This window comes from Pseudorasbora parva, chromosome 14 (genome assembly GCF_024679245.1).
Source record: "Pseudorasbora parva isolate DD20220531a chromosome 14, ASM2467924v1, whole genome shotgun sequence".
NCBI classification, from domain to species: Eukaryota; Metazoa; Chordata; class Actinopteri; order Cypriniformes; family Gobionidae; genus Pseudorasbora; species Pseudorasbora parva.
The window spans coordinates 31,289,750-31,361,838 of NC_090185.1; the positions used below are offsets into that span (position 1 = coordinate 31,289,750).

The 72,089-nt window shown below is 40.5% G+C and overlaps 1 protein-coding gene and 1 long non-coding RNA gene across 3 annotated transcripts; one reads left to right on the forward strand and one right to left on the reverse strand.

Moving 5' to 3' along the window:
- Positions 1 to 28,439: 28,439 nt before the first annotated feature.
- Positions 28,440 to 54,866, forward strand: mxi1 (max interactor 1, dimerization protein). Of its 2 annotated transcripts, none has more exons than XM_067416241.1 (6): positions 28,440 to 28,773; positions 31,321 to 31,423; positions 36,413 to 36,442; positions 49,696 to 49,810; positions 50,722 to 50,923; positions 51,438 to 54,866. In XM_067416241.1, exons 1-6 carry the CDS (start codon positions 28,551 to 28,553, stop codon positions 51,599 to 51,601), a joined length of 837 nt encoding a protein of 278 aa, XP_067272342.1. In that variant the 5' UTR covers positions 28,440 to 28,550; the 3' UTR covers positions 51,602 to 54,866. The 2 variants fall into 2 exon arrangements, with proteins under 2 accessions (XP_067272342.1, XP_067272343.1); XM_067416242.1 differs by lacking the exon at positions 28,440 to 28,773 and adding an exon at positions 30,763 to 31,191.
- Positions 54,867 to 65,845: 10,979 nt separating this feature from the next.
- Positions 65,846 to 67,492, reverse strand: LOC137039591 (uncharacterized). Its single transcript, XR_010897710.1, has 3 exons — positions 67,300 to 67,492; positions 67,028 to 67,101; positions 65,846 to 66,854 (listed from the first exon to the last, which is right to left on the reverse strand). It is a non-coding gene; the product is annotated as an uncharacterized lncRNA (long non-coding RNA).
- Between the last annotated feature and the right edge of the window lie 4,597 nt (positions 67,493 to 72,089).

The following is a 72,089-nucleotide window of genomic DNA, read 5'->3' on the forward strand; positions in this document are numbered from 1 at the left end:
CAGAGAGAACAGTCGCTTCTTGAATTGAAGCCAAACAGATTCAAAGCCATGTCAGCAATACGATGATAAACACGCTCCCATCAGCCCTCTAAATGAGGACAGGCCGCTGTGAGTATCTGAAGGGGATTGTGTTTATACCGAATGACTTTGCAGCAAGACTCTGGGAGGCCAACTCGGCACTGGGATCTGGAGTCCTTCTCTGCCTCCTTCCTAAATCTGATATTAAAAAGGGATTAAGGCGCCCAAACAACACTGCCAATATCCGGCTGTATCTCTTCCTCCCTTTACCAGCCAGGATAGCTCAGGAGGGAAAAAAAGAGAGAATGCGGCAGGGAAAATAAAAGGAGGGAGTCATGCGACGTGTCTCTCCCGTGTGACGGCTGGCTGCCAAGAATGGAGGAAGGGGAGGGAAAAGCATGAGATCATATTTAGGCTCACTAAATATGCTTCTACCTGTTGGTCCTCTCTTCCTTGTAACGCGATACTGTGAGAGCCACCCCGTCCTGCAAACTCTCAGGATATCTTAGCGTGCACAACAAGGACCGATTGGCCGTCTAATCCAGGACGACCCCGTGTCATAACTCCCACACACTGGCCTCCTTGTGAGATAAGCCCATTGTGTGCGTGTAATGCATCAGTCTCAGGGCAACTATATCGAGCAGTAGGTCACACAGATGCCATTGTGTTTCTCGAAGGGGAAAAAACAACAATCATTGATCGGTAACCCGACTCTGCTACTATGTAACATGTTCTGAACTCTATGGATTCGTAGGAACTGTACCTGGGTATTTGTGTCAGTAGATTAGTGGTTCTCAAATAGTTTTACCCCAAGAGCCACATTTTACAGTGGATGTCAAGAAGCAACCCAAAAAAGTACCCAGATTGTTTAGCATAGTAATTGTTTTGGTAGTAGGCAGTCAGTAATCATGCTGGACGATTCCTATTAAAGCCGTGTTTTCATCGCACTTATGGAAATTTTTCCCCCATACCTGTTACTGTTTGCATTTCCATCACAGTCTAAACTACCGTGAAGATTAGCCTGGTGATTTAGGACTGCACGTGACTTTTCCAGTTTCCTCTGGATTTTCGTCCTCTGCATATAAGCTTAATAAAGCCTGAAACTCATTGTCGTATTTTAAAATCAATTGTTGATTCGAATGACAATAAAAACTCTTACCGCACACACCACAAAAGACCACAAAATGGTGATTGCAATAAAATGCTGCATGGCATCAACCAATAAAATTGCTGCATGAACAAGTCCCACCCCCGAAAATTCCTTTAAAAAAATACTACCTCGTGAGAAGGGACGGTCTAAAGGTACGTTCACACCAAACACGAATTGAGCGTCTGGAGCAAATGCTTTCCATGTTAAGTCAATTGAAAGGCACGTCGACGTGCGTTGGACTTTCCGCCTCATTTGCGCATCCAGTTCATGAGGATGACTCGAATTTGAAGCGAATTAAGCGATATGCGCGAGTGGTGCTTTTTATGCATTCGCGTGTTTAACGCGATTTCGTGTCTACACCAAGTTGAAAAGTTTTAACTTTGGCGTCAATCCGCGCCGCGTTAACCAATCAGGAGCCTTCTTACTGTTGTCACATTGTGAAATGACGTGATGAGAACCCCTGCATAATTTAAAAATACTACTATTGTGTCACAAAATGTAGTTTTAAGACTTTTTCAGGCAAATATGTAGTTGTTTAAAGCTCAAATCTGTGGTTTATTTATAAAGAGAGGGACTATTTAAAAAAAACAAGAATTTGGTGTTTTTGAAGTTGCGAGCTCCAGGTGATCACCGGGCGCTCAGCGCTCATTAATCCTGACGAGAGCAGCCTTTCCTCGGCCAGTCCTTCTGACGTCTGCCGCGGGCTCTGATGTCCTGTAGTGGTTCGTCTTGTGTAGATCTAGCGGCCGATCTTTGGAGTCATGAATTTATCAGTTAATTTGTCATCTGCCAAATCGTTTTGACTGAGGTCAAAGAGAAGTTTCATAACTTATTTTTTTTAGGATATTTAAAGGGTAACTAAACCCTAAACCAACTTTTTTTAGTTAATGATATGCAAGGCTGGGGCTTTACTAATGCTGTTTATTGATTCGAGTAAATGTTTTGACATTTGGGTATAAAGTGTTTTAATTCTATAATATATGGTGTAAAAACATCTTAAGGTTGAACGGTGGCTACTGCAGTTGAATTTTCCTATTGGACGTTGTGGTACTTCGTGATGTAGGTTGGTACTTCCCAAGGGGGTAATCTAGCGCTCAGAAAGCGTTCCACCCCTAGGGGCTGCCATTGCTAACCAAGCCATCACCTGCTGTTAGCATCCCATTGACTCCCATTCATTTTTGAGTCACTTTGACAGTGAATAACTTTACATCTGAGACTTTTAAAGACTCCATTTGTCCATTGTTTATTTCTAAAGAAACACGACAATGCATAAAAGGCTCCATTACCTTGTATCTTACACTATCGCCCCGCAGAAGCTGTTTTTGTAAAAATAGGCTAACGATTGCGTCATAACCAACGCCACCCTGTCGCACAGTTGAAAAATTACCGTATAGACCTGAGGAGACGCTCGCAGGCAATCTTTTACTGTCTATGAGACAGTCGGGGGGACGTGGAAACATAAAGTCTGATAAAGTCAAGGGGGAAGAATGGGGAGAAGCCCATAGTGAGCCAAAAGCAACGGAAGAAAATATTTAAACAACGCGATTCAGCTTTCACTTTCCACATCTACTAGAAGACCTACAGCTGTCCGACAGGAGGCTCACGTCACATCTACGTCGTCAAGCTCAGTCTGAGCCTGCGCAGTTCGCTCAGCCATCAGGAAGTGAGTGCTCCTAGGTTGACTTCATTATTTCGCCGTTGACGTCAATGGGAACGCTCAGTCCATTTCTTTTACTGTCTATGGTACTTCCAACGGCTCACTATCCACGCCCCTGGCACAAGCTCACCACGCCCTGAGAAATGTTTTCCTGTGATCACATAATGAGAACGGCTTCACTCCAGTATGAGCGCTCATGTTAAATGAAGTAGAAACATTATGAATGAAACTTTCTCTTCACTTGCTTTCAACATCCTAATGAAGAAAATACAGATAAATAATGCAGTTGTAAGTACATAGTAAGTTTTTCTTCTGATATTTTTGCCGCCCGTCATGTCTACAGATAATTTTTATACCTCAGACGCTTTCAGACAAACCCTGACACGCAAATGGTTGCCGTGGTAACGGAAAACAAATTCGTAACGTGCTAGACTGCTGGCTTATGTAGTCTAACTTTTATTTAATGCATGAGGAATATTTAATATGAGGAAATCTGTTGTATTAGGTTTGAACTTATTGGTCCTGTGCTTTTTTAGTGGCATTCAGTATAAGGATATGGCTGTTCAGTGTTCACAGATTAGTTAGTGATCTCATTCTCTCTTGCGCTGCTGCTTCGCTAACATGAATGACTGAATGAAAGCATTGTCGGCATCGGGAGTTAACGCAGTTTTAGCCAGCGGCTCGATTGATAAGGCTCTGTGTCTACAGACATTTCACCCTCCTCCACTTCAGGTGAAGGTGGTGGAGAAAAGTCCTCTACTTTAGATGACTGCTCTGTTGCAAAACTACTCTCCTCACTCCAGTCACTATCCATCTTTGCGAGTCTGACAACTGTCAAACAGTTGTCCCCCCCGTCCTCGTCTCGTCCCCTCTGTCTCTGCTGGGCTCTGCCCACTTTTGCAGTATTTTTCAAATATTGCCAGAGGGCGGAGTTAGGCTGTGAACAGGGGTTTAGTTACCCTTTAAATATACATGCAGTGAATATAATGTAGGAGTTGCCTGGACCACATTTGTGCGCCTATTAATGTTTAAAGCTACACTGTGTAACTTTTTTAGCTTATTCTTAGCTAAAATCCCTTAGTTCTTTCAAAAAGATATGTGCTCATTAATGTATATTTACTTCTTTCAAGTAATAATGTATTCTCGTAAGTTTATAATATGCCATTGAAAATACATACGTGTTAGGGGTTCGGATGGCTGTCGCCATGTTGCTCCTCCATCTTGAAAGTACATTTGCCAAAGAGGGACATACCTGTAAATTCAAGCTTCGCTTTTTGCGTTTTTACACTCGATGGCACCGTGTCGAATGTGAAGAGGGGGATTGCTTGAGGCTGCTATATGATGACGGAGGATCACTCTTAAGCCCCTTTCACACTGCACGTCGGACCCGCAATATTCCCGGAACATTGCCAGGTCGCCTTCTGTGTGAAAGCAACCACGTCCCGGAATTGATTACCCAATTTGACCCGGGTCGGGGACCTAGTAGCATTGCGGGATATGTATCAGAGTCGCCAAGGAAGCGGAAAAGAGAATTAAGACGGCAACGCGACAGGCAAATCAACAAGACAAAAGTAAATATTGGAGTGGCCTTTCCAAGATTGAAAGAGCTCATGAGGAACAAAGATTTTAAAAAGAACGCAGACGTTGCCTGCTTTCTTCTCGACAGGTAATATTAATTCAGCCTATTTGTGTATATTGAAAGTTTTATTGTTGCTTGGCTAATTATATCATGGTGTGCTGTGCATAACACTAGAACGACGTCTAGGATAGTTTTCCTCGCGTCAATGATGAAAAAGTATTGTTTACCTTATAACATAAATCCGTGTTCTATGACGGATAACATGAGATTAATATTTTTAATTGCATTATAATTTGTTTGCCTTATGCTAGTGATGTCGTACAATATACAGAATAATGATAGCACTGATAAAAGAACCTGATAGCTGATGTTAGCAATGGACTGGTTAAAAATAACGAAAACGTAAAACTATTATTCATTTTACATAGATTAATTTGATCATAGATCATTTGGTAAATTAAATAACTGCAAATTATAATAGTTTTCAAAAGTTACCTCATCACTTGAGTTGAAGCAACACTCACCGAAGAGGTCGAACTGGAAGCCATGACTAAATCAGCCACCGTAGGAGTTGAATTGAAATTGAGAGGAGCAGAAACTATTATTCACTGGATGGTCATATATCTTTTCACCACTAGATGGGGGAAAATATCACACAGTGTAGCTTTAATATATTGTTTTAATGAAAATGAAAAGAGGCAGAGTGGTGTTTTATGACATATTTCTCCTGGAGCACATTGAACGCGCATCTATTTCTCTTCAAACACTCAATTTTTACGGGCGTCAAATTCGCTGTGGACGCGCGAATGGATTTAAAATGTTCAAGCGTCCAACTAGACGCGGTAGACATGATTTTGACGCTCAATTTGCGTTTGGTGTGAACGCAGTTTATGGGTGAAATTTTTACCCAGAACTTCAACTAGACCCTGGTCATTGTGGTCGAAACGCACAGAGTAACCTACCACCCCAAAGTTTCCAGTTCCTGGGGAAAGTTCCTGCGGTGGAAACGCAGCTTAAGTTGCTGGCTGTCTTTTGTAATGGTGTCTGGTTTCTTGCAGGTTAATGTTGGTCACTAGCTGGACCAAGCTGGTCTTTGGTTGGTCAACCAGTTACCCTGTTCTGTAAACATGACTACCTGATATGAAGAACTGGTAGTTGGTTTCTTGCTGGTCCAAGTTGGTGGAGATGGTAGACCGGGGTTCCTCAAACTCGGTCCCGGAGGACCACTGTCCTGCATCAGGGTCGCAGGATCAGGGATGAAGCTAAACTCAGGACAGCGGCCTTCCAGGACCAAGTTTGAGAAACCCAGACCATCTTGGACCATCTTGGACCAGCTCATTCCAGGGGATCAAGTTGGGGTTTGAAATGTGCCTGGTTGACCAACTAAAGGCCAGCTAATGACCTGCAAGAAACCAGCAACCATGTTGGTTCAGCGAGCAGCCTTGTTAGAAGTAAACTACAGTTATTTACTAGCCTGACAAGCCAGACCCACATCAAGATGTTTGGTCTGGAAACTCACCATAGACAGGGCTCAATCCGAGGGCCGGATAAACGGTTGTCTTTCAAACTCACTCTGCACGCGATAGGATAGCGCTACAACCAACCGGAGCAACTAAGGTGAAGCAGAGCTTGGTGATAGATTATTTACCCTAGTCTTGCTCATATTTTCCTTTACCTTTTGTAGTTTTGTTCCGTTTTCAAAGATAAACACTGGTCAAAAATCTTGCACAAAATGTCGTCCACATTGAAATCCGACCGATGAATTGACAAGCGCTTGACATGACGTGTCTAAACTAGACAACTCTTATTAAAAACAAATCTGTCTGCAACTGCTTGGCTTTGCTTTTATAATGGTCAAGTTTTAGATGTGTCGTGTTGTTTGTTTGCAGGATAGATGTGATGTAAGACTTCGGGATGAGATGGCTCTTTTTGGCTGTGGATATTAGCCTTGCAACCCAAACCACACTGACCCACTTGCAGCAGGGGCCGAGAGTTGTCTCTTCCCCAAGGACCTGAACTGTTCAAGACCGAGTATAGCAGATATGCTAGAGATAATGAAGAAAGGACAGAGACAAGTGGTCAATTCAGAGAACATTGAGTCTGCCACATTTGGTTCATACCCAAAAATATTCTACAGCACACAAGTAATATTGTAAGTAAGTATTTTTACTCTTCACTTGCAAAATATCTCTTTTGGGCAAAATAATCAGTACTAATTTGGAAGGACAGAGTAAAGTTAGGAGTAAATGACTGAAAACAGTCCTGGTTTTATTTGGAACATTTTATGCCCTCGACAGGGTGCCTCTGATATCTGTTTGAGGAACCTTTCTGGCTAACAGTTGCAGTATTGTCTGTCTCCTTAACTAGTTTTGGGTCATTCCTCCTTCCCAAAATACACAGTTAGCTTTCCAAAATGAAATGCCACACTCTCTCCCTCTCCTTCTTGCAGATGTCTGTCTTTACCCAGCCCACATTCACCCCACCCTGAAGGCCATCTGCACCCATTGTCTGGGGCAGGGGATGAGGCTCCACCACCCCCTGCATAAACACACAACCAGCTTTGAGGAAGGGGGCAGGGGTCCATAATTCCAACTGCAATGAAGGAAAATGACTTACTGAGCATTAAAACATCAGCTCAATAAAGACCAATCGCTCCTCAACAGAAACTATTCTCAGCCCACAGCTGTGCTGATCCTTTCATTATGAAATATAAACTTCTATCCCTCTTTCTTTCCTACTTTATCTCTGTTTTTTTCACCCCCTCCAGCCTCTTGGGACAATGTGACAGTGGATGTGCGAGACAGAGATAGCAGCAATGGAATTGGTCACCCAGATTATGGTTATTGTGTTTATGGAGTTTTTGAACCCTTTGTGATTTGAAATGAAGATGCTCAGCTTTCATAGCTCTGGAGACTTTTCAAAATGCAGTTCCTTGGGAGAAATGAAAAATAGACAAATGAGACAATTATTGAGACATACAGTACAAGTTCAGAGTCAGCATTGTGCATAGTATAGTTCAGATTATTTGATTTTAGAAGAATTTGATTTGAAAAAAAAAAGTTTGATCTCTGACATTTGGTATCTTAGAAGGAACATTTGGTAGAAATCTTTGAGAATTTTTTTTAACTCTAGATGTTAAAAATGTGAGATTGCTGGGAGAAAAAAACTGAGAAGAAGGAGAGCAATATCCATTGCTGTCTATGACTAAATTAGAAAGATGCGACCCAAAAAAAGAGGTTGAGGACAGGAAAAGAACAGCTTATGCAACCCTTAAATGTGCACTATGTAGTATTTTTGCAGTAAAATATCCAAAAACCACCAGGCCAGTGTTTGTATGATGGACCAATTTTTATTCTGCGTTTGGTTGCTGCTTGAGGTCTAATGTAAAATCTGGGTAACCCTTGAAGAAATAACTTGAATACTAACAATCTCTAATTTAAAATTGGTAATTATTAATGGTTATGGTTCTATTTGGTTTTAATAATGCACCTCTAAACCTTGAAAGACCTTGTCTTTTCCAAAAGAAACGTATAGCCAGATAATCCAAAGTTTACATGGTGCCGTCTTAAATTTGCATTAACCTTCAAACTCAGACTTACAAAAGCATGTAAATCTTTAAGCTTCTGAGTTCATGTCCTCTTACTGAAGAGATCTTCACAATACTCGTGAAATCTCTATTCTACTGTTAAGTGAGTGAATAGATGCGCATGACGTCCAGATGTTCCTCAGTAAGAGGTGCCCCAGCGTCTTTCTTAAATCTGGCCCAGACGACAGACCTCTGTATGGGTCTGCACGGGCCTTTCAGATCCCAGCAAACCACCAGGCATTGTCTGGCCTAAACAGCTATCCCTAACGCCATGAATGCGAAGAATAAGGGTGAGCTGGTCTGAATGGAAGACCTACTTTACAGACGGATGGCCTCTTTTGCTCTCTATCTCTCTTCTGGCCCTTATTGTCTGTCAAAGCCACGGTGAAGCAAGCGGAAGCCCTGGAGAGGAGATTGATTTTGGGATTAATCTCCAGCGCTGGCGGCATTAACCAGACGGGGTAAAGGAATATGCGCGTGTGCGTCTCTTCAAAGCCATGTCCATGTAAATGACAGTGCAAGTATTTGACTGCCGCGTAAGCAGAGTGAAGCATGCGGCTTTGTCCAAGTCCATGTCAAACCACCAATAAAGACTCCTTATGGCGTAATGTAAAAAGTGAAGGTTTTGGGTGTAGGTGACAAGGGGTTGAGGGACAAAAATGTCCTTGTGAGAATGGGGCATTAAATTAGGGTGTTTAAAATGTCAGTGAGATGAGCTGTAGGCGGGGACAGGGCACCGAATGATGAGGTTGTTGTTGCTCTGGGGCAATGCTGGCCTCTGATCCATGCGAATGAGAATAATGGCCATTTCATTCAGAATGGGGGTCTCTCTAAGAATCACAATCAACAGCCATCATACTAAAGGAGACGGGCTTTGCTTTATCTGTCAGAGTAAATTTAAGATCTGGGAGCATTAGTGTTTGGCTTTCAATAGTCAGGCTTTGACCTCCATCGTTTGTATGATGTAACCCTTTGGGCGGTACTTGTGTCTTTATGAATCTCTTTCTTATATCCTCAAATTTGGAGTTTTTGATAAGCTTTCATGTTAATTTTCTTGTTACAGAATTCTCAAATCCCAACTCGAAATCTAAACTTGTATGATCAATCGCTTGGGAATGTATAAAAATGCACACATGCACACACTGTCAAAAAAAAAAAGAGTACAAAATTTTCTTTTTTAACCCCTTGCATTTTTTTGAGAATTAGGAATATCTGAATTTAAAAGAATGCCCTACCCACATACATTGGAGTAAATTGATAAAAATGGTCTCATTTTACTGAAAAAAACTTTAAATTTGAACACAGTGGTGGAATATTGCATATATTATATTGTATCTATTCACAATTTTATGATACACCTATATAAAAAAAATATATTTTGATTTATTTTTAGTTCATTTGTTATTTAAAAATCTCTCTCTATATATATATTTTAATCATTTTGGGATCCAAGCTTTTTTGAAGTTTCTGTTGATTCTATAAATTGGCGCAAAACAGTTATCTGTCCAAAGTGTCTAACAACTCCTACTCATCTACATTGACATAAATTGGCCACTAGGAAATCGAAAAGAAGGCTCCGCCCCTTCAACTTTGTAAAGGGAGATCTCGGGCTCTGATTGGTCTAGAAGCATGATGACATGTCTATAAAGAGCTGAGATTCTCAGCTTTTTTGTCATATGATGCAATATGTGATGACGTCATCAAAAATCGTGGCTAACATCGACAATCAAAACTAAGGATAATAAGAGTATTTGTCTGCATCACATGTTTTGATCTGGACATCGGTGACATATTACAGTGTCGTTTGGCCATGCTTGCTCACAGACATGTCGAAATAGTGTCATTTTGAAGCAAACAACCTAAGATACAAGCTGATATAGCGTTTGAGGCTAGTAGCTTTACAACGAGTTTGTGATCCAAACAGGAATATGACTCGTGTGTTTGCTTGTTTAAAGGAGTCATTTCCATCTTTGTGATTCTTTTGATAATAAAGTTACTGTACATTATTATATCGGTGAAATAAACTGCTTAGCGATATTCCTTCATTTGATATATGACTCATCTATTTTAGGTGTGTTTGTGTGATAAAAACATGAAATTTTATATTATTTGTATGATTTTCTCAAGGGGTGGTCGTTGCGGGAGGGTCGAATTCAGACCGTATTATTTTCTTCTATGTAATATAAATGCAGAAGTTATTGGGTTATTAAGAAAGCTGAGGTTCTAATCTTTCAAATGATACCATATATGTCTAGTTTTGTGGTGCACAAGTTATAGATTTTTAAAAAAAATTATGATGATGCAATTTTGGACCCACGGGTGCAGAGCTGTTAAGATACAAGTGGCCATCACCAGGGCATTTTTGTACCTCTAAGTCAGAGGTAGGCAAGTTGGGTCCTAGAGATTTGATGTCCTCCAGAGTTTAGCTCCAACCCTTCTAAGCCACCACAGTATAAAACTCGTGGCTTCCAGCATGCATTGCAGCATTTAGTATGTCACCATTGTTGAGATTCATAAGCTGATTCTTGATATCTTTATGCGTCTAAATGTTAAAAATCATATTATTCAGTGATGAGTTTAGTCAAACATTATTCTTCATGATACATTTTGTTTATGGCTTCTTTTGTTTTGAGCAATTATATGTTTTGTTTACACTGTAACACAAACTCAAATAAAATTCGAAGTCAAACTGCCCACCTAAACAAAACACTGATCTCCATAATGGTGACCAAACATTTTCAATAACCATCAAAATGTAAACTTGTTCATTCTCAATAAGAGCTTCTACAGATGGGTTTGAACCAAACTCTGCAGGACAGCGGCTCACTAGGACTGAACTGAGGACAACAATAGTATAATTGTACCCTAAAGACCAATTGTGTACCTTTAAAGTTACAGTTATACGTTTTGTTCCCCAAGGAACAAAATTGTACCTCTACTGTACCTTTTTTGTTCTGAGAGTGCACTGCATACTAATTAATCCGCATGATATGACAAATCATTCATGTTCGTGGCCCAAATGGTGTGGGACGAATCATGTGCCAAAGTGTAATACTGAAAAAATCCTAAGAAGGAACAATAGTAATGCTGCTTGCCTCAGCAAACATCACGAGCACTATAAAAACAGTGCCCTAGATTCTGACAGCAGTGCACATGAGTATGCATTTCCCTGTGGTCGACTTCTGCAAAAAACTACCAGTTGTTCAACGCACGTAAGCGAAATGATTCACCACTCACATGATAGAGCTGAGTCAGACCTGAAGATTACATTCAAACAGCCAAACCAATAAAACCAGCTAACATTGCGACACATGGCGTGACATCAGACTGCGAGGGCACTGAAATGCAGCAATCAACACAGAACTGAAAGCCAGTCAGCAAGCTAATGGAAACAAACAACCACTCCGTGGTACTGAGAGAGAGAGCGACAGCTGCGAGCTGACAGGAACTGCATTATCTACTACTTCCATTTAATATTAGCTCTGGTCCAATACATACGTTTACATGACAATGATATGCTTAAAACGGATGTGGTTTTCCTTTTAGTTTTCCGATTATTAGTAGCATAAACACATGGCACACAAGTATGTATTTTTTAGGCTAGCATCACGTAAGACAATATGCTTAAAAGGGATACGTTTTTCCTTTTAGTTTTCCGACTACAGATGACAACGTTGTCGAAACGATCCCCATTCACACAAATCTTTGAAAACGACTAAAATATGCTGCTGCTAGGCCATTAGATGGCGATGAAACACTATAGACTGAGCATGTGATTCGCATGTGCATGACGTCATCGTTTGACTTTGACTTTGAAACCCCTTTTCAAACGTTTGCATTTCAGGCACCCAAAACAACATTTTCGTGTAAATGAACGCCCAAAACGCATAACATTTTTTACGTTTTTAGTTGAAAACGGTGTCGTGCAAAGAGCCCTTTAGAGAGCAGCCTAAAGCTAGTTTTAGCTTGTCTACAGCTTGACCAGGCTGGAAGATTAGCTAACCAACCTGGCCAGCTTAAACCAGCCAAAACCAGCCAACCAGCCTAGGCTGGATTTAGCTGTTTTGTTTTTCAGTAGCATTTCCAAACCTGCATCTTCTGAACACAAAAGAAGATATTTTGAAGAATATGGGTTAGCAAACAGTTGATGGGACCGATTGATTTCCATAGTTTTGAACAACAACAACAAAAATACTAAGCAAGTCAATGGGTCCCATCAACTGGCTCTTTTCAGAACATCCTCTTTTGTGTTCAGCAGAAAAAAGAAACTCATACAGGTTTGGAACAACATGAGGGTGAGTAGTGAACAATCCCTTTAACAACATATTTGTAGGCATAAATACATATTTTATGTATTTTTATTCTTATTAAAGTGTCACAAAGTTTGTAGTTAGCATGTTGCCAAGCTAACAACACATTATATACTTGTAAAGACTGCGCTTTAATAAATGTGACTCAATCGTTTCCAGTAGTTTGTTGTTAGCATGTTACTAAGCTAACAATGTGATACTCTTAATAGGCATAAATGCGAACACAACTAATGTATATTTAGGCTTATTAAAGTATCATACAAGAAGATGCAATTAGCATGTTGCTAAGCTAACAACATGATATTTTTAGTAGCATAAAAACATGGTACACAAGTATGTATTTTTTAGGCGTATTAAAGCATCACGTAAGAGTAGTTAGCATGTTGCTAAGATAACAATACTTTAATTATTAAAGTATAACCTATAAGTATAAGTATAAATTAGATTTATTTATAAAGTATAAGTATAAAGTATAACGTAAGACATTGTAGTTAGCATGTTGCTAAGATGACAACAAAACACTTTGATAAGCGTAAATAGCACACATTTTTATGCTTATTAAAGTAGGCCTATCCCATTTTCAAGTTAGCAACATGCTAACATCAAACTCTATCGGGATTTTTTTTGGAACAGACTTCAAGTGTAGCTAAATTGTGGTCTTGTTGGACAGCTCATTAGGTTTTTGGAACAAAACACACAAGGATGTCACAATTCCTAGCTTCAATCACTGATTAAAAAGTCCCCACCTAAATGTGTTTGTCCTACTGTTAAAGGAGGTGATAGATACATAACGTTCACAACTTCCACAACATCCTGGCCTCAGGCGGTCATTAGTTGTTCGACCTGACCCTCTCTCTTTAATCATCTCCTTTCCTTCCTTGTAATTTTCAGACGAGGCCTCATGCGAACAGCTCCAGCGCTACGGCAGCGTCTCGCCCCCTCAAAGAGCCGAAGGCAGAAACTAGTTTACTCACAGTAAGAGAGCAGATGACACGAGAGACAGATGTCTCGTCGGAGACAGGTGTCTGTGGCTGAGTGTCACGAAAATAATAACCGGTTATCTGGTTGTGTCGGCAAACCGCAACAGAGTGAGACAGAGTGGAGGAGAGTCCGTACCCCTCTTTAACACCAACCCCCTCTCTTTATCTTTCTCTCCCTCGTCCATTGTCACCAGCTGTCTCTCCTTGGAAACACAGAAAAACAATGATACACAAAAGCCAAAGGGCAGATACGTGCTGCAGAGAGTGCGTATAGTCATGCCAGGAGGGTTTGGCTGTGCGTGTGGATGCGTTTGCGTGTGTGAGAGTGTGTGAGAGACATGTAAGCTGATGGCTGAGGTCCAAACAGGGGTGCTGCTGTTATGATAGTCCAGCCGTGATAACAACCAGGAAGTCCTTTTCCATGTCTCGGAGGTATCTGTCCAAACAAAAGACCCCCTGAGTGATAGCTGATGCCCAAACAAACATGCTACAGCACCTGAGGGTCCAAACATTTTAGTCAGGTCACTCCTATTATGCAACACATTTTGGTCATTCCTATTATGCACATGTGTGTTAATATACTGGATGGAAGATGGAAATAATTGTAATTAGTTTTCTTTAATAAAAATGTCCCATAGATGTGATTTAAAAAAATGTCACCAGTTTAGTTTAAAGCTGCACTATGTAGGATTTTTGCAGTAAAATATCCAAAAACCACTAGGCCAGTGTTATATATTTTGTTCAGTTGAGTTCTTACAATACCCCAAATGTTTCCAACTATTTGTAAATTGTGAGAAAATTTCTATTTTAACCAAGGACCGGGACATTTCAGCATAGCGTCTGAGGAAGTCGCCTGTAGCTGCTTTACCTTATAATCATGACCGGAAAAAGCGGAAGTGCGCGCGCTCGGCGACTGTGTCCCGTCCCGTCACAATAAAAGTCCCGGTACTCGCGAGCTGTGTGTTTGTATAACGATCGCTCCAGCGGTCGTGCTCAGACCACATGTCCCAAGATGCTGCGCTCACACTTGGCATCATCAAACTACGCCTTTGTTTAGAATAGGCGCCCTCCAGTGGACGGAAAGTTAAATAGTGCACCTTTAAGTGGATATTGGCAATTTTTATCCACAGGTGCACCACTATAGCCTGACAAGCCAGACCCACATCAAGATGTTTGGTCTGGAAACTCACCATAGACAGCTCAGTCTACACTCCCTCTGCACGCGATAGGATAGCGGTACACCAACCAGAGCAACGACGGTGAAGGGGAGCTCGCTGACTAATTAAACATTCGTCGTATCCGGTCGGCTAAACTCCGAACACATCTTCCCTTTTTAAGAATGACTTCAGTGCCGTTCTTTGTTCTTTTCTCAGAGAAAAGCTTAACTCCAAGTCTTCCGGAGGCGCGGTCAAAGCTGATTCGAAAGACCACCGTTCGCCAGTTTCTGTGTTACTAGAAGCACGCAAACGCAACTCGGCCGTCGTCATTATGGCCCCGCCCACCGACTCTATAGCCTACCTACACGATGTGATTGGGCCGTCCAGATTCTGAGGAATACAGCTCAGATAGGAATTGAGAGTTGCTAGACCACACTTGCGGGCAAATTAAATTTGCTGCCGCTAGGGTGCGTCTAGATTTCTAGGCTAGCACCACTAGCCTCTAACATGAAAACTGGGAATTTTGTTAGATCTATTTCAGGTATTTCTTAATTTTTTCTTTCACTAATCAAAAAGTTATGACATTTTTCGACAAGACATAAAAATAGGTTTATTGAGGATATTGTGTCAAAGAGGCAATTATTAGATATGAATATTCAAAAAGATCGAAGACATCATGCCAGAGACGGGTTTATTGAGGATGCCGTGACAATTTACAATCTATTTCTGTTTAACCGTTTAACACTGAGGTGCAAATAGTATCTGCCACTTTTTATAAGTATATAAATAACATCAAACTACTATTTACACTTAGCCTATTACGAAGACTAAATTAATATTGATAGGGCAACGAATCATTGTATTAGATAAAGATAGACAAGCTATTCGTAAGAACTCTCTGGGAAAAGTGCACGGATAGTACCACAAACATTGTCTAGCAATATATTGATTATAACAGAATCGCTGTATCATGATATTATCGATATCGTGAGCCTCGTATCGTATCGTATCGTGAAGTACCCTGTCATTTCCACCCGCAGTGTAAATAGAATCTGTCGCTATATTCACTGCAAATTCAAAAGAATCTGAACTGGAGATAGCGCTGTGCCTGATTATGTTTGTCAGTGATTGGAACGCTAAATATTATTTGGGTTTTAATACGATTTCCCAATAAATAGGCAATGATAGACCTGCCGTCTTCCGCAATTCCTGCATTCCGACAACAAAGCACTTGAATGTGAAAAGCTAATAATCACGACTTCCGAAGCGGGAAGTACGAAATTTACGAAATAAATAATCACGCAAGAGTTTAAAGTTAGCATGTTGCTAAGCTAACAAAGTGATACTTTGATAAGCATTAAAATGCAAAACACACAAATATGCTATTATTTTTAGGCTTATACTATCCCTTAAGAGTTTGTAGTTATGTAACGATTTATTATTTCTTTCATTTACTAATCAAATTGTTCCAATGTTAATTTTTTTTTTATACCAATTGTTTATACCAACAAAAGACCTAATCTTTAGGAAGTGAAATCAAACCTAAACATCATGAGGTTGTTTCTGAGAATTCTGATGCTAAGAAGAATTATCTCAGTTGGCACGTTTTTTTTTTTTTTAAAGTTCCAGTGTTCAAACTTACAGCAGAACAGGAATAAACCTGTCAACTCATAGTGTTTTCCAGAAGCTAGCAGCTAATTTTTGTTAATAGTAGCTTCCCTGTTTCAAACATGATCCGGCAAAATCCAACAACACTAGATGAGTAAAGGCCACACACACACACACACACAGCTTATTACACTTTAGACAAAGAAGGCCAAGTTAAACAGCGCTGGCTTGTGCTAGTCTGCTAAGTAAATGCCTCTATGGAGTCCCTTGCAGCTTACACTGATCACCAGCATTAAGGATAGGACAACAGAGCAGCCAAGAGAATATTTGTAGTTGTTTTTATACTCATGGGTCAGCTTTACAGTGTAAACACACACCAACATGGGAAGGTCAGCATCACTAATTCACACTTAGCGGTGAAATGTAGCACCAAATGTGAGAAGACACGGTTTTGAGTCACGACTGAATATACAAGTTTCAGAAAGTAACCGCATCCTGCTTCAGTCGATGAGCTATTACTTAACACTGCATGTCCAAATAAATCTAATCTCAATTAGCTGTGTGTTAAAAGAAGGATTACTGCTTACTTTCTCTACAATATTCTGATGTAATTGTGCTCGAGCAAGTGTTAGTTTGCTCTGTAAAAAATGATATGATCAATAAGTCATGGCAGCCCTGCCTAGCTGGTCTTATCTTCCAGCCTGGAGTCAGTGGCATAAACATAGCTGCTAAGGTAATACTTGGTCTTAAGAACTAATCTGACCAACTAGTGAGGGCTAATCAGTTTTACTTTCCAGATTCAAATTAGACCACTTGTAAGTCTAGTCTAAGAAGTTTATGCCACTGACCCTTGGTCATAGCTGGTTTAGCTGCTGGTTTTTGAGGAGTTTTGGACAACTTTTCTGGGAGTCCAGCTTGACTTACATGAACAACGCAGGGGTCACAAACTGCGTTGTTTTATTGTTTTATGTTTCCTGGGGTGCACTTATAATGTAAGAATGCTTTTGCAGCAGAAATGATAATAATTAAAAAAATAATTTATAAATAAAAGGTATTTTTGGTACCCTGATTTTAGCCTCTGCTCTGAATGCTCTGTTTGAAGAGGCGTGGCTGCTGTAAGAGTTCAGTGTAAACGCCCACTGCTGTGATTGGCTGCTGTGAGACTTCAGTGTAAACGCCCACTGCTGTGATTGGCTGCTGTAAGAGTTCAGTGTAAACGCCCACTGCTGTGATTGGCTGCTGTGAGACTTCAGTGTAAACGCCCAATACTGTGATTGGCTGCTGTGAGACTTCAGTGTAAACGCCCACTGCTGTGATTGGCTGCTGTGAGACGTCAGTGTAAACGCCCACTGCTGTGATTGGCTGCTGTGAGTCTTCAGTGTAAACGCCCACTGCTGTTATTGGCTGCTGTGAGAGTTCAGTGTAAACGCCCACTGCTGTTATTGGCTGCTGTGAGACGTCAGTGTAAACGCCCACTGCTGTGATTGGCTGCTGTGAGAGTTCAGTGTAAACGCCCACTGCTGTGATTGGCTGCTGTGAGACGTCAGTGTAAACGCCCACTGCTGTGATTGGCTGCTGTGAGATGTCAGTGTAAACGCCCACTGCTGTGATTGGCCATCGTCTTTCCATTTAAAGTCATAAATGGATAGCAGTGATCTGGTCATTTCAACTCAGTTTCTGTACACTATCGAATGCATTCATCTTCACTAACAGTGCAAACGTGATAAAGTTAAGAGATTCGTTGAATAAAACGGTAGCCACTGATAAACTCTCCCTGTTTGACTGACAGCTTGAGTGCGCTGCTTCAACGATTGTAAAGGGAGCTTTTTTGATCGCTTTTGTTATAGAATTGAATCACAGTTAAATAACAGATTATTTACATCCTACTAAGAGAAACAACGCAAGTTGATGTTTAGTCACTGGTTTAATTTACTGGCACACAGACAAAGAACACCTGACTGTACATGAATCATTACATTTAGATCAGGCATTAGAATTAACAGTTACATGTTGCATTACTGTCGAGCCCAGGCACCGCACAATATTTTGTAATCCTCAATAGCATGTTTATTGCTGGTAGCTCAATCTGGTTTATCACCACGTAGGCCTATATCACTTAGGCATTGTCATGTGTGAATCGGTGGGCGGGGCTAAACAGGCAGTGATGAAGGAGGCGTTGATCTTCTTCTGCAGAGGCGGCGCTTGCCTCCCTTTAAAACCATAGATCCCTACTTTGAAAAACCTGTCGTTTGCTGCACCTGGTGTCAATAAAAGCTTTGGACTAACAAGGAAGTTTTCAGTTCTGAAACTTACAGGATGTTCTTACAGCATGATGACCTCTTTTATGTCAAAACCTCAAGGAAAATTTGATTTCTCAATTCATGACCCCTTTAAACCAACTACATCCAGTTTAAACCTGCTTAAACCAGCTAACAAGCTCAGGCCGGTTTTCAGCATGGATGTTTTTAACTCATTAAAATAATGTAACCAATTTAATTTGTATTTTTAAGTGATATGAGATTCAGGTATACAAAAAAAAAAAAAAGAAAAGAAGAGTCTAAATGACTTATACAGCCAATTTGATACTTAAAGGCCCCGATATACTTCAAGCGCAATCGAAGAATGATCTGCCGCGACATAATTCCAAACAAAATCAGGTTAAAACAAAGTTCATTTGGAGTTTGGTTTGGGAGTCTGAAACAGCTTGCCAAACAAACTTTACTGAAAAGTTCACTCCAGCTGGTAAACACCATCGGTCGGTGATGATGATTCAATAGGTGCACTCTGAAAAAAACTTTTTTTTTCTTTTCTACCCACATCCTGGGTTGAGCCTTTTGGGTCTTTTTTTTGTGTTACCCAGCTCCTGGGTCAGACGTAACAACCCAGTGTTTGGGTAGTTTTTGTGTTACCCAGTTCTTGGGTCAGACATGACATAAGTAACCCAGGGGTTGAGTTATTTATTGTAGGCTTTTATGCGACCTCTTCAGGAGAGAGATGCAGATAATAAAAATACAGAATATAAATACTTAAGATATTAAAATATGTTCTCAGAGCACTAATTGTTGCACTAATTGTTTTTGTTGTGGTGGACTACCATCGTCCTGACATCAGTCACCCCTGGCAACACACACAGAGCTGCTGACCAGCAATCACTGCACACACACCTGAGGGCCATCTCCCACTCGGCGTCACTGAGGCCATACAAACCCAGTGAAGAAAGAACAGTTGAGATTGATCTCCCACACACACACTGACGTCTGTTTATCCATCATGAGACACGTTATGCTTAATGAGAAGGAACCTGGAAGCTTTAGGAGAACTCTCCGCTGGTCAAGCTAATGCCCTGCTGCCTGGCTGAAGTTTACTATCTTCACTCAACTTTCTCCAAGAAGTTATGGAGTCAGTCACCTCATATTTCGTTACTTTCTGAAGTAAGAAGTTCCCCTGCTGGACATGATACATAATTTACAAGTAGAACGTCATTATGTTCAGCCCCGCCCACCAACGCAATGTGAAGTTTTTCCAGCTCAGAAGTCTATGGAAAGTTGCTAGACGACACTCTTGGCAGATTAGATTTGCTGCCGCTAGGGTGCGTCTAGATTTCTAGGCTACATGATACAAGCTCTGGCACGAGATCCAGCACCGCTACCGTGGAAACGGGACAACAGAGACTGGTTGATTACACTTGAAATACTGCTAAATGTTTAATTTTTACTTCTAATATTTGTTTAACAAGCTTAAAGCTACACTGTGTGATATTTTCCCCCATCTAGCGGTGTAAAGGTATATGACCATCCAGTGAATATTAGCTTCTGTTCCTCTCAATTCTGATTTCGTTTTAACTCCTACGGTGGCTGATTTAGTCCAAGATTAACATGGCAATCCCCCTCTTCACATTTGACACGGTGCCATCGAGTGTTAAAACGCGAAAGGTGAAGCTTGAATATACGGGTATGTCCCTCTTTGGCTAATGTATTTTCAAGATGGAGGGGCAACATGGCGACCAGCATTCGAACCCCTCACCCGTATGTATTTTCAATGGCATATTATAAGCTTACGGGAATACTTCATTACTTGAAAGAAGTAAATATACATTAAAGAGCACATATATTTTTGAAAGATCTATGTGTTTTTAGCTAAGAATAAATCAAAAAGTTACACAGTGTAGCTTTAAATGTAGGCAGTATGTATTAGAAATGATCTAAAATATGGTATACTGTAAAATATAATCGAAAATAAAGGAATTATCATGCATTGTGTTGAGTATAATAAATGAATCAACCCATTATGCTGGGTTAAATCAACAACCCAATCTGCTAGGTAAAATGAACCCAACACATGTTCTGTCCTATATTTACCCAGCAAATGGGTTGAAAACAACCCAAATTGGGTTGTTTTTTTAGAGTGTGGGTGTGGCTCTGAGGCTCCACCTTCTGTGTCTTAAAAATCTGTTTTGGTTAATTTCTCCTGTTCAGTCTGTCGATGTTGGCTGTTCGTGAGTGAAAACACGAAAACACTTGAGAGCTGCTTTATTGTAGAAAATGAGGTTGTGCTTCTGATTAAATTAGGTTTTCTATGTTTAATATGGTAAAGCTGCTTGATTTTATGCAATCTATTATATAAAGTGATATATAAATAAATATGACGTGACTTTACTAGGGTGCCTAATTGCAGACCTACTGCGAGCATATCCATGTTGCTTTGCTCAGATGCTTTTCTTATGCTTTATTTAATATTTTTTTGCCGTTATCTAAATTTCATTGTATTTATTTTGTCATTAAGAGGTAAGGGCGCAGCACATATTTACATATTCATCTAAACGTCGCTGTCAACCTTGTGGGCAAAGTCGGGATGTTCGCTTACAGTATATCACTGGTCACTAACTTGGCGAAGAACGAAAAAAGATCTTCGCCGTCAGTATATTGGGGCTTAAAAATAAGGTAGTAAATGATTTTAAAGGGTTAGTTCACGCAGAATAAAAAAAAAAAAAAAAAAGAATTACCCCATGATTTACTCACCCTTCAGCCATCCTAGTTGTATAAGACTTTCTTCTTTCAGACAAATACAATCAAAGTTTTATTAAAAAATGTCATGGCTTTTCCAAGCTTTAAAATGACTGCCTAAAAAAATTGAAGACCAAAAAAGTTCATCCATCCATTATAAAACTGCTCACACGACTCCAGGGGGTCCTTCTGAAGCGAATCAATGGGCTTGAGTAAGAAAAATATCAATATTTAACACGTTATAAAGTCAAATATCTAGCCTCTGCCAGACCACCGTCGGACGTAGCGTTAGCATTTTGAACTGCGATATTCCTTACACTTTCTGCGTCAGTTTAATATGGATGGCGGTCTGCTAGATATTTTACTTTATAAACATATTTTAAATATGGATATTTTCACTTCAGAAGGCCTTTATTAACCAGAGCCATATGGAATACGTTTATAATAAATTGATGCACTTTTTTGGCCTTCAAATTTTGAGATGCTATTATAAAGCTCGGAAGAGCCAGGACATATTTTAACTCCGATTGTATTCGTCTGAAAGAAGAAAGTCATGTACACCTAGGAGGGCTTGAGGGTGAGTAAATCATGGGGTCATTTTCATTTTTGGGTGAACTATCCCTTTAAGTTTTATAATTTTAAATAGCTGGAATTTTCTTTTACAGTGTGTAGGATTTTTACGGCCATAGAACTCAAATGTACAGCTGTATTGACGCATTTTGAAACCCTTTTTGTCTCCCACCGGTGATTTTGTTGGAGGCAGCGGCTCAAAGCTAATTATCAAACGCTCACCCCCTAAAGTGAAGCTTTCCCTAGAGCGCCAAAGATTGCTGGCATTTATGTTGAATGTCACTGAGTGAGCATGTAGGTGGAGAGACACCTTCGGTATGGACGCACGTGGGCGGCTACTGCGATTATAGCAGTTTCATTTTGACAATATTAGCTACTTATTCATCCACACTCTATTATCACAATTACATATCTTATTTCCTCCAGGACCTGATAGCTTCTGAATTCCTCGGTGAAGAATCTCAAACATGTTGTTGGAGAATGTTGTGGGTGCCCCAGAGCTTCAACGGTGACTTCCACTCACAGTCACGGCTTATTGTGTTCAAATGCTGCCGGCCCGGCAAGAGGATACCTATTTAATTTGGTTGTGGGAGTCTGGGCTGCGGGTCGTGTGAATGAGCGTGTTAAATATTTAAGCAGGTGGATGCAGTCTGGAGCCGGGAGCGGAGGATTGGCTGTGCCTGTTGTCATGGCTCCCAGACACACTCACGAGAATGACTGCGGTAACGAGGTATAGTCCGACCCCAGATAGCCTGCAGTGCGTGGTTGGCCATGTTGGCTTTAACAACAGCGCCGGTCCACTCGCGGCTCCCCTTTAATTAAGGTCTCAAAAGGCTTTTTAAACATGTCTGATTCTAGAGTCCTGGGGGCTGTAAAATGCCATTAATAGCATTATACACATTTAAAAGGAAGCAGCAGGAGATGGACGTGAGCAAAGGTCGCAACCTTTTTGGTCTTGTCTTAATGCAAGGAATATCTTTATGCAGTAGGGAGACATCAAGTCATATTACATAAAACAGGATTCGTGCAGTTGTCACTCTCTACTTCTAGGCCCTGTTTGCACCTGGTATTAAAAGAACACCACTTTTTTTTGAAAGCAGGCTCATTTTTTAACTCCCCTAGAGTTAAACAGTTGAGTTTTACAGTTTTCGAATCCGTTAAGCCGATCTCTGGGTCTGGCGGTAGCACTTTTAGCAGAGCTAAGCATAGGTCATTGAATCTGATTAGACCGTTAGCATCTCGCTCAAAAATGGCTGAAGAGTTTCGATATTTTACCTATTTAAAACATGACTCTTCTGTTACATTGTGTACTTAGAACAACGGAAAATTAAAAGTTGTGATTTTCTAGACCGATATGGCTAGAAACTATACACTCATTCTTTCATAATAATCATAGACTGTAAAAAAAATATGGACATAGTGTCTGTGATGTCACCCATAGGATTCTGAACAGCTGTTTTGAAGCGTAAAGTAGAGACGAGTTGGCCGTCGCCATCTTGGCAGCGTGTCACATCCAAAACAAAATTTACCCCCTCACAGTTGTTATGAAGGGCAAAATTTGCCATATAGACCAAAACCCCAATTTGTCCCAGGCTGTAAACATGTTTTATTCTGCTGTAAAGTTTAACATGGGGCTCAATGAGATTCTGCTCCCTTCTGGAGCCTGTCCCTAGTGGCCAGTCGATGAACTACAGTTTAAGTCACTTCCGTATTGGCTTCAACAGAAACTGGGGGAGGTTGCCACTTGGTAATAATCCAGGAACTTTACTGTCATACCATGGGTGCAGCGACGCAATGATATTACACAACGCCTGAAAATAGCCCCAGCATGTTCCCTGTGCAAGCAGTTTGTCACATACATTATCTCTTATGATCACATTGGTTATGTTGACAGAACTTAGTCTATTTTCGGGTGCTGCGTAATATCATTTTCTTTTTCTTACTCAATCCCACTGATTCGCTTCAGAAGGCCTTTATTAACCCCCCAGAGCTGTGTGGAGCACTTTTATAATGGATGGATGCACTTTATTGGTCTTCAAATTTACTGCCGTTATAAATCTTGGAAGAGCCAGGACATTTTTTTATATAACTCTGATTGTATTCGTCTGAAAGAAGAAGAACTTGGATGACTTGAGGGTGAGTAAATCATGGGCTAATTTTCACTTTTTGGTGAACTATCCCTTTAATATCAGGTGTAAACAGTTCCACTGATGTGCTAGCTCAAATATAAACCCCCTCTCACCATGCTTTGCATCATTGTCAGGTGTGTGACTAGCACCCGTCCACATGGGGTTGAAGGCCACGTTACCAATTCCCTTCTTTTTAGAGTAGAGCTCTCTGGCTTTCTTGTGCTTTCGACTTTCAAGTTCCCTGTGAACTTAACATCAAACGGCTGAAGCCCTGTGCACTGCTTTGAAGTGCTGGGGAGAGCTGAGCTCTGCGATCCCCTTGTGCTGGCGCTGGTAAAAAGCTGCCACGCTAAAAAAGTCAAAGACCGCGGGGAACGGACAAGTGAACTCAACCCACTCCGCCCTCCCAGTACAGCGAATGGAGCCTCGGAGTCTTTGAAACATAGTCCACTCTTGATAATGATGTTTCAGTGCGTCTGTCAGCCGTGAGTGGAGGTGTGGGCATGTGTCAGGATTTGGGCCTTTCAAGGTTTCATTCAGCCAGAATCACTCATAACCAAAAAAGAGAGACTATCAGTCTGAATGTGTGCTTATAAGAGGGTATTCAAATACAATATGTGCCATGTGCTATCATGAGTAAAACTGAACTTTTAAGTGCATCTCAAAGGCTGTCTCTAGATCAGCACAACTAAAGTACAAAAGGACAAAATATAAAACTATTGAATTGATTAATCGTGATTAGGAAATTAAACATATTGTTGGTGATCCGTAGTGACCAGTCCCTAAGGTTCAGCACGCACTTGATTCGCAGATTTATTGCAAGTTTATTTAGTGATTTTATACGATTCCATCGCAAGAGGCAAAATGGAATTAAATTCGATAGTCTAATATTGTTACCTGTGTGCACACCTGTTTACTCCCGAAGCGCCCGCGCAGAGAGGGGCGCATTTCAGATACCGCAAAAAGTCCAAAATTAATTCCTCTTTCGCATCTCCTTAAACTTGAACGGACACGTACACACAAAATTATGTCAAAATACCTGTCTCGGCAAGTTTTCTCATGAACACAGTCGGTTATGTTTTAAAGGTGCACTATGTAGTATTTTTGCAGTAAAATATCCAAAAACCACTAGGCCGGTGTTATATATTTTGTTCAGTTGAGTACCTACAATATCCCAGATGTTTCCAACTATTTGTAAATTGTGAGAAAATTGCTATTTTAACTAAGGACAGGGACGTTGCAGCATTGCATTTGAGAGAGTCGCCTGTCAATTGCGTCATATCTGTGCTACCCTCGGTTTCGGCTTTTATTTGGCAGGAGCGCTTTACTCTTAGCAGTGTGAACAAGTGAACGCACGGAGTAACGTCATAATATCGTTTTCAACACACTTAAATGTATCTAATATGATAAACAGAGCTCCATTACCTCAAAATCATAACCGGAAGAGCGGATCAGTGCAGGCGCCCGGCGACTGTGTCCAGTCCCGTCATAATAAAGTCCCGGTATTCACAAGGCGGGTATTTGTTTAACAATCGCTCCAGCAGCTTTGCTCAGGTCCATAACACTCGGTCCTGCTCTGCTTTAGACTACAGTAACGTTAATAACCGCATGCATGAACGTGATTTCTGCCCGAGTCCTATTTTCCACCGGCTGTGATGAGAAGACCACATCTCCCAAGATGCTGCGCTCACACTTTGCGTCATCAAACTACGCATTTGTTTTGCATAGGCGCCCTCCAGTGGACAAAAGCTGCATAGTGCACCTTTAAGAGAATGTAACAGTTTAGAAACAAATCGGATGTGCATCATGCACTCGTTCTTAAAGTTACACTGTGTAACTTTTTTAGTTTATTCTTGGCTAAAAACACTTAGTTCTATCAAAAATATATGTGCTCAGTAATGTATATTTACTTTTTTTAAGTAATAAAGTATTCTCGTAAGTTTATAATATGCCATTGAAAATACATACGGGTGAGGGGTTCGAATGCCGGTCGCCATGTTGCCCCGCCATCTTGAAAGTACCTTAGCCAAAGAGGGACATACCCGTAAATTCAAGCTTCGCTTTTCACGTTTTAACACTCGATGGCACTCATTGACGAGGTCGAACTGGAAGCCATGTTAATCTTGGACTTAATCGGCCACTGTAGTAAAAACGAAATCGGAATTGAGAGGAACAGAAACTATTATTCACTGGATGGTCAAATACCTTTACACCGCTAGATGGGGGAAAATATCACACAGTGTAGCTTTAAAGTGACAGCAGCCTATAAATACCTTCTGTTGTCTGTCAAGCTATAACAAACCACAGCTTTAACAAAGATGAATCTTTGTTGATATTTAGTTATACAGTGAACACTATTTAACATTTAGGCCTAATTATTACATTTATGTACCTGAATACTACAGTTAGACCGTACTTTTATTTTTACGTTATATGCTTGTAATTATATTTGTATTACTCCTCTAATAATGTTTCAAATGTATTAGTTAGGCTAGTAGTTTTAGCTGTGATATTGAAATAGTCAAAAGGTGCTTTAAGTGTTAAATTGAAGCAACCCCAATTTTTTTTTCTTGCTGATCGTAAAAATAATCCAATCTGTGACACAAAATCCGAAATATGATCCGAAATCGTGAGTTTTGTGATCCGTTGATCCACTAATTAATAGATTAATTAATTAGTGGATCGATTAATCGCATCATAATGTATTATAATGTGTGTGTGTTAGCTGCGAATAATTGCGATTAATAACATCTAACAATTGTATTATTTTTTTACATATTTTTTTACATATTTTTTTTACATGTGTGCGTTTCATTTCAGAAAATCTACTATTACAAAATGTACTGTCATGGTGCGAGGTTTAAATCTGCACTATGTAATTTTCCATCCGCTAGAGGTCGCCTATTCTAAACAAAGGTGTAGTTTGATGACGCCACGTTTGAGCTCAGAATCTTTGGACATGTGGTCGTCACCTCAAAGCCAGTGGAAAATAATCGGGACAGGACTCTGGCAGAAATCATGTTTATGGATGCGGTTATTAATGTTACTGTAGTATGAAGCAGAGCAGGACCAAGTGTAGTGGAGCTGAGCACGGCCGCTGGAGTGATTAAAGCACAAGAAAACAGCGGCTTGCAAGCAGCGGGACTTTTATTATGACGGGACACAGTCGGCGGTGCCATTTCCGTTTTTTCGGTCATGAGTATGAGGTAACACAGCTCTGTTTATCATATTAGATACATTTAAGTGTGTTTAAAATTATGTTGTGACGTTACTCAGCGGTTGCTGTGACACTTGTTCACACTGCTAAGAGTAAAGCGGTTCTGCAGAATAAAACCAGAAACCGAGGGTAGCTCAGATGACGCAATTAACAGGCGACTTCCTCAGAAGTCCCGGCTCCTTGGTTAAAATAGCAATTTTATCACAATTTACAAATAGTTGGAAACATTTGGGATATTGTAAGTACTGAACTGAACAAAATATAGAACACTGGCCTAGTGTTTTTTTTGGATATTTTACTGCAAAAAAACTACATAGTGCAGCTTTAAAGGCACATTATGTAGTTTTTCCCTGCTAGAGGTCACTTTTTCAAAACAAAGGTGTAGTTTGATGATGGCAAATCTTTGGGAGTTGTTTTCTTCACCTCTACAGCCGGTGGAAAAGAATTGGGACGGGACTCAGGCAGAAATCCTGTTCATGGATAAGGTTATTAACGTTACTATTGTATGAAGCAGAGCAGGATTGAGTGCTGTGGGAGCTGAACAAGGTTGCTGAAGCGCTTGCTAATGAAAGACTAGCGTGACACATGTAGCTTTTATTATGCCGCAGACGGTCGCTTCCGCTTCTTCCACTCAAGAAGTGGAAACCGTGGTAACGCAGTGCTGTTTGATCATTTTAGATACATTTGAGTGTGTTGAAATTTGTTATAACGCTAATCTGTGCATTCGCTCTGCGGCTACTATGAGACACTTGTTCACACTGCAGTGAGCTAGATCGATATTAGGCATGGTAAAACATGGTACTCGCAGTAAATCAAGACATTTTTATTTAAACAATAAGACTAACTGTGCAACAATGATTCGTTTTCTGTCAATGAATGTATCCAAACAGTTGCTCATCTTTCTAATACAGTACATATGATATTAAAGCATCTTTGGTGTTTCCATGGTTTCTACAAAATAAAACAGGAAATTGAGGGTAACGCGGGTATGATGTCATTGATAGACGTGTCCTGGTTAAAATGGCTTATTTCTCTGGATAAACATTCTTGGAAACATTGGGATAATTTAAGGATCCTACACAAGTCAACAAAATATATACTAACAATAGTGCTTTTTGGATATTTGAATCCAAAAATCGTACATATTGTGCCTTTAAATTACTGCCTCAATGACGTACATGGCCGGATGCCGTAGCCTTTACATGCGTTCTTATTACTTTAAGTGTGCTGTGTAAAAAGGCTATATGTTTTCAATGTCTAAGTTTTATTCCATGGTTATATAGGACAGTTTTATTTGCTTTAAAGTATATTAAGTGTTTATGTGTCATTCAGTGTTCATATGAAACGATGTTTACGAAAGCGCAGGTCCGCGTCGATGACGTCATCGCTTGAGGGTTGCATGTGCAGACGTGACGGACGAGCGGCGCGGGCGCGGGCGCTAGGACCCAGAAATCCCGAAGTGTTTTATCTCCAGTCCTCATCCAGTAACGTTACCCTCATTTATTCTGTAGATCCACTGAGCGCAGCACAGCACAATAACTCGCATACAGTTTCCATCCCAACCATATTCGCTGCACGGGAACAAAATGGTGAGGAGTGAGAGGCAACGAAGAGAGGAGGCAAAGGCCGAAGACTTGTTCCTGGAGTCCGAAACATCTTTGGATCAGCAAGATTTTGAGATGTCTACTTGTCCCTTCAGTGACGTTTTCACCTCCACAGACTCTTCCATGATAAACACTTTCCTGAAAAATGTACAAGTTTTACTGGAGGCTGCCAGTTACATTGAGAGCGCCGAGAGGAAGGATGGAAGTAAGTGAAATTATAGCGCACTTCCGAGTGATTTTGACTGATTTGGGTAGTGCAGAGAAACTGTTTCATTGTCAATACTCAGACAACAAAGGATCGAGTTCAAGGGACAATCAGCCAAGTAGACAAGGAACATGTGCATTGTATCCCGACATGCGATGCACAGCCACACTGCTTTTAAAGGATCAAGTTTCCAAAATGCAAAAGGAGCCTTTTTCATATTTTAACATATTTTTTTATATAATGCACGTAATCCTCTAATGCACATACTTAACTTGCTTGGGTTGATTTCAGGGCTGCTTTTAAGTGATATATGCCAGATGTCGCAGTTCATGTATCATTTCATGTGTCAGAGACCTAAAAATGTGAATAATTCCCTCTGCAGCGCACTTAATGTCCCAAATCGCATGTCGACTGTCCCAAGCTGGCATGCGCTGTCATATGGGGCAGTTCAGAGTCTGGCATTGTTCGGCAGTGAGACATGCCACCTCTCGCTTTCTCTCGAGGAACATAAACAAGTAAATAAATAAATAAAGAACATTGTGCTGGCACGATACACACACTGACGTCACCTCTTACTGTGGTACAGCGTTTCGCACATTATAACTCCATCACGCACGAACAAATGATGAATGAATATCATAACGCATATAAAGGCATTTGATCATTTGACGTTGGTTTGTGTGAGAATTCCAGATTGCAAATTGTAGGAAAAATATCGCCCCGGTTTTATTTAACTATTGTTGTCAGTTTTAAATGTATAAGACTAATCGTGTTTGATAAACTAAAATATGATAATGAGAAGGCAGACTACTTTAGGAACAATAGAATGTGTCACTGTTCCCCAGCTCGCTCCATTAGATCGTCCGATTTATTAGCATTATTATTAACTGTGATTTTTTTTGTGGAAAAAACTATTCATATCGGGTAAATCTGATATTGTACATGCAGAGTGCATATTATCCACTTCAAAAGAGTTCTCAAAATTGCCTTCCTGTTTCCAAAGGGGGGTGTGTTCACATGACATCCACATGGCGCACTTTGCGCTGATCTGATTGGTCAGAGCTTGTTGAGTTGGCCGACGCCTTCCAGGGCCTCCGACCAATCACAGAGCCGCGGTCCTATGATGTCATATGTTGCTGGGCCTGGCTTAGACGAGAATGAAGCGAGGGCTTGTGGGAGTTGAAGTGCGCAGTTTCCAAACTGGAAAAGAGGAAACGTATTTTAAAAAAGGATTTACAGCTTTATTATGCCATTTAACACACGGAAACCTGGCTTTTGTCTACGTGTCTACTTACCAATGAGTTAATATGTAAATGGATAGAATAAATATTGAGTTATTTTGTTATTAGTTTGCATTGCTATGTTTTAATTACAGCATTGCCTGGTGCGGTTTTTATTCAGAATATATACCCTGGACAACAAAAACATAGAAACATAATGGTTTTTTTTTTTATTGAATAAATAAGCTTTCCATTGATGTGAGGTTTGTTGGGATATGATATTTGGTCGAGATACAAATATTTGAAAATCTGGAAACTGGTGGTGCAAAAAAAATCAAAATATTGAGAAAAATCACCTTAAAAAAGAAAAATCACCTTAAAAATCTCCTTAAAGTTGTCCAAATTAGATCCTTAGCAACGCATATTACTACTAATATTTTTTAAATATATATTTACGGTAGGAAATGTACAAAATTATCTTCATGGAACATGATCTTTACTTAATATCCGAATGATTTTTGGCATAAAATAAAAATCGATAATTTTGACCAATATTGTCTATTGGTTTCGAGGTCCATGGTCACATAATACATATAATATAATATACAGGATAGAGTAACTATCTAAGCAAGGTTATTCTTTTAATATGTATTAGCAGGGCTTTAAATCAGTTTGTCGTTTCCGTGTTGAAGTTGGGTTAAGGACTCAATTTCCCATAATGCCCTGCGTTGAGGTCTCTATCCGCTCAGCTGTTAAAACAGTAGGTAAACAAACTGAGGGAGGAGAAAAGAGCGCAAGCACCAGAGACTTCGCAGGCTGGGCTCTCGGGGACTCTTTTTTTTACCTGTTTCTATTAATTTTATACACTTTGTACTCGACTGTTTTCCTAAAGCACTTTTACTACTTTGATATTCAGGCGTCGGATGTTTTATTTGTGTTTAATTTCCGGCAACTAGCTCGTTGACAGTGAAAGAAATACCTCGAGTCGACGGTTATAGCAAATAGAAACAAAAACACAAAGCAAGTGAATCTTCGGAGGATTATTCAATGCTACGTTTTGCTACGCGACAGCTGTCATCGTGATCACATATCAGGAAAAAAAACCCCGACCTCTGTAGATTTATTCAAACGATGACTGCTGTGCTGAATATACAGAGGTTACTGGAAGCAGCCGAATATATAGAGAGGAGAGAAAGAGGTACATGATATATACCATGGCAACTGTCGTGTCATACAGATCACAGTGTGTTTTTGAAGTGTAAAGGGTGTTTAAAGGGACTTGGTGAGTGTGATGTGGTGTGACACGTTTCTGCGGTGTCTTTTTCAGAGTGTGAACACGGATATGCCTCGACCTTTCCGTCTATTCAGCACTCCAGCTACCAGAGACAAAGGAAATTCCGAAATAAAAAGTGCAACAACAACCACAACAGGTAAGCACATGATGTGACTCTTCACTTCCACGAGAAAGACCTGCTGGAGAAGAGCCAGGGAGAGACGTGTGCATAGAGCACACTGCTAAGACATCTGTCAGGACCTATCACTGCTCTGCTGTAGTATAATCTCCAGCATTTCCTATTTGCTTTTTATTTTGACCGCTTTTAATTTCTGGCTTTGGTTTATGTTTATAAACAGTACAGTAGCATGTCAACTTTTTAAACGCATAATGTATGCACTTTACTATTTATATACACTCATATGTTATTAAATATGCATTGAAGCGTGCTGTGTAGTATTAAATATGTTTCTTGAGTTGTTTTGGGGGAGGGGAGCTCCCATCAGCTGATTGTCAAACGGGACTGCTGCAGCGCTCAGGTTAGGGACCGTGCCGAAACTCACGTCCTGTTTTTCGGCTTTGAGCACCACGGGGTTTCGTTTTGATTGAACCGAAAGTCTGTGGTTGTTTTCTGTTTATGTCCCGCTGTCGCTTAAGACCTGCTGCATATTACGTTGAACAACATCCTAAATCAGTTTTTTCCATTTGTTTATTTATGAGAAGAGTATTTTAATTTTATCCCGGACCCTTGACCACACGGCTCTTATTTACAGCAACTGTTGTTTTCAGGCTGCCAAGGTGAACAGCCTGAGGCGTCTTTATCAAATCATATTTCCACGTTATTCTCCTTCTAAAACATGCTTTGGAAAATTATCACAGTTCCTTATACGTTAAATGTCGATTTAATGAAAGAAACCAATCGAAAAAAGTAGCAACACGCGGTTTAATCCGTCAACAGAAACATTTGCATCACGCGACTATGACGGGAAAAATAAAACATGATATTGGTTGACGGTTTACTAGCTTTTGAGATAACCAAAATTAATCTTAGTAGGCAACTCACTAGGTTTTGTGGTGGCCAAAAATGTATAGGCAATTCACAATAATGCAGACAAAATGCATTGAAAAGCTACCTTTTCATGTCATTTATTCTCCTTCTAAAACATGGTTTGGAAAGTTATCACTTGTCTTTTCCGTTAAATGTCGATTTAATGAAAGAAACCAATTGGAAAAAGTAGCAACACGCGATTTAATCAATCAACAGAAACATTTGCATCACACGACTATGATGGAAAAAAAATTAAACATGATATTGGTTGTCTGTTTATAGCTTTTGAGATAACCAAAATTATTCTAGGTAGGCAACTCACTAGGTTTTGTGGTGGCCAAAAATGCCTCGGAAATTCACAATAATGCAGACAAAATGCATGTAAAAGCTACCTTTCCGTGTTATTCTCCTTCTAAAACATGGCTTGGAAAATTATCACCAGTCCCTTTCCAATAAATTGATTTATTTGTGGTGCCAACTGGCTAGGCCGTTCACTATATAGCAGACATAATTCATTTATAATGTTATACTTTCTTAATTAAATTGTCTTACTACGTTTTTCTCCTTCTAAAACATGTTTTGGGAAAATGATCACTTGTCCTTTTCTGCTAAATGTCAATTTAGTTAAAGAAAAATGAAACATTTTGCAAAAGAAGTAACAGGTGTTTAAATCCATCCATTAACAAACATTTGTTGAATCCTCAAAATGGTGCATGTGACTATGATGCAAAATAAAAAAATATATTAAAGAAAACATTATATATTAGGCAATGGCTTGCATACTTGCATTTGAGATCCCCAAAAATGAATCTATTCTAGGTAGTCAACTCACTAGGTTTTGTGGTGGCCAAAAATGGCTATGCCATTCACTATAATGGCAGACAAAATGCATTTTAAAGTTATCTTTCCACATTATTCTCCTTCTAAAACCGATTTAGGAAAATTATTACCAGTCCTTTTCCGCTAATTATTGATTTTTCGTGGTTTTGTGGTTGTCAAAAATGCCCACTGTCTAGGCCGTTCACTATTATGCAGACAAAATGCATTTACAAGTTTATCTTTTCTTTATTAATTTATCTTTCTACTTAATTCCTTTCTTCAGTCCTTGTCCGCTAAATGACGATTTAATGAAAGAAACCAATTGAAAAAGTAATAACACGTGGTTTAATCTGTCCATTAACGGGACACTCCACCACTTTTTCATATTAAACTGTTATTCCCTTAACTAAGACGAGTTGATACATACCTCTCTTGTCTCAGTGCATGCACTTAATCACTCTGAGAATATATATATATATATATATATATATATATATATATATAGCTTTTAAGATGCCCAAAAATGCAATCTAGGTAGTCAGCTGACTAGGTTTTGTGTTGGCCATAAACTGGGTAGGTAGGAATTTCACTCTGTTTATCAATGCCGTGGGTAGGTAATTCATTAGGTTTTGAGAATTTCTGTTTCTGTAGTCAGTTTACCAGGTTTTGTGATGACCAATGCCGTCTAGGTGAGCATCTCAGATGGTTTTGAGACCGTGTGCGTGCTAGTATGTTTAGGGTTGTGTGAGTGCCGTTTCGTTTCGCTTCATTTCTAGGTATCAGACATCTTGATGACTGATCTCAGGTCTGTGTTACTGTATACAAAGCTAGCACTGATGGAGGAAATGTAAAGGAAACACTATCTGATCATCTGGCGTGCCTGTGTGTAGGTGATTCAGTAGACTGACCCGAGTAGGCCGCTTTGGATAAAACAGAGATTTTGGAAAGATTGTGGGGGGAAATACATTTCCACACATGTTAATAAACAAACCGTGTGCGGCATCGGCATCCTCATTTTTGTTTGTCTTGTCTGCCTTGGGTAACCCCCTTGTTTTTGTGCAGCCAAACTTATGCTTTGAATATTAACGAATACACTAGTATACGCTTGTAAGTAGGGCTGGGTATTTCACAATTCGATTTGATTTCGATTCTTGAGGCTTCGATTCGATTTTGATTTATTAGCTTCGATATCGATTCATTAATAAGTAAATACACAAGTAATTACCTGAGTATATTTTTAAATAATGTGTGCAGTATTATCAGTGTTTAAGAACAAATTGACCCCAGCATGTTTCCTGTCATCGTTTATTTAGCAGAACAAACTGTACAATATTGTACATGTGTTGAATGGGACCCACAACTGAAACAAACAGGCGCTTTATTAACACCTTAAAGTGCATGTAACTGTAAGTAGTAGAAAGTATATTTCTTTCTTCTTATACATTCAAGTTATAAAAGAAATGTAAACACAAGCACAAAATGTGCATACTCATAAAAAAAGTGCAACCCTTGATATTATAACATTATAAAGTGCTATTTTCTCAACACAATACAGTGTTTCCCACAGATTCGAAAGCAAATAACTCTATAGTAAAGTGAAGCCGTTGTCTGTCCGCTAAAGCCATTCAAATGTATTGATAGCGCTGATTTGTTTACAACTATTGAGAGCGTCCTGATCTACGTGACCGTGCGCGTTGCTGCGAGATGAACGCATGTTGCAACAACGATCGAATGCAACGCACCGAGTGTGTGTGTGTGTGTGTGTTGCAGGAGAGCAGGGAAAGGAAATGCAGCTGAACGAATACGCTGCATACGTGTTTTAAATAGCGTTTAAAAAAATAATGACGAAACGCAATATGTGGCGGCCGGTGTTGATTCTGTAGTGCACCGCCACAAATTAGTCTATGTGTGGGAAACACTGCAATAAATAACACTGAACAGCTGATCAGAGAACCTTTGCCTTTCCAAAATGAGGCCAAACGTCAACTTTTAACGTTTTAACTGCTGTCTGTTATCTTGCTGCTTTGGCGCTCTCACTAGTGTTGCCCACAGCGCCGCCACTGGCCGGTGGGCTGAATCCATTCTTAGGATTTGATAAATTGATATTGAATTGAGAAACAAATAATTGCAATGCATTGACGAATTGATATTTTCACCCAGCCCTACTTGTAGGAAAAAAGTCCCACTGAAGTGCCGTGAAACGTGCAGACAGGGACAGGGACAGGACGGGACATATTGAACAGCTCCTCCCCCTTTTTAAAAATGGCCAATAACGTTTAGATTATATCACAGTTCGCCTCAGAGCCGTTAAATCTGCAGTTTCTCCTAATCTCGAACCTAACAGCATTCTGTGCAGACTTCAAATGGGTCCGATGAGTTCCTTCTTATTTGCACAGTATATTTCTCATCACACAACATTAAGAGCTGTGTAAACACAGCCTTGCACATGTCTTTTCCTCCCTCGCTCCATCCCTCCTCCCGAGTGAGCTCAGAGGCATCCTCCCGTGCGAAGCTTCAATACCATAAGGTCAGCTACAGGATGCCAGAAAACACGCTTTTGGTATTAATAGTCGGCGATAAAGGGAAGTGTTTACATGATCCACGGAGAAGTAGGCCCTCGCTGCAGCCGCGTCTTGCTACTCCTGCAACGGCATTGCCATGCACCAGTTTGGCCGGCCATTTAGAGCTTCGGAAAAGCTTTCAGCATGTTGCCACACAAAGAGCCTCTTAGGGGGACGGCTGATTCACTTTACATTATTAACATAACACTGACTCGTGCTCTCAGAGAGGGCGAGAGAGAGAGAGAGCGTCCACTGGCACTCACTCATTGTACGAGGAGGAGAGCTCTCTCACGTGCTCACATATAGGCCGCTCATTGTGCTCGCTTTCTCTGCTCCGCACACTTCATTTCTCTGTCTTTTCGCTGCAAACAAAGAGTTGCAGTGACATGTGGGTCATTTAGACGGGCCTTTATCATTCCCTCCGGTGCCACTGGGTTGGTTGTGATGGGGGGAGCTGGTTCAACCCTCCAATAAAGATTAATTAGTAAATCCATTGGAACCTTTAATGTCGCATAGCCTTGTTCTTTACGAGCGGCCAAGCTTCCCCCCCCCCCCTCTCGCACGTTCTCTGATCTCACGAAGAGGTCTGATGTTTAACTCAGGAGCTAAGTGCTCGAGAAATGAGCTTGTTTATGATTAGAGTTATGATAAAAAACTTTAGTGTACTTACAGACCCATAAACAAGTCGCTCATTCATTGCTTCTGCTTTGTTTTATAGGTCCACACACAATGAGCTGGAGAAAAATCGGTAAGTACGATTTTAAAATATTTTTTCACATTGCACTTACAGACGTTAACAGATGCGTTCGTCAGGTTTGGTGAAATGAGTGTGTTAACCGGTGTCTGTTGTCATTGGTCTGCACTCGTTTACACTGATTGGACATGTTCAGTCTGCGTTTGTCGGGTTGAGGAATGTCTGAGAAGTGACGTACTGTAATCTGGGGATTGTTGCCGTCAGTCGGCGTATGACAAGGCAATGGAGAATATCACAAGCCAGACTTAAACTTGCATTAGCTTCCTGAGCACCATGACTTAAACTTGTGCACTAATTGACCACAAATCGGTAAAAACTATTAGAAAAAAAGGTGAGAATCTGCAAGGAGCATTATGAGAACATTGCTTTATATCAGGGGTGTCTGACTCTGCTCCTGGTCAGTCCTACAGAGTTTAGTTGTTGAAGAATTTAATATAGGTTGAAGCTAAAGTCTGCAAAGCTGTGGCTGTCCAGGAAAATGGAAATCTTTCTATGCATTTTGCCCTTCATTTACAAAACATTTACCTTTCAAACCACAAACGCCCAATTTAGGCCGTGAGTAAAAGATTGCAATACATCACTGTTTTCAGTCTGCCTGATTTTGATTTTGGCCATTCATTTACATGACAAATATGTTTTGGCTGCCCTGAAAACGCATGCTTTTGAAAATGGATTTTGAAAACAATGCCTTTACCGTCTCCATGTAAATGACAAAAATGTGAGTTTGTGAAAGCGGTGACTTCATGCGTATGTCTATTACATGTTCACGCTTGTGTATTGCATGTTCATGGGGTGTTTCTTGACAAAGCGTCATCTCCAACTACTGGTCCGACATGCATAATACAGCCTTTTTAGTAATCTTCGCCGATTTGTGTAAACGGGGATCGTTTTTAACACTTGCTTTGTTTACATGCACAACTTTTGTTTCAATCAGTCTGAATTCATTCCAATTGATGAATCTGAATAGCCTGACAAGCCAGACCCACATCAAGATGATGTTGTGTCTGGGAGCTCACCATTGGCAGGGCTCAATCTGAGGGGCGAGATAAACTGTTGTGTTTCAAATTCCCTTTGCATGCAATAGGATAGCGCTACATCCAAGCAGAGCCGTATGCAGTCAGCAAAAGTCAGAGCACATCTTCCTTTTTTAAGAATGCCGTTCTTTTTTCAAAGAAAAGTTTAACTCCAAGTCTTCCAGAGTTGTGACGAAAGCCGATTCGAAAGACCGCCGTTCTCCAGCAGCAGCCATCTTATTTGTTTTCAAGTAGCAGGGAATTCATGTAGAACCGGCGCAACTCTGCCGTCATTATGTTAAGCCCCGCCCACTGACTCTATAAACAATGTGATTGGCCTGACTAGAGTTTGTTTTTTCCAGCTCGCAAGCCAACAAAGAGTTGCTAGGTGACCCTGGCTGCAAATTACATTTCTAGGTTAAAATGTAGTGTTTACATCGGGTTGCGCGTTTATGTGTCACAAGCTCCAAATTGGAATGTTTTTTTGTTTTTTTAAATACGCAAACTCTGCACAAATATACAGAGTTTCCTACTTTTTGTGTATAATAGCCATTCTCCTACATTTGTTGTTTATTTTTTTTACACAGCAGGCTTAATATTTATCCATTTCTGGTCCTAATTTGGAGAGACCATGAGCATATGAACTGTTTTATCTTGCTGCTTATATATCACGCTGTAACAATGCCCCTCCTCACGCACAAAACCCATCATCTGTGGATTAGAGTCTGAAACAAGGACTGGTGGGACGTTGTCCCGCTCCTCTTAACAGATGCTGAGAGTGAAAGGAGACTTTTAGAATGACGGGACACTCCATTATATGACACTTTATTCATCAGGAAGAATAGCTTGTTCCATGTGTCATTATGCTATTTCTATGTCATTGCACATCATGCGCAGTCCTTTCAGTTTCGCTTTTCAATCCGAAAATCGGATGTCCTCTCAATCGGATTAGAAGAGACATAAACCACCCCTTTCAATTCGAAATTTTGTTCTGATCAAGCTCATTCGTGGTCTTAAAGGTGTTTACAACATGAAACGCTTTTCAGTCCGATTAAGCCGATTACTAATGGATTATTTGGTTGCATGTAAATGTCTTGCGATCTTTTACTCGCAGTCTAAATTGGGCGTTTGAGTGCTGAAATTCCTGCTTTGCGTTTTTGGAGAGAACGGGTACGTATCGCAGTGCTTCAAAATGTGTTTCCCGTCACTTTAAGTATTGCAGCTACTTTTAAAATTCATAGAATATGAACAAATAAAAATTGCATTACATAAGGCTAACAGGAAGCATAGTTCTACAGCTGTCCTCCGCTCGTCCCCGCAGCAACGGGTAACTAAAAGTGAAAGTAAGTGGTGACCCAATTCTTCTAATCTAAGGGCATTCCCTCTCCTCCTGGCTCGCCCTCCCCTCAGTCCTACACAACTACTGCAGCCATAGTTTCACATTTCATAGCCTGAGTGCAGGGAGAGACGACAGAAACCAGAGACACAATCATATGTCCATTCTTTCACAATGTCAGTTGCATAATAGGAAGAAAATTTACAAAAGGAAGCTAGTTGTTACGGTAGGTGTATTATTAAAAGAACCTGTGTTGTTTCTTTGAAATATCCCAAACCCATAGGAGGTGTTTTTCTTTTAAATCACCACCCATGTGTGGCGTGAGTGTTTACAGATGATGGACTGTATGTTCTAGCCTCACGAGATCTTATCTGATAGGCGTTAGACACCGGCAGTGCGGGGCCTGCTGTTTAGGCACTGTTCACTTCAAAGACTCAAAATAACTCTTGTCTAGACGAGAAGGAACTCCTTTGTGACCCTCTATCTGAAAACCTGGAGCTCTCTTAATTTGACTTAAGCACAGCCTACTCATGGAGTGTCATGTGTATGTGCGTGCCAGCCATTTTAAGTGGGACATGGGTGAGACCGAAGACTTGTTCAAGGTGGGACTTAGTGGACCAATATGTGACCCTGGACCAAAACACCAGTCCAAGTCTCAAGGGTATATTTGTGCCAATAGCCAACAATACATTGTATGGATCAAAATGAGCGATTTTTCTTTTATTCCAAGTAAAGATCATGTTCCAAGAAGATATTTTGTAAATATATCAAATGCATTATTATTATTAGTAATATGCATTGCTAAGGACTTCATTTGGGCAACTTTAAAGGATATTTTCTCAAAATTAAAGTTTTTTTTTTTTTGCACCCTCATTTGTATCTTAGCCAAATATTGCCCTATCCTGACAAACCATACATCAATGTGAAGATTATTTATTCAGCTTTTATTCAGATGTATAATTACCCTTATGACTGGTTTTGTGGTCACATGTATTTGTGCTTAAATACAGTCTCATCTCCTCCCAGACCAGCTGTGCTTCTCAGATAAAGTCTACACATGTGAAGGGTTGTCACTGCGCCGACGTGGGGTTGTATGCGTTTGGGGCAGATAAAGATGCCAGGGCTTGTCAGACAGCACAAACAAATATTACACAACACATCATGAAGATATCAGCAGCCACTCCCAGCGCCAAACCATATTTCCCCTGACTCAACATTATTATTCTATAATTAGTCTATTACTGTTCTCAAAGATTTGGCACCCATAATTTTTATTCTGCCTAATCTCCTTTCTAGCTTGATATGTCACAATACTTTGAAATAGAAAAGCGTCTTCAACAACCCGTACGGAAGCACAAGGGGACAGTTTCCTGCTTGCCAAAGCCCTAGAGTGGCAAGCGGTAGCCTTTTCGTGTCAAGCATCACATGCACTTTTTGTTTGATGTAAGATAGCTCACAATGTTTTTCTATGCCAGAACGGAAGAGGAAGGAGATAAAAGCCTTGTGACCGCATTCCATCCTCTCGCAAGCCGCGACACACATACAGATAACATGTGTGTTCATACTAGCATGCCGCTGTTTGATCTTATGATGCCTTTTGAACAAATGTGGTGAGCCTCAACTTCCTAAACTTGGGTTAGGTTTGCAGAGTTCGGATGTCAGTCTGTATTAAGGGCTGAGGAAGATGTCAAATTAAGCTGAAATCACTGATTTAATTTCCAATTATGGGTGTTATGTGGTTGTTAATTATCGGGTGTGTGTTAGCGAGGGGGTTTGGTTGTGTGTTAAGCACGTTGTCGTGGTTGTGTGGGCCGTGGTGTGTTTGACAGTTAGTATGCAAAGGCTCAAGGATAAATCTGCCAAGCAGGCTTACTGAAAATAGACCAACGGCCCTAAGAAAAGATCTTTTCAGAACATAGAGGAGCTCGGGATGATTGGCTACAACATTCTTCCGCCCACAAAGAGAATCATGAGGAATAAAGTGCGTGGAGAAGATAGGATACGTCATCCGCAGCAAAGGTGCCCTCAAGAACTCGCGTCCCATTGACCTTGCTTGTCGTCCTCCCTGTTTTCTAAGGCAGATCCAAGAAAGCTGAACATTGCGCTTCCCCTGGGAATTCCGGAAACCCTCTGGAAGGGAGGCCAGAACTGGCTGTTCCCACTGACCTGATGCCTTGTAAGCTTTTCTTGGCCAGCAAAAGCAGCTTAGGAAGTGTGATCTTTGGTCAAGTAAGCCTTGCTGACTCGCACACGTGCCAGGGCATGTTCGCGCAGACCCACGCGCAGACGCACACTCATGCTACGGAAGGTTGACGAAGCTCTGGGTGTTTTGGGTGAGTCAGGAAGGACGCACACCCTACAGCAGTCTTCGAGTTCTGTCGGAAGGGTATAGCAGAGGACATTTGAGATTCGGAGGCCACTAATGCTCTGCCTTGCCACACATTTACTGTGTTCTGTAAAAGCACACCGTGTTTCATTACATAAAGAGACGCAGTCTTCCTTTAAACACAACACGCATGGCTACAAGTGGGTAATGTTGCAGAAACGATACACAAACAGACCCACATCCTTGATGGCACTGTAAACCTTGCTATACAACAACACCTAACATTTTTAGACTCCTTGCTAATACAACCATATTCTTGAATTTCAGGCTGAAAGCTAGAAAGCAAGAAACATTCCTGAGTGGCATAATCAGTTGGATGTCATCAGCAACACCCTTAAAACCTGATAATGAAGTTTGTTTGGTTTATTTCTAAAGTATGACTGTTTGCAGGCATGTCAAGGTTGTAACCAAACACTTAAGATTGGGGCACGGACCACATGTAATTGCTGAACAACTGGCGAATGAAAAGCCCAATTATTGGGCAAACTACTTATCAAAGTATTGAAGTCTTCCTCAGTGTTTATGCTGGTTGTGGCCCTGGGGCCTGCCAAAGTGTGTCATATATTGAGTTCTAGTATCATGGCACGCTGGACAAAGCCACACTGTCCACCCATCCAATTGGTGAAGCCGCTGAAGGTCATCCAATCATAACAAGCCACATTGATCTGCGCCCTTTCTTTGTGTGTCATGGCCTTTGATCTGATTATGGAAGAGTCCTATGGCTGTTTGCCCTTCCACCACTGCTGTGTTTGGATTAGGCATCCTTCCGGGGAAGTAAAGTGGATTTTCCAAGAGGGAGGGAGAGAGAGTGGTGTCATCCGAACATCTGGTGACGTTTCTGTTTTCTGATTTCGGCCTGTTTGTTTTTGGGATCACCTCGGGTTTATTAGATTACCCAGAGTGTCCACAACGTTCTGGCCAGTTGAAATACGTGTAATAGAGAATCTGTGTTTTTCATGCACATGGCCATCTGCAGGAGCTTTAGGGATGGGGGCAGCAATCACATGACTACACACATAAACTCTGTGGGCATGTGAGTGGGGTCTGCTGGTCTGGGCTGTGTGGAGCAGATTACAGCTCAGCACGTGTGAACTAATCCATGTGTTACTGATGGGCCAGAGCGGGCCCTGCTCCTCCACAGCTGTTACTGTCTGCGTTTGTATTAGTTTCTTTATTTCCCTATGGTCTGTATCCATCTCTCTGCCAGTAGTCTGTTTATGCGTTTAATCAGGGGTGCCACAGAGGCATATCCTCGTCCACATGTAATTGTCATTCTGTCTCCCCTTAGTAGGGAAGGTAGCAATGTTCAACTAGTTGCCCAACAAACGACTAGATCACTGGAAGTGACTAATTTACCCATGTATAAAATCATTTATTACTTTTGATATTTTAGCAGTAGTTCTATTAGCATGCTTTGACTTAGTTTGTTAGACAGTTTGCAAATTACTAGATAATGTCTTAATCTCCTTTTTTTGCTACAACCTTAAAGGGTTAATTCAATCAAAAATGTAAATTCTGTCATTAATTCTCACCCTCATGTCGTTCCAAACCTGTAAGGCCTTCGCTCATCTTCAGAAAACAATTTGTTATTTTTGATGAAACCTGAGAACTTGCCAACCCCTCCATAGACAGTCATTTAATTAACACTGTCAAGGCCCAGAAAGGTATGTTTTTACAACATAAACTGCATACGAGACTGGGACAGGCTGAAACAAAATTATTGAATAAAGTCATTATTTTTGTTTGTTTTTGCACTCAAAAAGTATTCTTTTCGCTTCTATAAAATTAACGTTCAACCAGTGGAGTCATATGGACTATTTTAGCAATGTCTTTACCTTTCTGGGCCTTGAAAGTGTTCATTAAATTGCTGTCTATGGAGGTCAGAGAGCTCTCAGATTTCATCAAAAATATTTTAATTTGTGTTCCGAATATGAACGGAGGTCTTACATGTTTGGAACGACATAAGGGTGTGATTAATGACAGAAATTAAATTTTTGGGTGAACTAACCCTTTAAGCTTATGATACACAAGGCAACTTTTTGACGGCTACATTGCTCAAAAAGTTTCCCAGTGTATCATCACCCTTAGACATTGGGTTGACTTTGGCCATGGCAATGTATTTCACACACTTTTTTTTTTTTTGGAGCATCCCACCACGTGAATTCACAAAGTTAAAATAGTCCATCTTTTAAAAATCCTTTTTGAAACCCTTGCAGTCCAGTCCATTTCACGACAACTAGTCAGTCAACTAGCTATTAAGGCAACCCAACCACTATTTGATTTTTACAATATGTATTTTTGCAAATCCACCCACTTTGTGTGTCGTGCAGTAAACCGTCATTGGTTCACCCTATGCAAGGCTCAAAGGTTTCTTTGTTTGCGAGCGTGTTTACATAGAGTGCCGTCACAGTGTCTCTCTGTACTGTATTTCCCCCACTATCTCTCTCTTCCTCCCACCTATTTATTCATCTCCTTTTCATTCTCTCCATCCTGACCACCTTCTAACTTTACATCTGTAACCATCTCTCCCTCCCTCCCTCGCTCTCTGCCCACATTTAAAGGTTGCTTCATTCCCAGCATGAGTGTATGTTGCTTATCTCTTTAATGTCATGCTAACGTAGCCTTTCGTCCAGTTTTCGGTCAGATTACCCGCGAACGAAAGACTAGCAGCAATAATGGCCTCCCATCTGTGTGTGTTTACGTGGTGGGGGAGGATACCGCTCTCGTTTAATCTGAGAGCTGCTCGAGAGCTCGGGACTGTTTCTGATATGATGGGGACGCGTCTGCACGCTCACACATCGTGACATCATAATAGAAGCACGGGGCCAAACCTTTAAATAAAACAGGGCTCGAACAAGCTGGTAACCCAGATGAAGCTGTCAGTCCCACTGTATTGATCGGATCCGAACTAGGGCTTGAGAACCCAGAGCCTGTTCTCGCTCTATAATCTGTGCACTGGTGTGCAATAACCCAGCCATGTGACCTAATGCTCAAAAGGCATCATGTGAGGCACTAGATAAAAACATACTATCAAAGGAGGAATCTCTAGGAAAAACCCTGCCTTTTGTAGAGTGCACGCTTTGCTCCATTGAACCGCCATTTCTTGCATTTCTTATCAGCGCGGATTTGTGTTTGCTGCGCAGATAGAAGTGCTGATTCCACATGGGAAAATGTGAGATTCCCTGCTGTGGATTAAGCAAGCTATATTTATACATATATACGTATAGTTGGCAATTTGCCAGGCCTACACATAATTTGCACATGCTGTTTGCGAGAGAGAAAAAAAACGTCGAATTGTGTGTTCTTGATTCAGATTACAATGACAATTTAGCATTATGTCCCCCTCTTGACCTTGACTTCAATTATTACCATGTCAAGCCCATTACATTATGCCAACTCCATTCATTATTTACCAATTAACTAAGCAGAATCTGGGGCAAGCATGTGTTTCACCTCCTAATAAACCCCAACCACTCCAGAGGACCAGACTTCATGTCGTTTCACGGTCTTACTGTTGCCCATATTCACATACTCCATCCGTCTATCCATATGTCTCACATTCATGTTATTTTACACTGCAGTTTTACCTGTAATTTTCTTTATTTCCCTGTCTAAATAATTCAATCAAGACATGAGTAAAACATTACAATGCTTTATTTTACAATTGTTTGTATAATTAATTGCAACCAACATTTTGTGATCGTGACAACCGTGAATATGTGCTTATGAGTCATTTAAAGGGCATGTGAAGATGTTTTGTCAAAATAAAATTCTTGCTCTGGGTGTAAGAGAAGGCATGCCTGAACATGCTCAACCACAAGAGGCACGTTTGATGTGAGTTATTATTAAACTTGTGAGTTGTAGAGTTCTCTTTATGACTAATGCAGAGGAGTGTAAAATGCAGCGTGTTTATCAGAGCCTGAAAAATAGACTCATCGTACAGCTTCTGCACACCCACGATTATCAAGGGTCACTCATTTACTGTTTTAAAACCAAATGAACTGCCTACAGAGGTAGCATTTTAAGGCATAACTCGTTTTAGTCAAATTGAAATGGTTCACTGTTAAATTTTTTTTTTTTTGCTGTCTAAAGCATAAGAAAATCATTCTCATGAGCTCTGCAATTCGGCACCCTAGTAAAGTCATGTCGCGTTTATTTATGTAGCTCTTTTTATTTTAGATAGCTTAAAATCAAGCAGCTTTACCGTATTAAACATGAAAAACTGTGTCAGTATCTCGTTTCATCATAAGTTTAACCTCATTACTATACTGTACTATAAAGCAGCTCTCCAGTAGCCTGCTAAGCCAGACCCACATCAAGATGTTTGGTCTGGAAACTCACCATTGACAGCTCAATCCGAGGGGCGGGATAAACGGTTGTCTTTCAAACTCCCTCTGCACGCGATAGGATAGCGCTACCACCAACCAGAGCAACGAAGGTGAAACGGAGCTCGTTTATAGATTAAACATTCGCCGTATCCGGTCGGCTAAACTCCGAACACATCTTCCCTTTTTAAGAATGACTTCAGTGCCGTTCTTTGTTCTTTTCTCAGAGAAAAGCTTAACTCCAAGTCTTCCAGAGTCGCGGTCAGAGCTGATTCGAAAGACCGCCGTTCGCCAGTTTCTGTGTTTACTAGAAGCACGCAAACGCAACTCGGCCGTCGTCATTATGGCCCCGCCCACCGACTCTATACACGATGTGATTGGCCCGGCAAGAGTTAGGCGATTACAGCTCAGAAGGGTATTGAGAGTTGCTAGACGAAACTCGCGGGCAGATTAAATTTGCTGCCGCTAGGGTGCGTCTAGATTTCTAGGCTAGCTCTCCAGTGTTTTCACTCGCGAACGACCAACCTCAACGGACTGAACAGGAGAAATTAACCAGAAAAGATTTCTGTGTGAAAGAAGGCGGAGCCTCAGAGCCGCACCCACCTATTATGTAATCACCATGGACCAATGGTAGGCAGTTTTGGCCTGATTTTGTTCGAAATAAAGTTCAATCAGTTCGTTCTTTGAGGCCTTTAGAGTGAAGAACATTTCAACCTTTTTCCTCAATAAAATCCTTTTGTGGAATGTAAAGGTTCGAACCATAGATGCTCATGAATGACCTTTATTTTGAGTTTTAGGATGCCACCTTAGAAGGGCTATGTAGGAAACAAACTGCTAATATGTGGAACAGAGGTAATATGATAGTTCATCTGTTACATAACTTTGCTGTGTAATTCACACCACGTGTTTTTCATAGTAACGGAAACACACCTAAGTTTAAATAGACCGTCTTGCGTCTAGCTTCTGTGTGTGATTGTTTTTGTTTTGTTTCTGTTTTATGTGTGACGTCATCATTGGCTATTTTAGAGATGTTGGTTTTTACTTTGCCTTCGAGGCGACGGACTTAGTGATAGTTGTTTGGCACGGTCTCTGTCTGGCAACTGAATTGAAGTCATTTATCATGCCACACACAGACCAAAGCAAACACGCACATACTGTATATACAGCCTTCCCAGCAAGCTCTGTGTGTGTGTGTGTGTGTGTTTGTGTGTGTTTGTGTGATGTGACGCCCTTCATGTCTGGAGACAGATGATATGGGGGGATAGCGTGAGAAGTATTTCAAAGATATTTGGGTTACATGTGGTTGCCATGCTAATTGGATTGTAGGGAAAAATCAGTGTAGAGAACTGGAGGTCTGGTGCAGTAATTTGTTTGAGCTACAAAGTCTAAAATACCAGCTATAGCCATTAATGCACCAGGTTGATCAATCAATGTCCACACACACTGAAGGTAGACAGGAACTTGTGTGTGTGTGTGAGAGACTGCTGTCCTGATAACGGTGCCCTCTCGGTGGTGCTCAGACATGGCGATAAGGCTTGTGATAAATCTACGGCCATTGTTGCACACCAGACAGACTGCATATGAGAGAGAGAGCAGCCATCTTCATTGCCGATAAGGAGGAATGCGAACGGAATTAGACTTGAAAAGCCTCAATAACACAATTAGAGAGACACTCTCAGATACCGATCACCCCCGGCAAGCACACTCATGCCTTACTCGTAACATGTTGACAGAGCGTCTGCTTGTATTTTTCTTCAATGCTTGTTTTAGGGCCACACGATTAATCGCAATTAACCCGAGATGCGATTTAAGCTGATTTGGCTTAGTGCGATTATGAAATCGCTACTGCTAATTTGAGTCACTTATAATGTGCATTTAAAGAAGCAACATCTATCCAAATGAGAAGCATTTATGAGCCTCTTGTTTTACTCAAAACTCGCTTTATAATGACAGTTGAGCATTGCTCTGTGAGTTGATGTGGCTTCTTACACAGACTAAGGCACACAACATTTGATTTCATAGTATTCTATACAGTGATAAAGGCTATGTCGATTAGCATTGAAGTATGTACTTCATTATTATCATGAAAATCCCAGAGAAGTCTTGAACTCAGATAAACCATATATTGTCGTAGTCGTGTGTTTATTGGCCATTTAATCAATCAAAGCGTTTCAATCTTCTGTATTCTGCTAGAGCGATAGTAAGACGCTCATAGGGCTTTCCTCGAATGACGTGCCTTATCGTATTTTTGCGGTGCATATTTGGAGTTTCTGCACGAGAGCCCTCTGACTTTTGACTTATTGCCTATTTTGAGATTACCGAACAACCAAAACAATGCTGTGTGCAGCTAAATGCACTCATTGTATGTGTGTAGCTACATAGGATGGCATTTTGACCGGCTGAGAACTTGTGAAGAGCTTATAAAATGTAGCCAGACAAGCCAGAGTCACATCAAGATGTTTGGTCTGGGAACTGAGAGGCGGGATAAACGATTCTTTCAAACTCCCTCTGCACGTGATAGGATAGTGCTACAACCAACCAGAGCAACGTGAAGTGGAGCTAGCGGATAGATTAAACTTTCGCCGTATCCGGTCGGCAAAACTCAGAACACATCTTCCCTTCTTAAGAATGACTTCAGTGCCGTTTCTTTGTTCTTTTATAAGTCTTCCAGAGTTTCGGCCAAAGCCGATTCGAAAGACCGCCGTTTTTTTTTTACGATTAGCACGCAACTCTGCCATCATGTTAAGCCCCGTCCACCACTCTCTACACGATGCGATTGGCCTGACCAGAGTTTGGTTTTTTCAGTTGCTAGGCGACACTGGCTGCAAATTAGATTTGCTGCCGCTACGGTGCGTCTAGATTTCTATACTGTAAAAATTATTTTAAAAATGCGTTACCTGGTTGCCTTAAAATTTTGAGTTAATTGAAATTAAAAATTTTGAGTTAATACAATGAACATTTTTGAGAATCGACAATCTTTATTCAAATATTATTAAAAGATTTGGTAAGCATATTGAGTAATTGTGTGTGTTTTATTTTTGATGACGCAGTGAAACATGCCAAATTGTGCTATTTTAATGATTTATCGAATTTCTTTATGTGGTTCAGATACAATTATATTTTGAGTTTCTATTTATTAAACCAATTTCCTTCATTATATCAACTCAAATTTTTTATTTCAATAAACTCAAAATTTTAAGGCAACCAGGTTACTTACTTTTTTAAGTTAAACCAACAATATTTTTTTTACAGTGTAGGCTATATAAAATGTGTAAAAGAGTCAAAACCGCGCCATGAATCCCTCTGTCACACACACATACTCTTCTGAAGCCTGTAGCCAACTGTGATGAGCAACATCACAACTATGATGAAAAAAAAAGATTCTGTCCCTTTTAGGGTTTCATCTTCCTGTTTTTGGTTTAAGTTTTTGGTCCATGTTGCGTTCGTATTTCAATCGAACTGAACCAGAGTTCGTTTGGAAGTGGGCAGAGACCCATCTTTTGAGCAGTCTTAGTCCGTTTGGTTGGTGCGCACCAGGGTTTGGATGGCAGCGTTAACACTCATTCAAATGAACCGCACTAAGAGCAATCGCACCAGAATTTGTTTTAATCAAACCAAACATGCCAAGTTTAAACACACACCCTAAATGGAAATGATAAATGTTTAGACTACGAATGAGAAAAGTTTGTAGACATGCATAAATCCTGTAGCAGTTCTAGGCAGGTGGAGCTGGGGGAGGTGGAGGGGTTCATAGGAACCTAGCCTAGAGGCACACCAATAGATTTATCACAACACTGAACCAGACTATTTAAATGTTGAGCAAGAAATCTCATTGGCTAGCAGGATCAGCAGAACCCAATCAGCTTGTGCCATGTGGTAATGATGTGATTGCTTGCAGACTGCATGTACTTGTTGACCTGTGCCCTCTAGAGTTTCATGACTGAACTAGACGTTAAATGTTTATTTAATAACTAATAACCCTGTTCTGCAGGTCACCTCTATGTCAGAAAGGAGACTATTAGAATGTGTGGGTGTGTGTGTGTGTGCGCTTGGTGTTTAAGGGAGAAAACGAGGTGTTGTCCTGTAAGCTTTTTACCAAACCACACACGCACACCAAGTTCATTGCATTGTTTCAGGGCGTGTGCATGTGTGTACAAGGCTGACCTTTCTGTTTTGTCACGCTTCAGGCGAGCCCACCTCCGTTTGTGTCTGGAGCGATTGAAGACCCTCATCCCGCTGGGACCAGACTGCAGCCGTCACACCACTCTGGGACTGCTAAACAAGGCCAAATCACACATAAAGGTAAAGACCATTGTCGTCTGTCGCTCCTAAATTAAGCACATGACGCCAGAGCCGTGGCTCAGTGGTTTACGCTCGGACACATTGAGCCATGGTGCTCATGTGGGAAATATGAGGTCGAATTTGGCTCACCACATTTACTATTCAACTCATCGGTGCCAAAATGTTGGGACCACATGACTAGTTATTGGCTATATGTAGCTGATCTAAATCTGTCGTTAACCACTTGCCAAACTGCATAATAAGAACAGGACTACACCTTGAAAAGAACACTTCACTTCCTGTAAATAGAAACTAAATTGTCACACTAAGGGACGTGGCTCTATCCCTTAAGAGCTTTATTGTGAAACGCATATCAAGCACTACAGACAGATACTTTCTATTGTTGAAAATATGTATGCAAAGATAACCCTTTATTTTCAGTTTGGTTTTCTTTTCGAGGTATTGCTGGTTTCCCCTTCAATAACAGGTTTAGCTGTCCCGACCAGTTATGCGTGTGTGTGTGTGCGCGTTTGTGGTTGCTGGGGGTCATGCTGTATTGTTCTAGCGTAATGTATTATAAGGTCACGAGGGTCATGTGTGAAGGCTTTATTGATTTGAACTGTAGTAAACAAATCCATCAGTCACATGAGCGTGACAAAACACACACTCCTCTTTAAATCGTCCCATCCCTTCCTGCTGTTTTATGTAGCGTGATGTTGAGTCAACACAGGCTTGAATCTGGCTTGCAACATTTCCCATCCCAGAAGTGATGAAATGGTAAACAAATAAATGAATGGTCTTGTAGTGCCGTATGTCTCTTGACTTGAGCATTAGCTGTAATAACCACTGATTACGCCGTGGATTCTTTTGTGTGTGCCGTTGGAGATTTTCTCTAATTATCCGTGAGTCACTGTTCTTTTGTCTTCCCACAGAAACTGGAGGAAGCGGAGCGCAAGTCTCAGTATCAGTTGGAGAATTTGGAGCGAGAGCAGCGTCACCTCCAGAGGCGGCTGGACCTGCTGCGGGGCGGCGGGGGCGTGCTGGAGGACGTGCTGGAGGGCGAGAGGATACGCACTGACAGCGTAGGCTCCACCCTCTGCTCCGAGCGATCCGACCGCTCCGACTCAGACCAAGGTTGGAGCTTCAAGTCAATAATCTATTATATAGCTCGGAAAATATCGGTCTTCATTCTATCTATCTGTTGTTCATTCCATCCTCCATCCATTCGTCCATCCATCCACCCACCCATCCGCATGTCTGTTTTTTACTCTGTCTGTAGGTTATTCTATCTATCTATCTATCTATCTATCTATCTATCTATCTATCTATCTATCTATCTATCTATCTATCTATCTATCTATCTATCTATCTATCTATCTATCTATCTATCTATCTATCTATCTGTCTATCTATCTGTCTATCTATCTGTCTGTCTGTCTGTCTGTCTGTCTTTATTCGATCTATCAATTTGCCATCCATCCATCCATCCATCCATCCATCCATCCATCCATCCATCCATCCATCCATCCATCCATCCATCCATCCATCCATCCATCCATCCATCACTATATATCTGTCAACACTTCATGTGACATACCTGATGCAATGAAATTGTTGTCTGACTTTGTTTCTCTCTCTCTGGATACAGAAGAGATGGAGGTGGACGTGGAGAGCACAGAGTTCTCCCATGGAGAGCTGGACAGCATCAGCACAGCCAGCACCAGCGATCTGGACGACCACAGCAGTCTACAGAGCACTGCCAGCGACGAGGGCTACTCCTCCTGCAGCATCAAACTGGCCTTCAGCTCATAAAACGAGCTCCCCTTTACACACACACACTCTCACACACACACACCTATCCCAGCCCTTGAAATGAGTCCCTTTCCCTCCTCAACCAATCAGAGACTTTTAAGTCAGGTGACCAGAACACCACCCGCCCTATAGAATGCCTGATTTATTGTTTTCAGTTTGTGAATGTATCTGATAGAATATGAATGAGATGGAAACAATCTGTGATTGTGATTTAACTGGGTTATTAGATGGTTTTATCCTTGAATAAGATATTTGTCTGATAATTGTAAGTATCTAAACCCCCTTTTTCCAAATGGAAAGCTAAGATGTATAAAAAAAACTAGATGTAATATTTTTAATTCAAACCCCTGATTGTTAATTCTCTACATGAATGGGTCGTGAACTGGTCACTAGGGAAACTATTCAACTAAACCCATCCAAATTGGACCACCTGAGAAGCATAACTCCATATCAACACAAGAAGTCCCAAACCTGTCGATTTCCTTTTCAACCGGTCTACTGGTTCTAACGCCGCTGCTCAACGGCGACGAGGACTGTCATTGGTGCTAACGTGACACAACCAATAAAGCAGAAGCATCTACTGCGTTCGTCAAAGGCAGCGGCAAAACAACTGTCCCATGGCTGTGGGAAATCTTTGGTGCATTTAAACCGTGGAGCCACTTTCCACGCTGCAGCTAAAACCCAGCAATCTTGCACTCGACTGCATAGAGCCCTCCTTCGAACTGGCACCACGTCAGAGAAATATCCACCCCTGTGTTTAACTAGATGTCTCTCCTGGCAGAAATAAGCAATAAACTCTTGTAGTCAGATCAACACATTAGCACTCCAACTCCTGAGACACAATGCTTGTGTCCGTCCAAAAGAGCGACGCCAACATGCTCGATTTTGTATATAAGTACAATAGTTTAATAAATTAAAGTAAAAATAAAAACTGAGTTGAGAAAAAAGGTAGTTACCCTTGGGTAGAAATTGCCTCTGTTGCTGTATGTCTTGTGTTTTGTGCATTTTAAATTATATTTTTGCAAAGATTGACTATCTTCCTCCTGAGAGTCTTTTGCGGTGGCATGGGCAGTGTTATTATTATGCTGGATGAAACGAACAGTTTCAGTTCTGTAGCTGCCCAAGGAAATTTATGACTTTCTTTAATACTAAACGAGAAAACCAACACGCCGACGTACTTAAAATCGGACATCACACAAGACCGAGTGACCGCAGGCCACGTGGACCTCTGTAGAAGGTATGCTAACTCTGAGTGGCGCTCATTATTTATTGTTTTGAAGCTGAAAGGCATTCCACTACTAGTATCGTTTGCTGTGGACGTGGAGCGAGCGGCGCATGCGCGTCAAACGGGGCTTTCACACTGGCAGTTTGGTTCGAAACGGGACACGGTTCGTCTAAAATTGGTGTCGTTCGGACACCTGAGCGCACCGAGACGAGTAGCTCCGAGTTGCGATTCACAGTGAAGGTACATGCCTTTTAGTCGATGCACTGTAAACATTATATTAAGTTATGACATGTTTTTACATTACTTATGTAAAAAAAATGGCTTAACTTATTATTTAACTCATTTAAAGTCAGTTTAAAGTAATTTAAGTTGCAATGACTTTAACATCCAAGTTAGTTGTACTTAAAACATTTAAGGTGGCAACTTTTTAAGGGTTTTTTACAGTTTAACAAAGTTGTTTGTTCAACGAACGCATGTAAGGGATGACACTGGCGGTTTACCTCGGATACGAGCAGTGTAATCGCGCATCTGAGCGGCTAACGAAAGGCTCGCAATCGCTGTCTCCTCAAAAGAGTCCAGCCGCCTTCATGCGACGCACGTATAGTAAACTCAAGTGTCCTTCACTCCGGTGCGCATAATGGTACCAAATTAAACACACAATGTACTGTCCGCGTCTTGTTTACTATCATGCGCCGTGCGCGTTTGTGAGATGATTGGAAATGATAAAGTGTAAACTAGGAAAAATTCCAAATTCGTTATTTCGCTTCAGGTGCGAAGAGCCAAAAGAAACGAGCTAAAAAACTGCTGATCGTACACTGAATCCAACCCTGGCTAAAATTTTTACATTGTAATGTGCGAAAAAAGTGCACAGAGCATATGAATTAAAAGCTAGATGTGAATCGAGTGTGAATCCAGACCAACACTGGCCCAGTGTGAAAGCACCCAAATTTGTCGTGAAGCGCTACAAGCTCTTGCTTCCCGCTGTACTGTATGTTAAACTCTCGTTCTCTTTAGTTTGTGTGATGAAGCATTCAGACTTGATTGACTCTCTTCAAGTCGTATTTATTTTCTTTCCTCGATCCGCAATCAGAGGTTTTAAAGGTTAACTTATTTTGTGTGTCAGATCTATGGCATTTCCCACACAGTTCTGTTCCCTCGCTCTGTCCCAAATCGTAAACTCGTCCCATCTGTGATTTTTATTATTACTATTTTATTTTCCTCCTACGAACGCAGAGCTGCTTTTTAGTGCACATTAAAGCCAAGTTTAATTTGTAACCGTTCTGCCTGCGATAGAGCAGCGGACATCTGCTAGGTCTCCCGATCCAGCATCAACCAAATGCTTTTGGCTGCTGAACGGCCCATGTGTGTGGAGTAGTTCTACTCACCCCTGTTAAGAGAGTTTTACTGTTGGCTGTTTTAGTCGGGTGTAAATTCTTTGTGTTTAGAATGACGAAGGAACGTCGCTGTGACGTTTGCACATTCGTTGGAACCGAATTCAAAGCGGTGCTTCTATCAACACCTGGCCAAACCACAGACGAGAACCTCTATCGTCGTCCTCCTCTGAGGACACGTTGCTTTTTTCTCTTGTATTGTCTCTCCTTTTCATTCATATTGTTTTATTGGTTTATAAATCTGCACTATTTAAAGTCAGGGCCCATAATGAGATGTATACTTTTTTTGTTTTATTTAAAACTAAATTTTGGAGGAGAATGGGCCGTGTTCTTTTGAGGCCACCGTACCGATCCAGGCCCGTATTGAACGACACTTCCAAGAGAAATGGTGCTGGTCTGGGATCAGCTCTCCCACATCTTAGTCGCTCTGGAGGAAAAGAGAAATGCTCAACCGATCCGGAAACAGCATCTGTGTTATGATCAAGAGACTCTGGGAAAAGGGTCTGATAAAGGCGAAGCTTTTCCACCCTGGAAGGACAGAGGTCCTGATGAACTTGTGGCCATTCTTTGTAAACATGCACTCTTGATTCTAGCTGTGAGTTAAAACGCAATATTTACAATAAACATGAAGATTGTCAAAAAAAGATCAGGAAGTGCCTCGTGTATCTCTTCATTTTCTTCTTTAGTAAATCTTGGTAGTGCACAGATGTTTTGAGTAAATAGAACATAGAGTGCAATTTATTATGAACATTTATTAATTTCCATTAGGCCTACCATTTGAGTTGAGTAGCACTTCATTTTAATTATGCTGATAGGATTTCATAATTTACATTTACACCCACATAAATAATTAGTGCGTTTTCCAACTATTTTCAGAGAATGTGAGCCATTTTGGCTAATGGTATATGCAGCTGCAGTTTGGTGACGTGATGTCAGGATACAAATGAATCACTTTTTATTTGTTGCCATCTAGAGGCAAAATGTATATTTTCACCCATAATGGTGCTTTAAAAAAAATTCATAAATGATTATTATCATTATTATTTTTATTTTAAGGTGAATTTCCATTATAGTGTTAATACTATTTCAGAACAAACACCAATCTGAATACGGTAAATCCTGTCATTTATATGATTTTATTATTTATCCTCTGCTGCCCTCTGCAGGTCATCATGATAGTTCAGGATTGCGTACCACCTGTTCTAGGTCCATATTGCCAAACGTTTTGGGATGCCTGCCTTTAAATACACATTAACTTCAATGACACCCCATTCTTAATCCATAGAGTTTATTATGGAGTTGTCCTTTTGCATCTATAACAGCTTCAGCTCTTATGGAAAGGCTTTCCACAAGGTTTAGGATTGTGTTTATGGGAATTTTTGACCATTCTTCTAGAAGCACATTTGTGAGGTCAGGCACTGATGTTGGACGAGAAGGCCTGGCTCTCACGCCCGTTTCACACATACTCCGTCTGCAGTGCGTGTGCGGTGCGTATTTTTTTCCGTACCCATGTTAACGGATGACAGCTTTCACACTGCACGCGGATGCTGTCCGTCAGTCCGTTCCAGGAGCGTTGCGTCTGCAGCAGTGCACGGATCGTTTTCGTACCGAGTCTATTTTTTGCTGCGCTGCGTTGCTGCATTAAAGCGACAGAACATTGTTCGCATTAAAATAAACATGTACTGACGCGAAAATCTAGTCATTTCACCACAGATGCATATCATTTAAAGGGGGGGTGAAATGCTGTTTCATGCATACTGATCTTTTTACACTGTTAAAGACTTGGAATCCCATACTAAACATGGACAAAGTTTCAAAAGTTAAGGTGGATGTTTAATTGGAGTATTTCTTTGTCAAAAATACTACTTCCGGTTAGTCATAAGTTTCGGCAAGTTTTTTGCGATCATGCGTCCCCTTTGACGTTAATGGGGGCGGAATTTCCTTGTATGGGCCTTACGGACAATTCTACCGGAAGAGCGTGAGAGAGAGAGAGGGAGAGAGCGAAAGCAACAGGCTATCAAGGGGGTAATCTAGCGCTCGGAAAGCGTTCCACCCCTAGGGGCTGCCATTGCTAACCAAGCCATCACCTGCTGTTAGCATCCCATTGACTCCCATTCATTTTTGAGTCACTTTGACAGTGAATAACTTTACATCTGAGATGTTTAAAGACTCCATTTGTCCATTGTTTATTTCTAAAGAAACACGACAATGCATAAAAGGCTCCATTACCTTGTATCTTACACTATCGCCCCGTAGAAGCTGTTTTTGTAAAAATAGGCTAACGATTGCGTCATAACCAACGCGACTCTGTCGCACAGTTGAGAAATTACCGTATAGACCTGAGGAGACGCTCGCAGGCAATCTTTTACTGTCTATGAGACAGTCGGGGGGACGTGGAGACATAAAGTCTGATAAAGTCAAGGGGGAAGAATGGGGAGAAGCCCATAGTGAGCCAAAAGCAACGGGAAAAAATATTTAAACAACGTGATTCAGCTTTCACTTTCCACATCTACTAGAAGACCTACAGCTGTCAGACAGGAGGCTCACGTCACATCTACGTCGTCAAGCTCAGTCTGAGCCTGCGCAGTTCGCTCAGCCATCAGGAAGTGAGTGCTCCTATACTGACATCACTTAACGCCGTAGAAGGCAATGGGATCGCTCCGTCCATTTCTTTTACTGTCTATGCAGGCTATGCCCATCAAAGCGCTGGCTTGTAGGCTGCGCTGCACAGGTAATGTGCACAATTAACAATGACATCAAAAAGTGCGTTTTTGGTTGCCAGACCAAGACAGTCCTGCACAGATTCCCCAAAAACCCGCGTTAAGGCAACAGTGGATGGAATTTGCTTTTCCGGATCAGCAACTGAGTTGCGCGAATGTTTATATCTGTTCGCTGCATTTCGGTGCCGACTGTTTCATAAACAAGGCCCAGCTTGACGCCGGATTTTCCAATCGCCTAATGCTGAAGGATGGAGCAGTCCCAACGATAAAGGTCCCAACGTTAGAACCGCGGGCGGTGAGTTAGACTGCTTCAAATGTCTGTGTTTTTGCCTATGCTCATCAAGTAGCCCAAACATGATCACGTATAGTTACTATATATATTACTATATATAGAAATTGATCAATGGAGCATGCGATGTGTAGTGCGTGTACATTTGTTTAGCTGGCCACTATATGTGTAACTTTATGTTTGTGTATTGTAAAAGCACTCCAAACAACAATACACAAAGAGGGGGAAAATATGTTGAACTAAATAAGCACGCTTCTTCATTCAAATGCGCTACTATTCCGTGTCTATCTATGTAAACACTAACTTAGCCTGCCGTGCAAAACCAGTCCGCTTAATTACAATTGTCTACATAAACCACGCGTAAACACACACACACACACACACACACAGCACAACTGCACTTCTCACATGTACACCTTCAAAGACAAAAATACGACGATATAATTCATGTATAAATATGTAAATAACACAAGTCGCTAAGCATATTATATAGTTAGTGTATAACTTGTACCACATAGAGACGTCCTGCTCTAGTCGTTTTTGCTGCTGCTCCTGTTCAACTGCAGCCTCTGGGTCTGATTCCGGATCATAGATGTATGGCTGTATCTGATTAAAGCCATATTTTTATTTTGAATAAAGTTTTTTTCCCGCTGTTAGGGATGACACAGCTTTACGACGCACTCGACTCAACACAATAGCAGCAGCGCGCACACGTCATTATTTAGCTCCGCTCACACGATACGCCCCCACCCGCTCGGCTTTTTTCGGAAAGACTCGGAACAGCGCATCTTTCTTATATAATTATTAAAAAAATAAAGACTTTTCGGAGATATGCAGGATGCAATGCTACTCTATAGGTACTCAAGATTGACATGACACTGACTGAAACTGAGTGTTTCACCCCCCCTTTAAAATATACTCTTGTTTCAAAGTCAAGACATGGCTTTTTTTCTCAAGTAAAGCAACAAAACGACACCTTACCTGGCATTTAGGTAAAAAAAATGTGCCATAATGGAGAGCACTCGTACTTTCTTGGAGGTGAAAAGCAAAGTTCTTTTTGACCTGCAGGATTTCTTTTAAAAGGGTGTAAAAACGAAAGAAAAGACGAGCGTCGTCTGTTTTTGAATAGACTATTGTTAGTTTCTAGTTTAAAATGTTAGTGATTTAAGGCTATATGTTTAAATGTTTTGCCACTTGTGTGAGCTAAATCTAAAGTAGGCCTATATAAATATGAATAAATGAATTTAATAAAATGTTGTTTAAATGTAGTAGGCTACGTAACCTGACTTCTATTAAAGAGTAAACAAAGAGAATTGGAATTCTGACGAGGCATGTTCAGTAAAAACTTTTGGATTTTAAATAAAAAATACTGAATCAATGCTGTGTTTGTGGTATGCAACAGCGGATCAGTTGCGGACTGCAAACGCAGCATATGTGAAAGCACTACAGGGTGTGGGGCTCCTGCAACGCACACGCAACGCAACACGCACTGCAGACGGAGTATGTGTGAAACGGGCGTCAGTCTCCGCTCTAATTAATCCCAAAGGTGTTCTACCGGGTTGAGGTCAGGACTCTGTGCAGGCCAGTCAAGTTCCTCTACACCAAACTTTCACATCCATGTCTTTGTGGACCTTACTTTTGTGCACTGGTGCGCAGTTGGAAGAAGAAGAGGCCATCCCCAAACTGTTCCAACCTAGTTAGGAGCTTGAAATTGTCCAAAATGTGCGCAGTTCTTTTCAATAGAACTAAGGGGCAAGTCTAAAGTCTCAACTAAGTCCAATCCCTAAAAAAAACAACAACAACAACAACCACATACCATAACCCCCCCCTCCACCAAACTTTACTCATGTCACCATGCAGTCAGGCAAGTACTGTTCTCCTGGCAACCGCCAAACCCAGACTTGTCCATCAAATTGTAAGATAGAGCAGCATAATTGGTCACTTCAGAGAAGACGTCTCCACTGCTCTAGAGTCCAGTGGCGGCGTGCTTTGCACCACTGCATCCGACACTTTGCATTGCACTTGGTGATGTAAAGCTGGGATGCAGCTGTTCGGCCATGGAAACCCTTTCCATGAAGTTCTCTACGCACTGTCCTTTAGCTATTCTGAAGGCCACATGATGTTTGGAGGTCTGTAGATACTAACTCTGCAAAAAGTTGGAGACTTCTGCGCTCTGTGTAACTCAGCATGCACTGACCCAGCTCTGTGATTTTATGTGGCATTCCACTTCGTCGCTGAGTTGCTGTTGTTCCCAATTGCTTCCACTTTAATAATAATAATACCACTAACAGTTGACTGCAGAATGTGGTCAATTTGTCTAATACTAATATCAAAAGAACAATATTGTTGTCAATTTGTCAACTACTAATAGTGAGGAAATTTCACAAATTGACTTATTGCACAGGTGGCAACCTATCACGGCACCACACTTGAATTCACAGAGAGCGACCCATTCTTTCACAAATGTTTGTGAAAGCGTCTGCATGTCTAGTGCTTGATTTTATACATCTGTGGATATGGAAGTGCTTGGAACACCTGAAGTCAATGATTTAGAGGGCTGTCGCAATACTTTTGGCAATATAGTGCATTTTTTTGATATATAAACAGGGGGTATTTACAATTATTCAACATATCTTACATTTGTGTATTGGATCTTGACAAGACTTTGTTTGGAGGGAACCAGAATTCATCATATAATGAAGTGTTTAAACCAAGACAACAACACAGGTCCAGTATGGATCATGTGCTTTGAAGGTTTAGAAAATTGTGAAATAATTTTAAGGAAACACTTTTTGCAACTATGGTTTATAGAAGGTGATAACGGTTACAGTTTTTACCTTGTCACACCCCTGCCTCTCACCTCACCCTGGCAGTGGGAGCCAAGTAGGCTTACTTAGTAGCGGCTTCACATGTTTCTTTGAAGGTTATCAGCCCGTGTACACCCAAATCACACTTACCTAATTTGACAATAAACCAGCCCTGTCTCATCGAGGCCACTAGACCCCTGAAGGTGTGCTATGCTCCCAACGTGCATCAGTGAGCCTTGGCCGCCCATGACCCTGTCGCCGGTTCTCCACTGTTCTTTCCTTGGACCCCTTTTGATAGATACTGACCACTGCAGACCGGGAACACTCCACAAGAGCTGCAGTTTTGGAGATGCTCTGTCCCAGTCGTCTAGCCATCACAATTTGGCACTTGTCAAACTCGCTCAAATCCTTACGCTTTCCTATTTTTCCTTTTTCTAACACATTAGCTTTGAGGACAAATGTTCCCTTGCTGCCTAATTTATCCCACCCTCTAACAGGTGCCGAGATTATCAGTGTTACTCACTTCACCTGTCAGTGGTCATAATTTTCAGGATCACTTGTCCACCAGGGGGCACTCCATCACAGACTGCAGTGCAGACACAGACACTCATTCTCTCAAAGACTAAATTTCCCATAGTTTATATCCCAGGTTCATCAGCTATGATTGTTCTCAGGTGTGTGTCATTAGCATCACCTCTATTTATAATCCAGGTTCTCTCATTTTCTCATAGCAAGACCTTGCTTATGTTTGTACAGCATTTCTGAGATCCCTGACTAATAGACTGAAGTAAAGGAAGAAGAAAAAAAGTCCCCCACCGCAACTCCTCAAAGGAAATGGGGGAAATAAACAAAAATACCCATCCAAATAAAATCATGGGTGACCAAAGAGGACCAAAGTATCAGTCAGCAAAATTACTCACCTGTTCAGTTCTCAAAACAAATCGCTGAGTCAGATCAATCTGGGACAAGTGTAAGGCCATATCGGCATCCCAGAGCGCTGAAAACTCTGCCACGTCTGCTACTACCCAGTCATGATCCGACAGAAACTTCAATACTTCATCGGGCGTGTGACAGGAGAATTTGTCTCTAAGAATTCGTTTATGAGCGCTATATACACGATGACAATTGACATTTTTCTCCTTTAATGCCTCCAGCGCTTGAACCTTTGCTCTTCTGGGGTTCTGATAATAACTCTGGCAAAAAGCTGACTCTCTTCCCATCAACAGAAATTGGAGCTTTATCCCAGGTGATACATCGAATTAGGGTGGCCTATGGACCCTTGACCGGGATTAACTGCTGGAACACGGTGCTCGATGACCAGTGGAGCGTCAAAGTTCTCTTCTCCAAAAACACTCGATAGCCTTGTCTTAAACAATTTTGAATTTGGTGTCCCGACCTTCAACTCCTTCACTCAAACAATCAAGCGGATGTTATTTTGTCTGTTGTACAAACCTGATTCCAAAAAAGTTGGGACACTGTACAAATTGGGACAAGGCCATGTTTACCACTGTGTGGCATCCTCTCTTCTTTTTATAAAGTCTGCAAACGTCTGGGGACTGAGGAGACAAGTTGCTCAAGTTTAGGAATAGGAATGTTGTCCCATTCTTGTCTAATAAAGGCTTCTAGTTGCTCATCTGTCTTATGTCTTCTTTGTCGCATCTTCCTCTTTATGATGTGCCAAATGTTTTTTTTATGGGTGAAAGATACGCACGCTAAACTAAAGACCGGTACAATGAAGCCTTTATCTTTAATTATACAGGTCCTTCTCAAAAAATTACCATATTGTGATGAAGTTCATTATTTTCCATAATGTAATGATAAAAATTAAACTTTCATATATTTTAGATTCATTGCACACCAACTGAAATATTTCAGGTCTTTTACCCAGATAGCAAGCATGTTTGGGCCACATGTGGGTATCATCTGGCACACATGGCCCAGATATGGCATGGCTTAACAGATATGGGCCAGAATGTCACCATATTTGTTTTGCCATAACTTTAAAATCGGCGGGAAATGTTCTCTTGGTTCACAACTCATGTTGAGGTATATGGCCCAGATAAAAATGTACACATAAGGGCCATATGTGTTTAAGCTATGGCACAAAGTGAGAACGGCTGACTTGTGGTAAACCTTTGGATTATATATGGAAAAACACAGGAAACCTGAAATCAAGCGCAGCTGACATCCGGTTCCACACCTCAGGTGGTTGCATCTCATTAGTGGAATGAATCTGGCTGATACGGCACCATTTTCTCATCTGCTCTCATGAGTTTTCGGTCACGCATATCTTCAGGTAAGTGAGGTTTTGGCATTTCAAAGTCTTTTTAAGGTTATTTTGAGCAGCATTATGTATTTTTTTGAGGAGAGTGTTGAATTAGCCTCAGTTGAGTGTATTTACCATTTCAATCCCATGTGCAGCACACAGCCACCAAACGAGTCATTGATTGATGATTTAAAACTCCAGACTAGTATTCTTGTGTGCGTCCGTTTTTTAACACACCTCGACTATCGTACAGTCTGAAATTTATGACAATTTTGATCTTGCACTGCACTGATTATGTTTGCACATTCAGACAAGGAACAATCGTGAATAACCATAATAAATCTGACAGTGTGCACCCGGGTTTAGTTTGTTGCGGCCGTGACATAAAGTAACTTTTGGAAACGCGAGTGTTTTGTGGCCATGAGATCTTTTGAGGGGAACGACATCTTTTTGTTCGCGTCTATGAGCTTAAAGCGAGGGTTAACCCAAAAATTTATATTCTGTTATTTACTCACCCTCATGTTGTTCCTAAAGATTTATTGAATGTGTGTATGTGTGTGTGTGTGTATATATATATATATATATAGTTGTTGTTTTTTTGGTGCAAAAAATAAATGAATAAATCAATAAATAAAAATCTTAACCTAGCTACGGCTAGTGATGCATTACATTGATAAAAAAAACTGACAATAAATGATGAAAGAATTGTATTTTTGGTTGAACTATCCCTTTTGTTTAAGATTTATTTTAATCATAATTATGCAGACCTAGCATCCAGGTTGTATTGCTGTTAACATTATTTAAATGTAACTTTTTATTGCAGATGCAGTCGGTTGAAACGACGCATCCCAGCAACACACTTCCAACAGATTAGTCACAATTCACCAGTGTGAGGCCCGTGCTCACCACCAGCCAATCCTCACCACTCCAATCCGGACTGTCCTTCTATCATAAACTACATTACCCATTATCCTTTGCCCGGACTCATTAGCACTCACTGTTTTCACCTGTGTCTCATTATGCTGTTTTCCTCACCCTGGTTATCTGTTATTCACTGTGAAGTCTTGTTTTGTGTACACTGCATTTCTGAGCATTTTCCTCGGTTTCATGTCTCTTGGTTTGTTGGATTTCTTGCCTGTTTCCCAGATTACCCGTTTGTCTGTCTCACCTGTCTTGTTTGCCTTTTTGGACTGTTTGCTTGTGTATGACCTTTTGCCTGCTTTTTACTACAATTGTGGATTACCCTCTTAATAAATACTGCATTTGTATCTCTTACCTTCTGTCTCAGACCGGTTCTTTACAATTAGAGACTTTATTTACCTTGTGAAGTTGTTGTTTGTTATCTTTAGCAAGTTACTGTGATCCCCCTCCCTTCTACTTTAACTCTCATTGCTAGTTTAACATAATACACACTTGAAATTTGAATGTTATTTATATTAATATAAATGGTTTCTGAGTAACTGTAAATATTTGTCAAAAGTAAAATGTTGAATACATTTTTGTTGTTAAGTGTTTTATTTACCATGGACTTAAGACTTTTACATATTGCTCAAAGTTGCATGTGGGCCACATAAGGGCCATTAGATTTGAACAAAACTCAGCCATACTAAAATTCCATACAAGGGCCACATACAATTGTATTGTTTGGGTCACATTTGGTGGAGTTATGGCACTGCTTTGGCTGAGCTGTGATAATAAAGAAGTGGGCCAGATCTGGGCCGGCAAACACAATCTAATCTGGGCCACATCCAAGCTGTTTATCTGGGCCAGATCTGGGCCAGATCTGGGGCAAAGGAAATTTGCTGACTTGGGTATTGTTTTAATACTGATGATTTTGGCATACAGCTCACGAAAACCCACAATTCCTATCTAAAAAAATTAGCATATCATGAAAAGGTTCTCTAAACGAGCTATTAACCTAATCATCTGAATCAACTAATTAACTCTAAACACCTGCAAAAGATTCCTGAGGCTTTTAAAAACTCCCAGTCTGGTTCATTACTCAAAACAGCAATCATGGGTAAGACTGCCGACCTGACTGCTGTCCAGAAGGCCATCATTGACACCCTCAAGCGAGAGGGTAAGACACAGAAAGAAATTTCTGAACGAATAGGCTGTTCCCAGAGTGCTGTATCAAGGCACCTCAGTGAAAAGTCTGAGGGAAGGAAAAAGTGTGGCAAAAAACGCTGCACAACGAGAAGTTGACCGGACCCTGAGGAAGATTGTGGAGAAGGACCGATTCCAGACCTTGGGGGACCTGGGGAAGCAGTGGACTGAGTCTGGAGTAGAAACATGCAGAGCCACCGTGCACAGGCGTGTGCAGGAAATGGGCTACAGGTGCCACATTCCCCAGGTCAAGACACTTTTGGGCTACAGAGAAGCAGCACTGGACTGTTGCTCAGTGGTCCAAAGTACTTTTTTCGGATGAAAGCAAATTTTGCATGTCATTCGGAAATCAAGGTGCCAGAGTCTGGAGGAAGACTGGGGAGAAGGAAATGCCAAAATGCCTGAAGTCCAGTGTCAAGTACCCACAGTCAGTGATGGTCTGGGGTGCCATGTCAGCTGCTGGTGTTGGTCCACTGTGTTTTATCAAGGGCAGGGTCAATGCAGCTAGCTATCAGGAGATTTTGGAGCACTTCATGCTTCCATCTGCTGAAAAGCTTTATGGAGATGAAGATTTGTTTTTTCAGCACGACCTGGCACCTGCTCTCAGTTGCAAAACCACTGGTAAATGGTTTACTGACCATGGTATTACTGTGCTCAATTGGCCTGCCAACTCTCCTGACCTGAACCCCATAGAGAATCTGTGGGATATTGTGAAGACAAAGTTGAGAGACGCAAGACGCGACACTCTGGATGAGCTTAAGGCCGCTATCGAAACATCCTGGGCCTCCATAACACCTCAGCAGTGCCACAGGCTGATCGCCTCCATGCCACGCCGCACTGAAGCAGTCATTTCTGCAAAAGGATTCCCCACCAAGTATTGAGTGCATAACTGAACATAATTATTTGAAGGTTGACTTTTTTGTATTAAAAACACTTTTCTTTTATTGGTCGGATGAAATATGCTAATTTTTTGAGATGGGCGTTTCATGAGCTGTATGCCAAAATCATCAGTATTAAAACTATAATAGACCTGAAATATTTCAGTTGGTGTGCAGTGAATCTAAAATATATGAACGTTTAATTTTTATCATTACATTATGGAAAATAATGAATATGTTAATTCTTTGAGAAGGAACTGTATACACAGAATAAATATAATATTGGAATTTGCAATGGCACAAAAGGCTGTGAGTGCACGAGCGAACTTGACTGTGCGTGTCATGAAGGTGTAACTCAGTGGACACGCTCTTCCTTCAACAAACACGCAAAACACAACAATCTTCTTCCGCCGTGATCTCATTATCGTTTTATGTAGCTTATATGTTAGATTTACATGTTGCACATAACTCTCTTTTCCTTTTCGAAGTGATTCCAATCATATTTCGTGCAATTCAAACCCATCATGGCGGACAGCGCGTCTGTCTCAGCTTAAGGTAATATTAGGCAAGGCAAGGCAAGTTTATTTATAAAGCACATTTCATACACAATGGCAATTCAAAGTGCTTTACATAGAAAAAAATAGTGAATTAAAATAGTGATAACAAATCCACAAGAAATAATACCATAATTAAAATAAAAACAAGGATAATTAAAATAGTTGTAAATTCAAAATTCTGATTCTAAATTCGGGTACCCCTATCTGAGATGGAAGAGATGGAGCAGGTTCGCAATGTCTCCTGGACCTTACAAGTTGGTCCAAGACGGGCTCATATAGAGGACGTTACCTTTGCCCCGCAGGGCCTCCCCTTTCTTGAGTCCGCTTCACTGTCTGCCGCCAGAAGCAGAACGAAGTGAAGCACACTGCTCTCCTTTTCCAATCTCTTCCAGCCAGACAGCCCTAACCAAAAATAATAATCAACAGATGCATAAGAAATAGAAATATACAGTTGTAAAGAGAATTAAAAAGAATAATGGTGATGTATAGATAAAATAACAATAACCAAAGAGAAGTACAAAGGTAAACTAAAACCGTTTTGAAAAGAAAACAAAAAGATGATGTATAGATAAGATACGGTGGCTCAGAGCTCATTCAGTAAATGCACAGATAAGCAGATGTGTTTTGAGTCTGGATTTGAATGTGGCGACTGTTGGAGCACATCTTATACATTATCTATCTGCTTGAATATATCGGCCAAATTTTCTTATTAGATCGATAACCTAAAAAAAAAAAATTATCGGCCGATAACGATATGTTGCCGATATATTGTGCATCCCTAATTTTTTTTAAATCTTAGTTTTTTACAGTTTTCTTCACTTCAAATGCAAACAGTTTGCCCAAGGCGTCAGATTTTTAAATCACAAATAAAAAGACATTTAATACTGTTGTAAATCACTGAGATTGTCCTGTAAAACCTCCTTCATCTGTTATTGACCGTAGAAGAACGAAGCTGCACTCGGTCTGACAAAACCTGCTTCCACTGAGATGCTTCAACAAGACGCTTTCAGCAAACTGAAGGAGAAATCATAAGAGACAGACAAAGATATTAATATTAAACTAAAATTAGCAGAGCGTAGTTGTAATTATATTAACTTGTGATCTGAAGTAACCTATGCTAGTGATTAAAAACAGCAGTGAAGGTGTGTAAGTTACTGTGTTTCTCTGCATTAAATGTCTCTTCTCACCTGCGTCTCATTCCCGTCTCCGCTGTTTCTTTCTTCACAAGCTGTGGTTGAGTTTGAGCATCTCTTCACCAAACCTGAGAGAAAACCGCACAGAGACTCATTATATTTTATATACAACAGCAAACACATTTAATAGCCCTAATGGTGAATTCAGATTAATAACATAAATGTTACAATTTAGAATTTATCCAAATTACTGTAGAAGCTAATTATATTTATGTATTTTTTTACAGTCGCACAGTTGTAACTTAAGTTTAGGAAAACAAACTCACCAATAACCACAATGACCAGAACAGCATTCAGCAGAGCAGAGATGATAGAAAATGTCGTCCATGGCGTGGGATTCTGCTGACAGTCCTTCACTGCAGTGTGATTCTGCTGACAGTCCTTCACTGCAGTGTGATTCTGCTGAACGTATTTCACCACTGTGTGGTTCTGACACTCAGGAAACTTGGTTAATTGAGTTGGGGCTGAAAATAAAAAAAATCTGTACTTAGAACAACTATTGAGAAGCTTAAGTGTCTTAAAAATGAAGGAATAATTGAAAGATCACTCACCAGTGATGTATAGTCTGGTGCCGCCACTGAATTTTTCTGCTTGGTTTGCGTTTATGCAATAATACACTCCTAACTCAGCAATAGTGATGTTATTTATGATCAGACGATTTGATTGCACAGAATATTTCTGTTTGAATATTTTGTTGAAGTAAAATGTTGATGGTGGGTTTGAGAAGGAGCGTAATATCATAACCGGTGGATTTGGCTGATTCAGTAACAGCCATATCACCTCTTTTGCATCAGAAAGATCACAATTTATCGTCACATTCTGACCCAAATCTGTCACTTGTTCTGTTAAAGTCTCTGCAGCTTGACAACATAAAAGAAAATCTGCAGGAAATAAACAATAACATATAAAAACATTAGGAGTATTCCACTTGAAATTGATAAAATCGGGCCGTTAAATCATAAATACACAGTGACATATTTACAAGAATATAAAAATATACTTATAGGTGTATAATACTCACAGAGCTGAAGCTGCAGAATCCTCATTTTGTTAAAACAACTGGCAGAGCATTTCATCATGATGCCGTCTTGTTTGTTTCACACCTCTTTGGAGCTGAGCGTTACCTTTAGCTTTCTTTACCAGAAGAGGAAGTTAAAGTCATGTTTCGACCGACCACATGTGCAGTCTTTTATTCCATTTGTTCATACACTTAGATGATGTATATAATCTCTTGCCTTGATAAACCTTAAATGCTTGAATGTTTGCCAATCATTATTATATATTCGGGTCTTTAGCGACCCGGATCTATATCTAACACGGATGGATCTCTACCTGTCGCGATAATATAAAACTCTCCTGATATTAGAGTAACAATTACAGAAGAATAAAATAAAGCATATTTTGTACCTTTAGGAGCTCAGAAGGGTTCAGTTTGAGCAGATGTTTTATACCATCATCACTGTCCTCATCAAAACTCATTTCCCAGTACATTCAGCATCTGCCTCATATTCACCATCTCAAACATATTATTAAAACTATCATTTTCAGCATCTTCAAAATCAATATTTTGATTGCTGACAGCTTTCTGTTCCCTGAATGTGTATGTTGACTTAAGCGTTTTTTTTTTCTTCTTTTTTTTGCATACAGACTCTGACACTGTCAAAATGATCCCCGTTTACACGGATCCACAAAAAACATAAAACAATTCTGTACTATTCATGCCAGGCCAGTAGCCCAATGATTTTTATTTAATGGTTTCACATAGTTTGAGCAAAACTAAACAAAATCAACTTAATATGTTTTTCATTAAAAAAAACAAAAAAACACGGGAAGATGTTGTAAAACATTGGACTAATTTCACTGACCCCCTATACACAAATATAAATGACACATTATATTCCATTTTCTGATGAGCTGCTCATTTTTACACTTCCGTCTGAAGGCCGCTTACACATCAGTGGAGACCGCTCCAGCCAATAGCCGGCAAGAATGATTTGGGGGTGGAAATCATTCTTGTCAGCTATTGGCTGGAGCACTGTTTGTTATGCTTCGTGGTCCAGACTGCACCAGTGTGTGTTTGTGTCCCTTTGTGGAGCTTGTGCTAACTACAGAGGCCGCATTTTTTTTTTATAGTGTGTTCAGGGGATTTTTTTTGGCCTAAAAACACATGACATCACTTAGAGCACCTTTAAATAACAACAACAAATAGTAGGGCTTGTAGCATACACTGCATATATTTAAATATTGGCTTTTAGTGCATTTGTCATGTTTTAACACTTTTTTATTCATGCTTAATTTTAACACTTAAGCATGAATAAATTACCTTAAACATTAAACAAATTTAACTTTAGATATACTACAGCTTAATGATATTAAAGATGTATTTTTAAAAAATACTTTCAGTGTATTGTTACAAAAACAATTTTGAGCATAGTTTAAAATCTACCAAACATATATTTTACAATAATGTTCATATAAGTACACTTTACAAAAGTACACAGAACTTTCATTTGAATATTTAAGTATAGTTTTAGACAATATACTAAAATACAATTATTTTAAAGGTGTAGCTGTATTGCGAACACATGTTGCTAATATACTTTTTATATATTTAGAGATGGTAAAATTTTTGTTAACATATTTACAATATACTATTGAAAAATATAATATATTTGAAATACAATAAAGTATATGTTTTTTTCACCCTGGCCCAGACCCCGCAATACAGTGGCCTTTTACTGTGGCCAGCCTAAGGCACACCTGTGCAATAATCATGCTGTCTAATCAGCATCTTAATATGCCACACCTAAGGTGGAGGATTATCTCGGCAAAGGAGAAGTGCTCACTAACACAGGTTTAGACCGATTTGTGAAAAACATTTGAGTGAAATAGGCCTTTTGTCTACATAAAAAAAGTCTTAGATATTTGAGTTCAGCTCATGAAAATTGGGGCAAAAACAAAAGTGTTGCATTTATAATTTAGTTCAGTGTAGATAACTCACCACCACCCTGCTGTTTTCCTGTTTTGTTAATAAAACTGAAGATCTATGCCATATAAGGGGCAAACCCATCTCTTATTATCTAGGCCCAAGACAGAGGAGCCCAGTGCAGGCTGCCTAATATAGATCACTCACACTCTACCCTGCTGTTTTCCTGTTATGTTAATAAAACTGAAGATCTATCCCATATAAGGCGCAAAGCAGTCTCTTATTCTCTAAGCCCAAGACAGAGGAGCCACAGCTAATAAACAGCAGGATGTATATAACACCTTTTGTTGCAAAGGCACACCATTTGAAATAGCACATATACATTTTCCAAAGCACTGTCAAAAGTAACGTGTTAGTAACGCATTAGTGCAAATTAATTTTAATGGCACTAAATTTATTAACGCAGCGCAAATTTTCTGTTTGATCTGTGGCGTAGCTTGTAGTTGGAGAAATTGAGCCATACTTAAAGCTGCAGTACATACGTTTTTGCACTCTAGTGGTTAATAAACAGAACTACATGCATCTTGCGGAAGAACATTGCAGCCGGAGCTACTTCTCTCTGTTTATGTCTATGGCGGATCACGCAGGGACTGTGCTCCTCCGCAGCGGTTCCTACCAGCCTGGCCTGAAACAGTCCCAATATAAATACTTATAAGTGTACCATAATGATTAAGGGTGAGACAAAAACACGGTTTGGAAAATGGATTCATGTTGTACACTCTCATTATCTAATTTTTGTAAATCTTGAACACAAAAAAAGTTACGGACAGCAGCTTTAAAGGATGCAGCAGCAAACAGAAATAGGGAAAGAAAAGGGTTAACATTAACTTTACTATTCTAAACCAAAAGTGCAGTTATTGCCTACAAGAGACCATATTTTCTGTTTAAGTTTTATTAGGCTCCAGGTCGAAAGAAAAGTGCGTTTTTACACTGAGCACATTCTCTGCAAGCTCACTCTCGCTCATATCCGAGGTAAACCATTAACACCATCACCACTTACAGTACAAGTGTTTTATTGAAATAAATACGTTAAAATCTGCTAAAACCAGTGGTGGAGGAAGTACTGAATCTCTGTACTTAAGTAAAAGTACAAGTAACCAGAGACATATTTACTTTAGTAAAAGTAGAAGTACTAAATTTAATCAATACATTAAATTAGAATAAGACACTATAGGGTTGTTACCAATCAAACTAAATAATTAACACTGAAAAATTACAACTGCATTAAATTATGGTAAGTGATGGTTAATTTATTTTACTAAACCACCAGTAGGTGGCGGCAGGTGAGTCGATTCGTTCAAATGGCTGGTTTGTTTATGAATGAGGCAGTTGTTTATGAATAGGGCATTGAATCTTTGATTCAACTAGATGCGTGCACAAGGGCTTGAGCCCCTGCCCCTTTAAAAAGTGAAAGTGCCCTTTTCAATCGCACCACAGTGCCCATGCGAAAGCTATTTCCACCCCAAAACAAGCGCGATGTCTAGCGAAGGGGACCCCCCCCCCCAAAAAAAACCAAAAAAAAACCAAACAAAAAAAAACAATAAAGCAGTCGATAAAAGGTAAGTGACTTGATGTTAATTAACTGTTTATGGAACTGTCATATGAAATCAGTGTCTCATTTTCTGTTGTGATGGTATTGGAAAACAACACATTTAGAATTTTTACTGCAGTATGTTACTGAGTTTCTTAGTGTGAGTGGGGCTGATTTGTTACCATTTCTCCTCGAGAGGCTGCTCAACTTGCGAGCCTCAACCGCGCAACCGTCAGTTCATTAGCCTATTCATTATATATTATTATCCGGACAAGCCTATATCGAGCTCTGAAACTGATCAGAAAATGTAACGAAAATGTAACGAAACGTCAAAAGCGAAACGAAAACGACTTTTACGAAGTAAAAGTCAAAAGTATGAACTATTTGTTCTACTTAAATAAAGTACAGATACGTGAAAAATGTACTTAAGTACAGTAACAAAGTATTTGTACTTCGTTACATGCCACCACTGGCTAAAACAAATACGAAAGTTACTTTCCTGAACAAGAGCACTCCCAAGTCCACCCCTGCATCCCAAT

What these genes read in the sequence shown, in the direction of transcription:
- mxi1 (XM_067416241.1), top strand. Translation starts at nt 28,551, where the DNA reads ATGGTGAGGAGTGAGAGGCAACGAAGAGAGGAGGCAAAGGCCGAAGAC. An exon ending in AATGAGCTGGAGAAAAATCG is followed by an intron (nt 36,443 to 49,695) that starts GTAAGTACGATT and finishes GTCACGCTTCAG; the next exon opens with GCGAGCCCACCTCCGTTTGT. An exon ending in CCGCTCCGACTCAGACCAAG is followed by an intron (nt 50,924 to 51,437) that starts GTTGGAGCTTCA and finishes CTCTGGATACAG; the next exon opens with AAGAGATGGAGGTGGACGTG.